This window comes from Blennius ocellaris, assembly GCF_963422515.1.
Source record: "Blennius ocellaris genome assembly, chromosome: 3".
Lineage (NCBI taxonomy): Eukaryota > Metazoa > Chordata > Actinopteri > Blenniiformes > Blenniidae > Blennius > Blennius ocellaris.
Window position 1 is genome coordinate 26,399,260 of NC_137652.1, and position 71,850 is coordinate 26,471,109.

The 71,850-nt window shown below is 43.7% G+C and overlaps 3 protein-coding genes across 5 annotated transcripts in view; 1 reads left to right on the plus strand and 2 right to left on the minus strand.

Moving 5' to 3' along the window:
* Positions 1 to 208: 208 nt before the first annotated feature.
* On the minus strand, positions 209 to 2,241 carry inab (internexin neuronal intermediate filament protein, alpha b; the record flags this gene model as incomplete). The annotated part of the gene is made up of 3 exons (XM_080520446.1): positions 209 to 482; positions 585 to 709; positions 1,192 to 2,241. 3 exons carry the CDS (start codon positions 2,239 to 2,241, stop codon positions 209 to 211), a joined length of 1,449 nt encoding a protein of 482 aa, XP_080376572.1.
* Positions 2,242 to 6,537: 4,296 nt separating this feature from the next.
* On the plus strand, positions 6,538 to 31,900 carry nt5c2b (5'-nucleotidase, cytosolic IIb). 3 transcript variants are annotated; one of them, XM_080520443.1, is made up of 18 exons: positions 6,538 to 6,768; positions 8,117 to 8,233; positions 12,806 to 12,879; positions 21,024 to 21,141; positions 21,656 to 21,751; positions 21,853 to 21,944; positions 22,052 to 22,109; positions 22,730 to 22,823; positions 24,814 to 24,867; positions 25,010 to 25,093; positions 25,391 to 25,432; positions 25,529 to 25,636; positions 26,416 to 26,482; positions 26,699 to 26,869; positions 27,234 to 27,285; positions 27,601 to 27,661; positions 27,842 to 28,018; positions 28,814 to 31,900. In XM_080520443.1, the coding sequence occupies exons 2-18, from the start codon at positions 8,136 to 8,138 to the stop codon at positions 29,069 to 29,071; spliced, it is 1,704 nt and encodes a 567-aa protein (XP_080376569.1). In that variant the 5' UTR covers positions 6,538 to 6,768; positions 8,117 to 8,135; the 3' UTR covers positions 29,072 to 31,900. The 3 variants fall into 3 exon arrangements, with proteins under 3 accessions (XP_080376569.1, XP_080376570.1, XP_080376571.1); XM_080520444.1 differs by lacking the exons at positions 6,538 to 6,768; positions 8,117 to 8,233 and adding an exon at positions 11,453 to 11,563; XM_080520445.1 differs by lacking the exons at positions 6,538 to 6,768; positions 8,117 to 8,233; positions 12,806 to 12,879; ... (1 more) ...; positions 21,656 to 21,751; positions 21,853 to 21,944 and having other exon boundaries at positions 22,053 to 22,109; positions 22,568 to 22,823.
* Positions 31,901 to 37,000: 5,100 nt separating this feature from the next.
* The window catches only part of cnnm2b (cyclin and CBS domain divalent metal cation transport mediator 2b), a gene marked incomplete at both ends in the record, with an annotated part of 42,716 nt that continues 7,866 nt past the window's right edge, over positions 37,001 to 71,850 (minus strand). The window contains 7 exons of the mRNA XM_080520440.1: positions 37,001 to 37,324; positions 39,413 to 39,591; positions 41,542 to 41,604; positions 42,904 to 42,997; positions 46,252 to 46,421; positions 49,016 to 49,153; positions 50,939 to 51,082. Of these exons, the coding sequence (XP_080376566.1) occupies positions 37,001 to 37,324; positions 39,413 to 39,591; positions 41,542 to 41,604; positions 42,904 to 42,997; positions 46,252 to 46,421; positions 49,016 to 49,153; positions 50,939 to 51,082 (1,112 nt within the window). The remainder of the gene's footprint in view (positions 37,325 to 39,412; positions 39,592 to 41,541; positions 41,605 to 42,903; positions 42,998 to 46,251; positions 46,422 to 49,015; positions 49,154 to 50,938; positions 51,083 to 71,850) is intronic.

The following is a 71,850-nucleotide window of genomic DNA, read 5'->3' on the forward strand; positions in this document are numbered from 1 at the left end:
AACTAACATACCAAGCATAAAACAAACCTGTAGATGTGATCCAACACACACTCACAAGAGTCTGCTTTGTACAATAGAGACAAAGCAGGGTTTTCTGATTACGTCCTTTGAAGTTTGAGAGCTACGGGTTTGTTTTATGATGGCACATGATAGACAGGTATGGGGACGCTGGGTAAAGGTACATTTTCAGCTGGCTTCTAGCAGACTTTTAATTTTTCTGAATGGCGGGGACGTCATCTTGCTGCTTCTCCATCTTCTTGGTGGTGACGACCGTCTCCTCATAAACCTCACGCTGCGTCACCTTGCCTGCAGACTTGCTTTGCTGCTGCTCCTCGTCCTTTCCCTCTTTCTTGGAGCCCTTACCGGAGCTGCTGTAGATGCGGGTCTGGTAGCTGTAGCCCTGCCCCATGCTAGAGCTCATGGGAGGGCTGGAATAGGAGATGCCCGTCCCAATGCGGGTCTCCTCACCCTCCAGTAGTTTTCTGCAGAGAGGAGGAGAAAGGGGGATTTTAAAAAGGATCTAGGAAGGGTAGAAGTGTTTTTTGGGGGGGTGTAGATGGGTGTTTATGAGAGAAGAGTCTCACCTGTATGCAGCAATTTCAATATCCAGTGCCATCTTGACGTTCAGTAGATCCTGATATTCCCTCAGGTGACGAGCCATCTCACCCTTAGTTGTCCTCAGCTCGTTTTCAAGCTCTAACATGCTATCCTGGGGAAATTGAGAGAAAATACACCCGAGTTCAGGAATTTGAAACCAAATTTCTCTTTAGCGTCTTCATAAAATGTTATTTTTCTAAATAATTTTTTTTTTTAAAGAGAGAAAAAATAGAAAAAAAGTGCTGTGTTGCAGTAATATTTGGGTGAAATCGTTTAAAAGTGAGACATGGACCGCGGTAATCGTCTGAAGTGATTCGTCTCGGTGGGCGTTGTCAGGCGGAACTGACTGTCCCGGAGGAGCAGTTTCAGCACCATGGATAGAGGCGCAAAGACAACGCCTCTGAAATGATGATCGGAGTTGTGCTATTTTAACTTTAGGGCAAAAACAAACCAAACACAACGAACAAAATAAATAAATACAAATATAAGTTACTCATATTAATGCAAACAATCTTGTAAAAAAAAAAGAAAAAAGAAAAGAAAATCCCATACCCGAACACTTATCCCCAGAACAGCTGGATTAAAGTGAATTACCTGGTAGTTCCCGATCTCCACACTGTGCCTGTCCTCCATCTCCCGCAGCTGCTTCTCCAGAGACTCGTTGGTTCCCCTCAGACTCTCGATCTCGATGGTCTTGGACTGCAGCTGCCTCCTGAACTCGTTCATCTCCTCCCTGCTGGCCCGGATGGCCTCGTTACTCCGGGTGGCCTGGTCCGACAGGTCCGCAAACTTGGTCTTGTACCACTCCTCGGCGGACTGCAGGTTCTTGGACGCCATGGACTCGTACTGGCCGCGGATCTCCTTGAGGGCGGACGTGAGGTCCGGCTTGGACACCTCCATCTCCACGGACACCTGCGCGGCCTGGATCATGTCCGTCAGCTCGGCCACCTCCTCCTCGTGCACCTTCCTCAAGAAGTTGATCTCGTCCAGCAGAGACTCCACCTTCTTCTCCAGGTCCAGGCGCACCATGGTGGCGTCGTCCACGTCCTTCTTGAACGCCTTGAGGGTGGCCTCCGCCTCCTCCCGGGCGCGGAACTCGTCTTCGTATTTCCCCCGGATCTTCTGCAGGTCGTCGTCGATGTTGTCCCGCTCGATTATGAGCTGAGACTTCTCCCCGTTCAGCTCGTCCAGCTGGGAGCGCAGCTCGCGGATCTCCTGCTGGTACAGCTCCGCCAGGCGGGACGGCTCGGCCTGCCGCTGGCGCAGCGCCACCAGCTCCGTCTCCAGCACTTTGTTGTGCTGCTCCAAGTTGCGCACCTTGTCGATGAACATCGCGAAGCGGTCGTTGAGACCCTGCATCTGCTCCTTCTCGTTGGTGCGCACGATCTTGAACTCATTGTTGAGGACGCTGCTCTGGGTCAGGTCGAAGGTCTCCAGCGGCATGGAGGAGTAGGAGCGCCCGGACTTTCTGCTGTACGAGCCCAGGGACGAGGCGCCGCTCCTGGACAGGGCGGAGGACCTGTAGCCGCCCCGGGAGGACGAGCTCGCGGTGGTGCGCGACGGCGAGGAGGCATAGCGGGGAGACTCCCCGAAAACTCTCCGGTAGGAGGAGGAGGAGGAGAAGACGTCCGATCCGTAGCTCATGATGGCTGAAACAGAGATGGAGCGCAGCGGCGGGCGCGCCCCCTTTATATAGGGCCATCGACCCGATCACTAATTAATGCCCGCCGGAAACATCCAGACTCAGCTGTTCCACATGCGCCAAGAAGCGCAGTGTGTGTGCGAATACACCCGAAATACTGCGCTTATATGGTTTTCAGTGATCAAAAACAATAGATTCAGTCCAGATGCAGCAAAGTGGTGACTTTCATTTTGAGCAGGTGGGACTGTGTTTTTTTTTGGCGCATCATACGTGCATAAATCACTAAACACAGAGAAAACTTTTCACAAAATGTTTTTATTTTTAAATCGCTAGACCCTAGATTTGTATTTGCATAATTTTCAGCAGTAGTGGTAATTCATAATCCAAACTTAATTTTCTTTTAAACGATTTATGAACCCAGCGAAGCTGTTTCCTGTCTTCTAAGAACCATAAGCGAATTTTTTTTTTCTTTTTTAAAACGTATAATGTTGTTTGTGGTATTTTGTGTTCAAAACATTACGTGTGAATTTTCCTGCATGGATCTAGTCCTTCTTCTTGCACCCTGTGGTCATACAAACGTGAGATTCACACAATACGTTGCTCAGTTGAACCTTCACAAGTAAAATGTGACATTTTGAAAATCCTTTCTAATAAACCATGGCTCATTTTAGTCGTCCAGTTTAAACAACTTGGTTCAAATTGCGCTTGACCAACTGCAATCCACTGACAGTCTGTTGCTGCCCTCTGTTGGCAGGTCTCTGCACACTTGCAAGCAATGAGAATACTCCAATGTAGTTTATAGAAGGTACAAAACATTTGAACCGAATTGTATTGTCCTTTAATTGGCCGTGTCCTTTAGCTGGACGATGGCAATTTACCACCCAAACCAAGGAATCAAAATTGATGAAAAAATAAAGACTTGACTAACATTCTTCATTGTCATTCATTACACAGTGTAACATTGTTAATTTACGTTTTTACAGTTGAAAACATACAGACATTCCTCAGACGTTTTGCTCTACACGACCAGTTTGACTTTGAGTTTCACACAGGGTGACTTTTTTAAATGATTAACAATATATCTAATCTATTTTTTTTTGTTTGTTGTGTACCTTTGACCAATAAGTCAATACGATTTTAAAGATTAATATTTTTAAAATTCAGATCTATTTTTTGAAGTCAGTCATTTGTGATGCCTGTCATCCACGTTTTGAACAAATTATTCATTTTTGGTAAGATATACACATGGAAAACAAAAATCAATCTCAACTTCTCACCTTTTTGCCATTTACCCATAGAAACACCACGAATTCTTCAATTGACCTTCTTAAACTTAAAAAAAAAAAAAAAACTTTAACTCCAAAGGTAAGCACTAAACGTTTTTCCAGATAAGGTGTGAAAACACATTATTACAATAGAGATTAGAAAACACCACAGTTTCTGTGTATTTCCTGTATATTTTCTTTCTTTAAAAAATAAAATAAAGCCTTCATGTTAGTATTATTAAAAAATTAGCCCCTTTTTTTGCAAAAACTTAGAAAGATAAACTATATGAACAATAATATACATGAGTGCTAGACATGATTAAAAACTGACATCGGTGCTGGTGGTAAAGAAGTAATAGAATTTGTGACAATTATTTAACACAGTGCCAGGCAAAGTTGTGCGTGTGTGTGACAGACATTTAATCAGATTCAGTAAATCCTTCTGTCATATTGTCCCATAATAAATAGTGTTATTTGCAACACATATTCAATAATTGACTTACTAAGAACATGAGTGTCACTCAGTGTCACGTACATAGGTGTTATTAAGAAATGATCAAATACTGTGTGGGGTTTCACATTCATTTATTCATCTATCAACTTTCCTCGTGCTGGGTGCCACAGGCTGGTGTTCAGAGTGTGAGATGCTTCAAGCAGAAACAAAACTATATTTATTTCCATTTGAATGCAAAGAACCCCACAGAACCAACATATTGCAAAAGAGTGACTGAGCTGCCATAACTACATGAGTATTTATTGCATTTATGACATTTATTATGTGGTTTGTGTGCACTCTTTTCTATGCTATGGGTTTTTTCCCCAAGTTTTTTATGTTTGTGCTTCCATGAACTACTTAGTGTTGGCTGTTTTGTCAATTCTTGAATCTTGAATCTTTTGTCAATTCTTGACTCGTGCATCTTGAATAAACGACATGGCACTATTTAATGTGCATTCGTGCTCTGCAGATGTAAATTTCTCATTTCAGTAAAATGTCTATATATTTAAGGTGCATGTTTGTTCAGGTAACAGTCATCAATAGGTAAACTGCTAGTAAACATTTGCCCACAACTATAATGATTTACTTTCTTAGTCATCAGGCAGATTAAAAGTGTTGTAGTGTTTTGTTTAGCCTTGTTTTGGCCACGTGTTTAAAGACATATTTCTCCAGCGCGTGCTGACTCTGGCTGACAGCAGCATGCTCGGAAGAGACGTCAGAGATCCATGAGGTCATCGCGTGGTTCATATCACAGGTACATTTAATCTCCGCAGGTGAGACTTACCTGTGAAATAATATTAATCAATAATCCTCAAGGTTATTAGACTCTTTGTTCACCTTTTTCAGGTGAATCCTGCTGCAGGAGGAAACAATGCTGCTTTGCGCTGAGGTGGCGAAAGGAACACGTGCGAAGGTCTACAAGGCCCGCGAGGTCAGAGACAACCAGCGCCTCCTTGCGGTGAAGAAGATGAACATCCGTAAAGGGACACGTTCGAGACCGGCAATCCCTGCAGCCATCCAACGGGAGGTGGCGCTGCTGCGCTTAATGGTGCACTTTAAGCGCCCCAACATAGTCCAGTGGGCTCTGCTGCACACGTTTATTAAACAAAGACACTCAAATCACCGTTGAACTGATGGTTTTCAAATGAGGGATTAACAATAATGCATTTGTTTATCAACATGCATAATAAACTGCTCTGCAAATGTGAAATCAAAGCGATTCATTCACGAATATTGTTTGATTGATGCGTGTGATGTTGTAGATTCCACTGAACCAGTCATAATACCTGCATTCCGAGTTGATTATTTCAGTTCTAATTTAATTTAGAGGGTGTTTTATTTTTGAAATGTTGTATTGATGTGATATATGTCATGACCAACCTTTAGAAACCCCAAACCTTTTGTTACAAGAGTGTGGAGGAAGCGGAAAAAAATAATACAAATTGGAACAACTACTATCAAATGTCAAGTTGATGAAGGCGAAAATGTGGATCTCATATTGACCTTTTTATTGTGGGTGCCTGAGAAGTTTGGGGAGCTTTTTGCTGGCAGAGACGCTTACATGACGTCAGAGAGAGCGAGAGAGAGAGGGAGAGAGAGAGAGAGAGAGAGAGAGAGAGAGAGAGAGAGAGAGAGAGAGAGAGAGAGCGAGAGAGAGAGAGCACCTGTAAAGCAGAAGTAGAATAGAAGTTGAAATATGAATTTGAACAGAATTCAAATTAAATAATTGAAATTAAATACAAACACTTACAGGGTAGGTATGTGGTAACTGGCATAAAAGTAATTAAAAGAACAACACAACAATTGCTATTTACAAAGAGGAGTTATATAGTCTGATAATGCCTTTGTTTGTTTTCTCTGCTTGTTGTTCCTTCATCCTTTGTTATTTATCAATGGGGAGGATTTCATACAAGCCTTTTTGGGCTTCCTGCATCTCCTTTCTTCATAAAAAACATACAGATTTTTATTGATGATTTTAAAGTGTTATATGTTGTTCTTTTTGATTTTTTATTGCTTTTGATAAGTGTTTTATATTGTCGTTTTTCCCCACTTTGAGATTCATGAATGTAAAGTGCAATACAAATAGAACTACTATGATTATGATTATGATTGTGATTATGATTATGGTTATGGTTCCTGTATGTGTAGTGTTGTTTTCTTGTAATCCTTCAGTACATTCTTATTTCATGCAAAATATAAAAATATTTCCAGTGTATTTTTCTACTGTTTTAGCGACAAAGCAAAGTGCTTTTTAGTTCTCAACTTATTTGCGTACTCTCCGGTGAAGGAAATTAAAGGGTTAATCGCAGGTCGCTGCGAGCTTGACGTTCAAGTTCACGCAGCTTGAGAACGTGGTCACGTGTCCATTGCCACGACGGCAGATAGTCCCGCCCCCCCGTTTGACTGACAGCAATAAAGCCCCGCCTCGTTACGTTTTGACAGACAGCGGTAAGCCACGCCCACTACATGTCTCACAATAACAGCTGAGAGGGAGAGAGAGAGAGAGGGAGAGGGAGAGGGAGAGAGAGAGGGAGGGAGAGAGAGGGACAGGGAGAGAGAGAGAGAGAGAGAGAGAGAGAGAAGAGGGAGGAAGGGGGCAGGAAGGACACAAACACTCGTCTTCAGCTTGCTCTTTGCACAGTCTTCATCAGCGCCTCACCCGCAGCTTCTCTGTCAGAAAACACACTTTAACTGACTTTCACGCGACTCACTGCGCATGCTCACACCAGCTGACGGTGCGTTGGTTTTATTCAGGAACTCGCTTGGAGGTGAGTACAGTACAGCGAGGCGCAGCAGGGGAAATCTTTTTTTTTACCCCGAAAGGTTTCCCGTTATACTGTTTCCACGCACATTTCCTGCATTTCTAAGCCTGCTAAACACGTAAACTTTGCCCGGTCGTGATTTTCCGTGGTTGTCAGATGAAGGAGGAAGGAGCAGGATCAGGGAGCGTTTGAGCGTTAGCTATAGCTTCTTTTTTTTTTTGTTTGTTTGTTTGTTTGTTTGCATTTCTCGGTAAATAATGGACGGGACGTTGCTTGATATGAAGGTATCCCTCCGTGCTAATTCGACACACACGCTTCCATCTTTCCCATCATCTACCGTGTCTCCTCTCCCCGGGGTTTGAAGCGAAACGTCCGCGTACCGCGGCGGCAGACGACCGCTGAAGACGGTGACACTTGCAGTATTGTTTCTGCCCCTTCAGACAAAGAGAAGTTATGTCTGCTGCTGTTTCTGGCTTTGTTTGTTTGTTTACCTGCTCTTCGGCTGTGCAGGTTGCCTCGACGTTTTTAATCTCTTCTGTGGCCCGTTGCCAGAATACATATGTTCTTCCCTCGGAAGTCCCCACTGTGGGCCAAAATACCACACAACAAAAAACAACAACACAGAAGCAAACAGGCAGTAAAATCCCCTGTTTTTCACTGCTTTTCGCTGTGCTGCTTCTTGTGAATCCTCCCGTGTACTGTAAGATCAGATGAGTGCAAAAAAAAAAAAAAAAAAGCACAGAAATAGCAGACACAGTAGAGCTTTTGTTTGAAGCTGACCGTCAACTGCATCTTGTACTGCTGCTTGTGGCCGAGCTGGAGCTGGAGCTCTCACCCTCTGCATTCTGACTCCCATTTGCAATTGTGCTGGCAAGAGAGCTGGTCTGAGCTGTTCAACCTTCTGCAACAGTAGCACAATGATAGAGCCTCAGTAAGAAGAGAAACAGCTGATTACTTCTAGACAAGGCCAAGATAAACACTGGCTGAAATCCTTTTCTTTACCGGTTCATTTTCCTCATGTATTCTTCTGTAAATATACCCAGCTGCTACATACTGTCATCTCGAACCCCCTGGCCTTGAAGAGGTACTCAACTTTCACTCCATTACCATATAATCTAGTAAGGGTTTGATCAGGTCACAGTGAATCCCACAGTGATTCAATTATTTCGATCAATTGTTCAGCTTGTCACATTTTGGGCTTAATGTCGTCCTCAGGTTTCCTCACTATCTTGATCGACTTAAATTTCACAGTCTGTGAGTCATTAGCCCTTCATAACAGTCTGACGCGCTCTTGTTCGCCCGTCAAACTTTGAAAACGCGGTTGACCGACGTGCCGTTTCCCTTGTGTGTTTAGACGCAGACAGCTTTTCAAGATGACTTCATGGAGTGACAGACTGCAGAACTATGCAGACCTGCCCGCCAACATGGACGGCTTGGCAATGAAAAAGTACCGGCGGGAGCCCTACCACAGGTAACAAGCACATCCAGAAAACACACAACTGCAGGTGTTGATTGTCTCTTTGTTTTTTGTATTTGATCGGGTACACACCAAACTCAACTCAGTAGCCAACCGAGGAACCGAGAAGTAGTGAAAACACAGAAAAACAAGTTCATATGTGTCATCATTGTTGCCTTTTTTTTTTTTTTAAAAACAACAACAAATCAGATGTAACATACTTTGTAGGTTTTTTGTTTTATGTGTAAGTTTTTTCAACCACTGTGGTTGAAAAGAAATAGAAGGATTTCTCTCCTGTACAGACGTGATGCATCGTCATCCTGGCCTTTATGAAGCCTTTACTGACAATAGAATGGAGTAGTATAGAATGGAGATACTTTATTAATCCCCGAGGGAAATTCTCTCGCAGGATTGCTCCACACAGAATAAATAGAATAGAAAGTTCAAATAAAACATGATTAAAAATAGTAATATTAATATTAATACTTTTACGGGTATGAAATATTAATACATACAGGCTAAACACACGGAAGCATTATAGAGTGAATTTCTTTTATTTTTTTTACTCAAGTCAACATCAGCTGCGGTGGCATTATTTTTATGTTGCAGTTGGTAACTTTTCATTTATTTTTGACTGTTTTGGGGGGAAAAAACATTCTTTCGAAAGTATTTTCCAGCCTTCAGTTGATCAAACGTGACTTTTTGTGGACTGTACACTGTTTTGTTTATTATTTCTGGATTACTCAGTTTAACTCTCAAACATTCATCACACTGTTGAAAGTCCTAATGACACATGAAGCAGGACTTAATGTACAGATCTGTGCTTGTTGGGTGTGGCTTTCTCTTGGCTACATACTTTTTTTTTTGCCTCATGATTAAATGTCAGACGGTTGAGGCCTGGGGAACAAATTAATTGAAAATAAATTGCACATAAAATCGCATTGAGCTTTGAACACTTTGAACTAAATGTACAGATACTAAGTCGTTCCAGTCACGTGGAGGCGAATGGCCTTCGCTCACGGTGGTGACGTGGAGGAGATCCGTTGTCGGAGTAATGAAATGGGCGTTGCTGTTTAATGGTTAACTCTGAGCTTGGGTGTATCATGCGTGTTGCTGTGGCTTCACGCCATTATGCAACATGGAGCGGTCACGGCGTTTACGAAACCCGTCGTTCATTCATCCGTTTGCCGTCCCCTGGCCCGTGACGACCCGCCTCCCACGCACATGTTGCAATGCATAATAAAAACTACAAAAGGTGCTGGGTAAATAATACGACGCTCCCATGTGGGGTTCTCTGATCCGGCAAAATCGTGCGCAATGTGAACGGGTGACCTTTCGTTTATCTCTCGGTCGGACGAAGCCCATTCCGTCAGAGCCGGAGCTCCTCTGAGATGTGGCGCGCAGCAGAGGGCCCACCACTCTGTCCAGCACAGATAACGTTTTTTTTTTTTTTTTTTTTTATCATCATCATGCCGAGTTCAATCACGGTCCGCATGAGATTAGACCGCAGTGGGTGGGGGGGTAAAAAATCTGGCAGATTGCTGCTCGGCTGCCCTCTCAGCAAGTGTTTTTAAGAGCTTGTCTTGTAGGTGCTCTGTGGCGTGGCCCATGTCAGCTATTTGTGGCAAAACTTCTGTCAGCAGGACCAAAGTCGAGGCCCACTGCAGTAATGAGGAGGGCGCTCCCACCTACTGTCAATACGAGCCGGCTCGGGACGGCCGCAGGTTATCGTTTATGGCCATCCTTCGGTACGCCGCCCTCCGGCCTCCGGCGGGAGGTGGCAGTGGAAATGACAACAGCACAACCGAAATAGAAAAGATTTAGAGTTAAATCTCCCGCTGGAAAAGGCTTACGCCAGCTCAGCACTGAGGAATGTTGACAGTGGAGAGGTACGTTTGTTTTTGGACGCCCCGGTCAGGTGTCGGACTAAACGGTCCGCATGGAAACAAAATAATGGGGAAAATAAGTCAAGTACCCGAACAAGCACGCTCGCGTTTATTTCATGTAACTCAAGTCCTAGAAGGGATCATTACTGAGTTTGATCATGACAAGTTTGCAAAAGTCAACGAGTTTCTCGCTGTCATGAAGTATTTACGACGTTTGAATGGAGAGAAACTGCACCTTGTGTTCACCTTTGACTTTATTAATAAAGTAATAGTTCTGCCTTTGAAGGTAAGGAGCCATAATTATCTACTAAAGCTTGCTATACATTTTAATTATTTCTTTGCCATGAGATCAAATCAGCAGCTGATGAATGATCTAAAGTCTCCTGTCATAGTAAACTAAACATCTTTAAGGAATGTTAATGAGACCTGATACGACAGGTCCTCATTGATCGCTCGCTGGAAATGTGTGTCGGTGCAACGTTTTGCCCTCTGGTGCTGCTTGAGGCTTGTTCTGTACTTTTAACACGCGAGTCAACATAATTATGCACGAATACGTTCCAGTTACACGATCCGATGAGACCGAGATCACACACATTTGGCCGTTTCTCATTCCTGAAATATTGCCTTATACGTGATCAAGTTGTCCTGTTCTGCAATCCAAAGCGTTTCAGAAAATCCACTTTGAAATTTCAATTTTCTGTGCACATTGTGCTCAAGCACACAATTGTTTGAAACGCACTAGGAATAGATGTTTTGCTTAAACAGAGTGCCCCCCCCCCCTTTTTTTTTTTTTAAATCGTGTTCATGTTATAAGAAATAAGACAAAAACAACACTAATCTAATCAATTACCACAACTATGTGTTTTTTGTGTGTTTTTTTTACTGTTTTCATTATTGTTTGGGTTAGAAATAAACAGTAGAGAGGCACATATTCCCACTCGAAGGATATTTAGAATCAAATCAAATAAAATTAGGAGTTAATGGGTGTTTTATACAGATTTGCGACTTGTGCAGCAGAGACATTGTAACTTGCAGCCCTTCCAGCCGCCCCCCTCTTTATATAGCAGCAGATCTGAGTGATGCCGGCAGCTTGCCGCCCCGGGGCTGCGGCTTGCTTGATTCTACCTGACTTGTGATTGTTCTGGATGTCTTTGAGAGCCCGCAAACATCACGCCGCAACAACAACAACAACAACCCAAACCGACGGCGCGCAACAACAGAGAATGACGCGGAAGGGCCACAATCATTTTTGCAACAAGTCAGAAAATGTCTGAATGACAAGAAGGCCCAGAGAGCGAGAGGAGGGGTGCGCATTGTTTGTGGGCCACAGCTGCCCTGTGCTGCCGGAGCAGGTCCGCCCCGAGTCAAAGTGAGGTTTAATATCGCTCAGGATGCATTGCCAGTCGTGTCCTGGACTCGGCTCCAAGTGGGAACTCGTTCACTATGGATCCGCTGCCAGGTAATTGTTGACGCGACGGGAATGTCGTAGAGGGGAAAAAAAAGACGCGGGGGGGGGGCGTCTTGCGCATTTGGTCGGTTTTGAGCTCGTGTATTGTTTTTCTTTTTTGTGTTGATTGTGACTCTTGCTTTACGTTTCTATTCAGTTGCGGGCGTGATTAAATATTGACTCGGAGATATCTGGGAACACAGTTTCACATTGAGCTCGGTCGCAGCTCCTGAGGAGATAAGTTATGTAGGACCATGCTAGCAGTGTGGGACTCTTTTTTTTTTTTTTTTTCTGGTGTCAGCGAGGGTATGTAAACACAGTCTATCATGACGGCCGCGACGCGTTCCGGTCTTTTCAGACATTATCTGCGGTGATGACGTTTGCTGGAACTGTAATCCATATTTTTAGGAAATATGAACGAAGTCCTCGGAATTTTGAAATTCACTAATAATGCAGCTAAAGGAATACACTGGAGTTTTAACGTTCAGCTTTTTGGAGACATTTAGTCCTGATTTTGAGTCCAGTGAGTTGTAGAAACTTAAGTTGACTTAAGTTCCTCTTACTTGTTTGTCGTTTTTTCACTAGAGCTGCTGTTTATTTTACAATGCTTCCAATGAACATGAGCAACAACAAAACGGGAAAGAATTATTTCTGTAATTACTACAATGAGAGGATGGATGAAAACTAGTCTTTTTAGATGATTGTATGTCATTTGACGTGTTTTCTTCATCCATTCCCCCCCCCCCCCCTTTACTTCACTTGTCATTGCGTGTTTCGCTGCGCTCTGACAGTTTCAACGTCACCACTTCTGTGTGAGACAGGAAACTGACACGAAAGCAGATCATTTGAAGGGATGAATTCAACTGGAAAGCGACTCGTGCACTTGGTGTCACGACGTTTTCAGCTCGACAGATGTTTTAATAGAATAGCAGGAGGAAGCTCTTTAAATCTGAGCACTTATTGTGAGTTGTAACTCAATCAGTGAAGTTTGTCTTCATATCCACACGTCAAGCCCCGCGGATGAGACGTCGCCAAGAAGCGTGTGTGATGAGTCGACCCGGAGCACGCTGGTGCGCTGAATGGCTCCACTATGAGGGGGTTATAATTGAGTTAAAGCAGGCCTGTTGAGTGAAGCTGAAGTGAGCTAAAGTAAACATTATTCACCCACGAATAGCCTCCCCTCCTGAGAATGCTAATCTAATTGTTGTTGATCACATTGCGAGTAACACATTTATCTCAACTGCTTTCCTGCAGAGTCTTTGTCAACAGAAGCTTGGCCATGGAGAAGATTAAGTGCTTTGGCTTTGATATGGATTACACTTTGGCAGGTAAGTCATCCTTTTATTGGCCAAAGTGGCCTTGCTTGGTCACTTCCTGATTTCTGACGAGTTTAACGGTAGCGGAAGAGGATGTTGACCAATAGTTGTGGAACATATTGAAATCGATGTTGCTTTTGTAAGAATATGGGACTTTATGTAAATAATGCCCGGGCATGACATTTGTATCGTATATTGCCACACATTTTCAGTGTTTTTCCCCTTTGCTTTGTACAACATGACTCATGTTTGGTGTGTAAGGTCACCTGCTATGTCCTTAAAAAAAAAAACAAAAAAAAAAAATGTTGTTCCTATCAAATTTTAACGCTCATTTTAAAACCTCTTTGATAAATCCAGTGAGAACACATATTGATATTCAGATAAACTTAACCAAGAGATATAAACTATTTTCATCTGTTTCTTATTTTCCCCACAGATTTAATTATAAGTAATGCTTAACATTTTATCCTTATACTTAAAGTATCTGTACCAAAGTGCCTAGAGTTCAAAGTCTACATCCACAAAGGGTTAAATACACACTTCAGGTCACCAGTGGTAGTGAGAGAAAACAAATGACAAAAGTCAAACTTCATTCATCTCCCAGCTTTTGGTCATAATTTAGGAAAAAATGTTTTATTTATTGAATTATTCTTTTTTTTTATATTTGATATCCTGAACAGTTATTCATATAATTCAAATACAACTCTTACTGTTATTCACAATGAGATGTTTAACTACTGTAAACCTTATTGGTTCTTTTACAGTTTGGTGACTGCGTTAGAAGGTTATAAATAATCCCAGTTTGTCAAAGTCAGTGTGTGTCACCCAGTAAATCCAGACTAACGACACAAACAGCAAGTGACTTGAGATGTGAATGACAAATGGCCAGGGGTTTCCAAAAAAAAAAATTGTTTGGTGACTGTCCAAATGTATTTTGAGCACTTTAAATCTCAAAAACAAATCCGTGGTGATAGAATCCTCTGTGACCTCATGTGTTTGGTGTCAATGTTGAAGTATACACCATCCCGTCTTTTCAACTCTATATTTGGCCTCGCTACCATCCCCCTCCGTCGGCTGCTTGTTGTCGACAAGATGCTGTCGAGGTCATTGGGAAACCGTTCGGCTCGGCGCCCGAACACACAAAGTCGACTTGCGTGAACGTCTTTTTTTCTCCCCCCCATCTGACCAGTAACCAGAACAAAAATACCCACGGACTCCATTCCAGTTTGTTCTGTGACTCAGCTCCAGTGTTTGGTCCCTCCTCGTTTATAAATAAAACCTCCCTGACTTTGGAAAGCAGGTCATGTTTGTTTTGTTGATTTCGCCCGCCGATGGCTCCCCAGGGTACGTGGGACACTGGTCGTCCCCGCGAGGCTCCGGGCTCCGTCCCCTCCCCTCCCCTCCCGGAGTGAGAGCCGCTCAGCTGTTGACACGAGTCTCTTTATGGGAGCTCATAACCAAGTGTTAATGTTTGCTGGAAGCGAGGCTATCGCGTATCCTTGGAGAGCGTTCCGGCTCGATCGTCCAGGCGCTTCACCGGTTTCACAGAATAGCACCCCGGGGTTGAGGTGGCGGCGGCGGCGGCAGTTCACACTTGCTATATGCTTCAAGCATGTGCTCTTCAAAGACACTCTTTTCACCACCATGCTCCCGCTGTGCCGGGAACGTCATTTTCCTTACGATCAAAAGATCGGAAAACCGAATTAGTGTCTTTGTTTGCTTCCAAAGGTCTCGCGAGATGTAAATAACGGTTTCTGTGAATGGACACGTCGCCAACAGGGTCCCCGCCAACGGCTGTCAGTCAATACGCGTAGTAACTTGAGCGAGGCCGTTTGTCGACACTTAACGCAGTTCGATGCAGCGATCGGACTGGATATGTGGCAGGAGTCGCTTGAACAAGCTGCGAGTGTGACCCTGAACTCTGGGTTCACAAGCCCACGCATGGAAAACTCCGAGAGTTTTCATTCTCAGAACAGCTGATAAATATAGATTTGACTATTTCTGAGTTCGTTCACTCCCGAGTTCAGCGTAAAGACGGATATGGATATATCAGCCACGGAGGCGCTATCACTATATTTACCAAAGGCAATGAGATAACCATTGATTGTAACAACGGGCGCGATAAGCTGTTACTGTGCGCGATAATGCGGTTCCATGAAACTTTCGTTAAATTAAATACTCAGCACATAAAAATGCAGCTGGAAGTACTTGAAAGTGAAACGGGCAGTTCAAAGAGTTCAGTCATACTTTCTCCAGGCCCATAAACTTATGAGAACCTCTTTCTGGTTTTAATTATGAAATGTAAAAGAAGTAGTCTAACTGGTATTCAACTCCTGCCTTTTAACCCTTTACCACCCGGCGTTCTCAAGTATTACTCTGTACATGGATTAACGTTTGAGCTCAAAGTACCATGAAACACTGCAGGAATCTCACGAAAGCCCGCAGAATGTCGGCGAACCACATTGCTGCGGTTATCAAACATTTCAAGAATGGTCAAGTCATGAATATTTTCCCCTTCGTACCAGGGGTGTTGAACACAAGGCCCGTGGGACAAAACCGGCCCACAACAGGCTCCAATCCGCCCACACCAAAAAGAAAATACGGATTGTTTTATTTATTTATTTATGAAACAAATGTCTTAAGAGTAACCACACAACATCCAGAGCCGAGCTGAGATAATTGCAGGCAGACTAGCCTCAAAGCCGCGCTGTGGGGGGGGGGGGGGGCGTGTTAAAACATGCACAATGCAACAGCTATAGGAGAATTGTTTTTTGGACAAACTGACTGATTTTATGTTGAAATTGCAGTCATTTTCTGGAAAAGTTGTTTGGTTTTGTGAAAATCTAGATATTGTCATCACGTGCACTATATACCACAACAGAGAAACACTTTAAAAGTTTGAAGTTAAAGGTGATTATGGCACCGTTTTTTTTTTTCTCCCAGTCCAGTCCATCATCGGGCACAAAGACCAGAGGCCAACAAACAAACTCCCAATTCGTACAAAGTTTTGTCCTCCTGTGTTTTTCCCCCTTCCCGTCCCGTCAGCAGTTCCTTTCTGGGACGGAGCGGGGGCCGCTATTGATTTCTTTGAGGAGCTGGTAGATCACCGTCTCAACTCTTGTGAGGCTGCTCTTGATTGAAACTGACAGACGGCCATCTCAATCCTCGGCGTAATCGCCCGGAGCCCAGCATGGATCAGGAAAAGAGTAAGTTATTGATCCCAAATGCCCCCCACCCCCCCCCTCCAACTGTTAATGATTTTTTGGAAACGGTTATTGAGAAGAAAAAGTACGACTGCCCTCTCCAGGAGATGTGAAAGTGGTAAATAAGGAAAAGTGCAGCCCTTTTCTGACAGCTGGTTCCTTCAGCAATAAGAGTAGGAAACTTGAAGTTTGTTCTTGAAAAGCCTCCAGCGAGCAGGTCAGTCACACACAATCGCTGACTCTGGGTTTGAGCCTTGAAGTCCGTCACCGTACAGGAGAGCAACATGAGAGTTTCACTCCTATATCTATTCATCATTTCAACCATCAGGTCCAAATCTGGACAAGAAGGTGGAAAAGCTCACTGTTGAAGCATGTCAATGGTATGTTTCAAAAACCTTGTGATGCCTGAAACGATGTAGGCAAAACATTTGTGAACAAACTGAAGGCATGATGTGCTTAATAATCTTTCTGGTTGAAGTAACCGCTGCTGTCTCGTGTGTGGAAGAAGTTCTCCGTCCCTGAAGGAGACTGTTGAAATCCCCATGGAAATAAAAAAAAAATACATTTCTAACTCAAACTGTCATTACCTTCCACAGCCATTCAAATCAAACTGGATCGACACGTTATGAATATAAATGTAATCAGAACGACGAATCGACCTCTCTGGAACATTAAACCTTGTCAGAGTAAAAGATCCGTTTTTCACTCCTACTAAGTAATACCGAAAATGAATCGGTTGACATTTCAGTGAATTAAACTAAAAGAGTGACGAAGAATGATGTTGGCGGGATCATTTACCCCAGCGTGTCCTGATGCGGAGAGACGTTTCATGTGTCAGTGCTTCTGTTGTCACAGTATCACTTGACATCTTGTTTGTTTTGTTGCAGCAACGTGATGCCGAACCGTCGGGTTTCTGTTTGTACGTCTCACACTAAAACATTTTACAGCTTCAATTACACATATATTAACTATACTAGTTAGAAATGAATAGTAAACTCCTCAATTATTCGAGGCTGCTACATGATAGGGGATCAGATCATAGCTTTTATGATAAAAATATTACGTTTTTTATTTATTTTAATTTAATTTTGTTTATTTTATTTTATTTTATTTCAATATGCCTCTCAGCCTTTACACTCGTGTTTTCTTTTAAACTGCTTTATACCTCTCAACTTGTGCTCGTGACATTTATATGAAATTTAGTATATGTGGGAAATAAAAAGCAATGGAATTGATGGATATTATTATATTTTTAATACATTTTAAGACTAATGATAAAAGGTAGGTTTCTAATGAATTGGTACTGACATCCATGCTGACAGTTCTAATATGGATATGTGAGTTATTTATCTTTTAATGAAATAAAAAGGTCAATATAGACCAGCCGACTGGGATCAAATACTCGGTTCAGGATATTGCATTGTGTTTACATGTTTAGCTCCAACACAGTTTCTTGGAATCACATAATTGTTTGCATCAGCGGTGTTATTTTCTCAGAGTAGAATTACAGTGTCTGTGGGTCGATGCTATCAAATTGTCTCAAGCGTTCCTCGCAATGCGAGCAGCCGCAGCCTTAGCAGATAATGTGGATTTGATTGACACATCGAGTCCTCAGCATCGTCATTTACCCACTTCTACTTTGTATTCAAGCGAGATGCCACACTTAATGGCATTGTCACCGCGCGTCAGTGTGACGGCTGATGTGTGAGGCACGTATTTTCCACGTCAGCCCGACATGCCTGCCAAGTAATTTACCGCATAGCAACTTACTGTAGATAGATTTCACGTCGGTGAAGTTTTTCCTCCCCATTTCACTCGGCGCGTGGGACCGAACAGGTCAGTGGCTCCACTTGTAAATCCTCCTGGCCTCCCGACTTTTCTAATATTTTGTCAGGCTTTGTTAGCTCTGTCAATATTAGACGAGACAACATTGCTTCATCTGCTGTCCGGCTCCAAAAACGGAACAAACGATAGCAAAAAAAAAAAAAAAAAAACTTGCTGGAACACATTTCGGCCCAGATTGAGAGAAACCCACAGCTTTGTCCCAGTTCTCCAGCAGCAGACGTTTGGCTGTAATGCAGGGCCCCCAGGCTGTGTTTAAGTTCTCTGCTCCATCCGCAATACGCTCGCTTCTGTCACAGATCTGTAACAAAGGCCCTACATTTGCACACAAGCGGCTGCGGATAAATTAGGCACATTGTTAGCCTGGAATAAAAGTTTCCATGTGACACGGTTTGGATAAAGGATTTGGGTTTGGCGTTGTGTCAGTGGAGCGGCGAGGGCTTGTTCACCTCGTGTGGGACGGCCGTGTATCGCTGGATTCGAAGTACCGAACTGCTCGGCGGTTTGGAGTAAAACACATCCTGCCATAATCCCATCAGAGAGGCCAGATGACAGATCTGAGGAGCTGAGTGAAGGTGGTCTGTGTGCGCCTGCATGCATGTTCTTAATGACGGCATGGGAAATCCAAGAGAGGGGCTTCCAGCCAGGGATCGGCGACCCCCGATGGGACTGATACATGAGAGAGTCAGGAGACGCAGCGGGAAGCAATGACACGACTTCCTCCAAGATGATTCTAACGAGTCCGTTTGTGGACTGAGCTCCGATTGTGGCCGCTGAGAAAAGCGGTTTGCAGAAATCCCCCAAAAGTGTCCCTGCGAACCTTGGAAGTAGTGCGTCGTCTCTAGGATTACCAGCGAAAAGGATCCGCTGCAGGCCGTGGTGTCATGTGTCTGTGCGAGGGGTCCGTTGAGCAGGGCAGCACGGTGGAGTTCAAGGCCCTCAAAAGCAAAGCCGACTTGGTATCGATGGAAAACAAATAGCAACGAGAAGGACAACCAGGAATCGGAAGCCAGACCAGATAGAAACTTCAAATCACAGCAGTGTTTCTCTTTTGACGCTGATGCTGTTTTTCTGGGAATGTGGGGGCAAACGCTGACTGCAGCCCAGATCTCTGGGCTATGAGCAATGCTTCCATCTGCTGTTCACTTCTGGGTGCCAGTGTTTTTGGTCGACCTCCACTCTCACCAAAACTTTGCCACAAATTAAGAACGGCAGTTAGTTTTGATTTATAAAGTAACAGTTAATGTTCTATCATTTGCCGTGTGGTATCGGGGGCCACATTGAGCCCTCTGGTGGGCCGGCTTCAGCCCGAGGGCCACATGTTTGACACCCCTGGTCGAGAGGAACACTTATTTTTCAGGCCGTTTTGCGAAACTCGAATGGGTTTTTTTTCCGCCTCCATTGAGTCAAAAAGGCCTGAATTGCGTTGATAATGTTATTATGCAACGAAACGTCCCGGTTGAAGATGACCGGCCTGACTCCTTTTTATGTAACCTAGATTGAGATGTCAGTTTATATGCCCGGCGTTATGTGAGAGGGAGTGCCACACTAATGTCCCAAGGACGGCATGCCAGAAGAGCTTCCCGGTGGACTAAAGAAAGAAAGAGAGAGTGGCGACGGCAAAGGCGACGGAGGGGAAACAACTCCCAAAATAGGATTCTTTGCAGCACCTCGGAGCTTCCAGAGGAATATGACAAGTGGACGAGGTGGACTGAGGAGGACAGGGGAGTGGGGGGGGGCACTTTAGCCTGTGAATGCTACTGCTCTGGGCAAAAGGCCCAAACCCTCAGTTTGCTGGGGGCTCACAGTGGGGGGGCAGGCTGCAAGAGGTTACGTGATTCTAATGCAGAAACAGGCTCATGCTTACCGAGGCGGGATGTCAACAAAAGGACAAAGATTTCCCTGTACCTCGGTGTGTGTGTGTGTGTGTGTGTGTGTGCGTGTGTGTGTGTGTGTGTGTGTGCTCTCTGGTACCCCTCTGTGCATGATTCACACACCCTTTGCAGAGTCGGACGCAGATGTTTTTCCTGTTTGTCCTGCAGTTCTGCCTCCCCCTCAACTGACTGTCCCCCCCCCCCCCAAGTATCATCAGCCAATATTTCCCAGAGGCCTCCCGCCACCCCGCCGGCGGCGTAGGAAGCAGGCAATAACACAAGTGCATTCTCCGCTTTGTATTTATAACACCTGACATATTCCTTTTCCCCGTGTCAGATAACGTTTTTATCCTCCGCCAGCCCTCGCCCAGCATCACTCTGCGTTTTCCTTTTCCAGAGAATTGTGCTTAGCGTTTAGCTTGCCCCCGGGGTTGAAATGTGGCGGAGGCCCGTCGGCCTCTGCAGGACTCGTTTCAGGCACCGATGAAAGTCCTGCGCGCTCTAATTTCCATGCCTGATCTTCTTTCTGTGTGGAGAACATTCAGACCTGTGCTGGTAGCAAGGAGAGAGAAGGGCAGTGTGTGTGTGTGCGTGTGTGTGTGTGTGTGTGTGTGTGTGTGTGTGTGTGTGTGGGCAGCGTCCTCTACGGAGTCAGAACATGTTGTGATCAAAACATAGAGACAAGACGGAGTCCTGACTGGATGAAGTAGCCTGAGAAAAGTCACATGCATGTGTTGCATAACTTTAGGGAACTCGACGAGCCGCATGTCACCTCTGACCATCGGCGTTGCGTAATGACCACACGGCTCGCTCCTCTGCGTTTCTTCTGAGAGCCCCGCAAGATACAGCGTCAGTAGCAGATCGTTGTTTCCGGGGAGAGTGTACTCTACACGTATTTACACGTCTGCCAAACAGTTTTGATGCACATCATCCCAGTGTGTTGATTTCAAACCAGCTTTTCTGGGTCTAAATAAGAGGAAACTATCTGCTATGGATTTCATTTAGAATTTCAAGAAGCACTCTTGTAACTCTCGTCGATGATATCAAAAGAAACGCCGTCAATCATTCTTTAACAAATTATATTTTCAATTAATTGGGAATGTGCTTTTCATTTTTAAGCTGTATTATGATCCGTTTAAGTCTCGGAGATTAAATAAAAAAAACCTCATATGCTTCATCGCTGGTGTTTCATCATCATATATCCGGTAAATGTAATGTGTTTGTGTTTGTGTGGCAGTGTACAAGTCACCTGAGTACGAGTCGTTGGGCTTCGAGTTGACTGTGGAGCGGCTCGTCTCCATCGGCTACCCCCAGGAGCTGCTCAGCTTCGTCTACGACCCGTCGTTTCCCACCAGGTCGGTGCAATCAGCCGCCTTCTATGTTCTCTGTCCTCACAGAACACCGCTAGAACCCACTTCATGATGATCACAGAATGATTCCTCTAAGGCCCTGTGTAAACATTTTCATGCTCACTGGGTCTGCTGACGTGACACTGGTGCTCGGAACCACTGAAAACACAATTTTGAAAACGCCCCGACTCGGTCTCCATGGAAATGGGGGGGGAAACGTTCCAGAAGATATAGTTTAGAATCACCCGTGTTAACATTCTAACTTCATGGTCTGTCCATACGAATGTCTGTGTACGTCCAGTGTTAATGTTTATAGCTTGTTGTTCTCTGCGTGTAGTTTCATTACAATAAACAGTCAACAGCACCCACTAGTGCCCCAACATGAAAACTACATTATTTTCACCGTTTCTGCCATTTCCGTGTAAACTTTGCTCAAAGAAAAATCCCAAAATGATGCGTTTTGACTTGAATCGTTGTTGTGAAATGGAGTCATGAAGTTTTCTTCTGCTTCTTCCTTCAGGGGCCTTGTGTTTGATACCATGTATGGAAACCTGTTGAAGGTCGACGCCTACGGCAACATCCTGGTCTGTGTCCACGGATTCAACTTCCTTCGAGGGTGAGTCATTTTCACCATACTCTGCTTGAACCTCGGCGTTAAAAAACAACAACAAAAAAACAAAAAAGAAACGAGATTTGCTGTTTTCTCTGTTCTCCTAGCCCCGAGATCCGTGAACGGTACCCAAACAAGTTCATTCAGAGAGATGACACGGAGCGTTTCTATATCCTGAACACACTGTTCAACCTCCCAGGTAAGGTCTCTGTGAGCACAGAGGAGCCAGAGTCCGCTTGAGGACGGGTTTCTGAACGCCGCGCGTCGGGACTGACTTCTGATTCTCGCTGGCGTTGCTTCCCGCAGAGACCTACCTCTTCGCCTGCCTCGTGGATTTCTTCTCCAACTGTGACAGATATGCAAGGTGAGAGATTCTTACTTTCGTCTATCTGTCTGTGCAACAAGTTTCGGGGTGCCGCACGGTGACACGAAGCCACACCGGGTCGAGAGCAGGCCCTGAAGCATGGGAGGGTCCGGGTGTTCTCAACCGCTAATCTCAGCTAATTCGTTTTAAAACCGCAATCAAACCGGAAATCGGTCGCAGAACCCTTCTTTTACTCTATTACTCTTAATCTCCTTTTTCCAATAGTTTAAAATAAAAGCATGGATTCTTATCAGACTAAGATTAAAATGTAATTTACTAACTTTTTTTTTTTTTTTTTTTTTTTTTTTAGAGGAAATGAATTCCTGATTTAACAAAAATAATCTCCGAGGTGTTACACTAGGGGAATTTAATGCCCTGTAATTTTTTTTTTTTTGAGGATGTAATCTGGAATGGCTGCATGTCCTTTGTCCTCTGAAACCTGGTTGTTGGTCTTTTAGGGGGAGATTGCTTTCCTGTTTGGCTGGGGACCCCTCCAACAAGGGAAGGCTATCCCATTTAAAAGCAAACAAAAAACAAATGTCATGCTTCTAAAAACCTTCTGTAAAGATGCGGCCTGTCCGATGGCTGTGCACGTGTGTGTCTCTGCTCCCCTCCCCCAGCTGTGAGACGGGCTTCAAAGACGGAGACCTCTTCATGTCCTATAAGAGCATGTTCCAGGACGTCCGGGACGCCGTGGACTGGGTCCACTTCAAGGTGAGGCGCTGGGAATTGATCCTGGAATACTTCCACAGAATGTGAGCTTTGGGTTGCACTTTTAGAGACATTTTGCTGTTTTAACGGAACCATGTAGCGTCCTGTGTCTTTTCGCAAATCAAAACCCCGATTTACTTGACAAAGAGGTCAAGTGGGAACAAAAACCTTTGTTTAAAATAACAAAACAAAAAAAAACACAGACATACACCACACACACACACACTGCTGCTGCTGCCTCTTCCAGGCACGCAGCTCTCTCTGACGCCACGTTTACATTTACCCAATATTTGAAAAAAAACGGATTCCGCGTTTGGACCACGCATTTACACACAAACACAGCCACAAATAATGATTCCTGAAATCTCTGGCCACAGTGGAGATCTGGATAAACTCCGTGTCTCCTGTCTAAAGGGGGGGGGGCGGATATTTACCTCACAATTTGTGAGATCGTATTTTTTTTTCCAGGATTCCGATTGGCTATTGTGGCTTCATGCTTCTCGTTACACTGCCCCCTACAGGCTGTAATCACATTCAAAAAGAATAAATAAATAAATGTTTGTACCTGGTTACCTATACTAAACCCACATTTTATGAGTTGTGGACTAATAAGGACTTTAAGACTAAATGAATTCAAAAAATATGCTCTCTTGCAGAACCACGAGAATTACAGTGTATGTAGCAACTGATTAGATATTTAGAATATTAAATAAAAGCATTTAATGTCCATCCAAAGAGGGTTTTATTATCACCTACAGATCTTCTCACTATCATTTGTGTGCTTGAAAAAAATGTTTTAATGTAGCCGACATCTGTTGATTAAATCTAATAAAAGAAAGCATTTTTGAGAAACTGTCCTATTATTATGGATTTATTAGTATTTAGTAGTAGTACTCGTAGTAGCAGCAGTGACATTTATGAATGTTAAAATTGATGGTAATGGTGACTGTTATTTCTATTTTAATCAAAAACTATTGTAACAAATTGCTCCACTATACACTTGAAAATCATACAGAAACGGCAGGAAGAAAATGATGCATTTCTGAACTGATGTAACTTTATAAAGAAAGTATTTAAAAGGATCTCTGATAAAACTGTGATTTGAAATGTGTCGTCTCTCACGGCACCGAACCACCTGATAAGTTCTGTACTGGACTCTTCAATCTAAACATGAGAACAGCATGGTCCTACAGTTCGTCTCCAAAAAGCTGTTTTTATTAGTATTTCTGAGTTCAGAGCACATGAGCAGGATCCGTCTGATCTGCATTGGTTCAGACTGTCCTGGTTCAGTCGTGACCATACACAAGTGTGTTGTGGAAACACTTGCAGAACAAACTTTACGGTTCCATCACCTTGACAATTGATTGAAAAGATGTGAACATACTGAAACTTTGCCCACATACATGAGTCATGTCTACCTAAACAGTGCTGGATGTCGTGACGGAGGTGTCATTTTTTACACAGAAGTAATGGAGTATTTCCTTTGTCGTGCACACCAACAAAGATCAACTGAGAAATAGAGGCTTTGACACCTGCCTCCGCCTTTGATTTGTGAGGATGTTTTTCATCCCTGTTGTGGAAATACTGCAGCGATGGTTCATTTTGAAGCACACTCGTCACCGGAGTCTGTTTTATATACACCAAGTTTCATTAACTGCATGTCACTGGAAGGGCAATTAGAACCTGTTAAACCAACACGCCACGCCCGAACACTGGAAAGTCTGCAGAAAACACACATTTGCATAAAGAAGGATATGGTATGGATGTGGTAGGCATTTGGAGTTATAGCGTCGAACGTACTTTAAGGCATTTATCTTGCTTCTTGTTTAATTTGCTTGCAGAACTGAGACTCTTTTTTTTTTTTTTTTTTTAATTAATAGTGCGTTAGAAATCAAATATATCATTTATTGTTTTTCAGATGTTTCAGTAGTTGACATTTGAATTAGTTTTGAGTTTTTGTCCATCGGTGTAACTTCTGGTTCTAACATTGCAGGGAACTCTGAAGGAGAAGACTGTGGAGAACTTGGAGAAGTATGTTGTCAAAGATGTAAGTCGTTAGTATTCATCAGGAGAAAACACACACACACACAAACGCACACACACACACACAGTTTTTGTCAGTTGGCTGCTTTTCTAAAGATGCTTAGCCTCTTTTCTTTTTTTTCTTTCTTTCTGTCCATTCCCATCAGGGAAAGCTGCCTCTTCTTCTCAGCCGAATGAATGAAGTCGCCAAGGTTTTCTTGGCCACCAACAGCGACTACAAATACACTGACGTGAGTACATGTGTTGCAGCTCACTTTTTGAGGCAAAAATTTTAAAAGAAAAAAAAGACATGACAGACACTGACGAATAAACCTCAAGATTTGTTTCCTGGACTTTCTAGTGAAATCATACATTTATTAAAGTACTGTCAACTGGCGTGTCTTGCTGGTGTATTGGTTAGTGTTCTTCCCTCTTCTTTCTGTGTGGATTTGAAGTTAATTGGGGCTGGAAGTGTGTGACAGTGACGGCGTGGTGACGTCTCCAGCGTGTACCTGCCTTGGCTCAGCTCTTTGTGTTGTCTTTCACAGAAAATCATGACGTACCTGTTTGACTTCCCCCACGGCCCGAAGGTAAAAAGCACTTTTCTCTTTTCGACGGTACAAAGTGTCTTTTTTGCTCCGTGGTGTAACCTTTCGTGTGTGTGTGTGTGTGTGTACCCTCCGCAGCCCGGCACCTCCCACCGGCCCTGGAAGTCCTACTTTGACCTGATCCTGGTGGACGCCAGGAAGCCACTGTTCTTCGGGGAGGGTACGGTGCTCAGACAAGTGGACACGGTGAGCAGGGCCAACACAGCTGGGACACGTCTCCCACAGCGGACGTCCTGACATGTTATGATCCATTCCCATCTTTCAAAGACGCCATAGTTCCTGCTGTCCATTTCACTCAAGAAACAGTGTTGTTAGTGAAGAAACATACATTTCTTTAAGCCAACGTGTGGCACACAGAACATGCTCTTTTATAATCAATCAAACTTTATTTCTATCGCCCTTTACAATCACCCAGTGGTATCCAAAGTGCTTTACAACAGAGCTATACAAAAAAAACAATACATTAAGAAAAAAATACGAGAATAATACATAAAAACAATAAATAAAACACAGGTGCTGACTGGTGGAGGAGTGACGGTGCTGCAGGTTGGTGAAGCCTTCCAGAGATTCATAAAAACAGAGCATACAGAATAAACACACTGCCCTGGACAGTTAAAAGCCAACTTAAAAAAGTGAGGTTTCAGCTTTGATTTAAAAAGGCAGAGATCAGTGGTGGTGTGAATGTCGGGGGGCAGTTTGTTCCTCAGTCTGGGATCAGCAACAGCAAAAGAGCGACACCCCACTGTTTATATCTCCACCTTGGAACGTCTAGCTGAGCTGAAGAACCAGAGCCCTGCCAGGGTCACTAGAGTTAACATATCAGACAAGAGGGACCCAGGCCAGTGATGGCATTAAAAACAAACAACAGAAGTTTAAAATCGATTCTGAAACGAACTGGAAGCCCGTGGAGAGAATAATAAATCAGAAATAAATTCACGCAGTGCTTTTTTTTTTTAACATTTCAGACAACGGGACGTCTAAAGATAGGAACCTACACGGGGCCTCTGCAGCACGGGATCGTTTACTCCGGAGGTAAGACTCGACTTTCTGTGAGGCCGCCTTCAATATTTAAACAGAAGAGACACAAATCCTTCTGACACCCTGAACAGCACAAACCTGACATTTTCAAATCAGACCCAGGCCTCTTTCATAGATGACGCCGACCTTCAGCGACCTCCGGACAGTCACACCACACGCTGTCCGTCGTCACGGTTGAAATTGAATCGTTGTGACTTTTCGTTTCTTCAGGTTCCTCGGATATTGTGTGCGACTTGCTGGGGGCCAAAGGGAAGGACATCGTGTACATCGGGGACCATATCTTTGGAGACATCCTCAAGTCCAAGAAGCGGCAGGGCTGGAGAACGTTCCTGGTCATCCCGGAGCTGGCCCAGGAGCTGCACGTGTGGACCGACAAGAGCTGTGAGCAAACGCACAGAACCGCCTCCACTGACGCTCATTAAGAGGATTGTGAAGCAGCCGAATCATAGCAGTTAGTCAGAATAAATTACAGTCGAGGTCTTGGAGAGGAAAGCTGTCAGCTGAGGTTTATTCCTCAAACAGGCACCATCGGGCGTTTTACCGTTGTACAAAGCAGGGCCTGTGGGTGTCGGCGTTCACGTGTGGTTACATGAGATAGTGACCTCAGAGGGAGTTACATTCTCTCCAAATGGCACCAGATTAAAAAAAAAAAGAAATCAAAGTGTTGGACATTCAGGTCGTTCCTGGTTCGATTAGCTGCAAGTGTACCGGGTAGAAATTGACCCCCCCCCTGTTCTTCTTTCAGCGCTGTTCGAGGAACTGCAGGGCCTGGATATTTTCCTCGCGGAACTTTACAAGTAAGAGACGTGACCTTGCCCCCTCTTTCCTTTCACCCTGAACCAGCTCCCCCCCCCCCCCCTTTGTCACTTCTGCTGCTCTTTGCTCTCCCGCCGTGTGTTTTGCATGCATGTGAGTGTATATTTGAGAGGGTGCAACAAGGTCAATAGGCTATAGTCTGATGGCCCTCGCAGGCCGCCTGATAAACTGCGTTAAGCTATTTATAGGCACGGCTGGCTGGTACGCCAGCTCTTTGACACATCACCTTTCAGCAGACTGATATCAATACCCCCCCCCCCCAATGTGTTCTCATCGTCTCCCACGTCCTTCCTCAGACATCTGGACAGCAGCAGCAACGAGAGGCCGGATATCAGCACCATTCAGAGAAGGGTTAAGGTACGGCCTCGGCCGCCTCCGTTTCCACGACAACAAGAGCCCATTCACAAAGTGGCACACACGTCATTGCGATACCGTGTGTTTGATGAGACCGACGGTCAAAGGTCCATCTCAACACGCTTCATAAACTCATTTCTACAGTTTGTTTGTTTGTTTGTTTGTTTGTTTTTCCTCCTGCAGAAAGTGACCCACGACATGGACATGTGCTACGGCATGATGGGAAGCCTTTTCCGCAGCGGCTCCAGACAGACTCTGTTCGCCTCGCAGGTGATGCGTTACGCCGACCTGTACGCCGCCTCCTTCATCAACCTGCTGTATTACCCCTTCAGCTACCTCTTCAGGGCGGCACACGTGCTGGTGAGTGCCGCCGCCTCGCCGTCTCCTCCGCACGGCTTCACTCTGCCAAACAGGAACTGTGTTTCTGGTTCTAACCTGCGAGTGGCAACATGTTGCATGGTGAGGAGTCCTGATCCTGAAACACTGTGTTTGAATAGAATGACGAATAGTTTTAAACTAAGCCCATTTCATTTCTATGATGAATTTAGAAGGAAAGCTGAAGCCGATGAGAAATTCTCATTTTTTTAATTATTGGCACATGATCTATACAAAAATTAAATATCTTTTCACAATCTGTGTTTCTCTCGAGGCACTGAAGCTCCAGGATGTTATTTAATGCGGCTTTTATCATGTCATCTGTGATGGGACTCGTCACTTTGGTAACCGAGAAGCTTTATGATCTAGCGATAATCACGACAGAGACCAAATGCGCTAGGAAAAAAAAGCCGATGAGCTTGAACTGAAAGGGTCTCGGAGCAGCAATCTGCAGCCTTCAAATGTTGAGAGCCACAACAGATGTTTAAACTGAGGAGTGCACAGCTCCTAAAGTTCTATTTATTGTTTTGCAATATAAACAGAAACGGTCTTATTTACTTGTCGGATCATGATATATTTTCAATATATTGTGCAGCCTTTCTTTTGTTTTTAGCTTTCGTTATTTAATCGTATGGGGAAAACACTCGATTTGAGAAGACGTCCCACACAGAGCCTCGTGTATCTCCAGACTTTGACCTTAAACTTTGCTGGTGTCGGCTGAATGTCGAACAAGTGGCCGAAAATAGAGCCGCTGAGACCCCGTCCCTCCTCGTCCTGCAGATGCCGCACGAGTCGACTGTGGAACACGCCCACGTGGACATCGACGCCGAGTCGCCGCTCGCCACGCGCAACCGCACCCACTGCAGCGACTGCAAGGACCTGGAGTGCAAGCGCAGCCAGCTGACCCGCTCCTTCAGCGAGATCAAGCCCCCCAACCTGTTCCCCCAGACCCCCCAGGAGATCACCCACTGCCACGACGAGGATGATGACGAAGAGGAGGAGGAGGAGGAGGAGGAGGAAGAGGAAGAAGAGGAATAAACTGTATGTGGAGAGGAGAGGCGTGTTTCTGCCTTCGTGTGTTTCCCAGTGGAGTTGTGTAGTGTGTGTGTGTGTCTGTGTGTGTGTGTGTGTGTGTGTGTGTGTGTGTGTGTCAATGCTACACACTCACACACACTCTGCACAAATCTACGGAAAGTACAAAGGACCGGCATCAGAGGCGATCATCTGACGATCAGGATGACGGTTTGCATGCTCGGTCGTCTACAACAACAAATGATTTATGTTTGTAATTCAATTGATTTCTGTAATATTGTCACACAGAACACACACACACAGAACACACACACACACACACACACACACTCGAGCAAAACTTGACCGGCTGTTTCTCAGTGTTTTAACGGCACAGCTTCATGATGCAGTCGTCGTACTGTAACTCTGCCTGTATGCACACGATCCGCAACGGAAAAACACTTTCAGTGCCCAGAAAAGATGCACACATTCATTTTTTTTTGTATGCAAAAGGAAGAAAAAAAATTATGGGAACAAGATTGATTTTTTATTTTATTTTTATTTTTTTGAAAATCCGTTTCAATGCCTTTATCTTGTCATTGTCGTAACGTGTGTGTGTCTCAGACTGTAGCATCCTCAGTGAAGCGCATGTTGCCAGGCAACACTGAGGACCCAGTGTGTGTGTGTGTGTGTGTGTGTGTGTTATCCCCGGTCTCCATGGCAACCCTGACCGACGGTCTTGTTTCGGTCAAATAGCGAGAGGGTGACGGGTTTCCAGACGACCTCGTGGGTCTTTGTGGGCGGACGTGCAGTATTGTTTCAAACAACTCCAGTATGCATTCGTCTATTTCGGAGTTTCACAACTTTCCGAGACGCGCAAAGTAGTTTTAGTGTGAAAACTGAGACGTGGCCTCAGGATGCAAACACACAAATGATTTCAGTATGAAAACTGAGCTCGGGGAGACGCGGTGGCTTCGGTTTCTTTGGTTTGTCACAGATTTGTTGACGTCGTTCATGACGGAGTGCAGTATTCTCCTGCTGGGCCTCTTAACACTGTGAAGTCACGCATTCATTATTCCCTTTCTTCACTCTGTTAGAAATGTTCATTTCAAAAGCTTTTCTCCAACCAGAAGTTCAGACAAACAAATCCAAAAGCTGAGAAAATGTGGCTTGTATATGAGCGACGACACTTTCTGTGTCCCCCAAAGTAATTTAAGGAGATGCGTCTCATGTTTCCCACCTTTTGTAATTGTCTTTGTTTTTTTCACAGATTGGAAGTAGGAATGTAAAGTTGATCAAATCAATGTTTTCCAAGTGTGAAAAGTTTTCTCTTTTTTTTTTTTTCTCCAACAAATATGTATTTTTTGCAAAGGAAAAAAAAATGTTCAGTGCAAAAACTAAATGGTAAAGAAAAACACGTTTTACTGTCACCTGAGATGTTCATGAAAGTGGAATCAAAACATTCAGAAACAAATGTATGACACAAAGAAGTATCACGGTTTATTTTAGGTTTTATTTGCTTCATCTTTTAATTTTTTTTTTTTTTTTCATGTGAATTTCCTCTAAAATTGGGAGAATTTCCTCTACTTTTCACTGCAGTTGGTTGATGACCTGCTTCACGGTTTCTAAGCAAAACGACGTTCACGTTTGATGCAGTTATTTTTTGTTTTTAAATGAAATGTATTTCCAGACATTGCTTGAAAAGAATGTAATCGTTCGTCTGCCCTGACACTGTTTCTCTTCAGAGGATTTCAGAAAAGGTCCAAAAGGCTTCAGCATGCACCTTTTCACTTTTCCCCATAAGCTGATTACTGAAACAGTGCAACCCCTAGTGGACGAATTGGAAACTACAAGTACTGTTTTGTTTTTTTGTTTTTTCTTAATGCAGTTGAAATGTTTTTTACACTTTGCACAGACATCCTTTGTTCCGGGTCAGACCGATCACTGACCCCCGGGCTGCACGCTGCTTTCAGGGTCTGACTTTTCTTCTTCTTGTCCATCCAGGCCACAAAGTGAAGCAGCGTCTTGATTTCCTGCGCGTTTCTAGTTTGGTTTGATTTGATGTGGACTGGAGGGAGTTAAACGTGTTTAACTGAGTCTTTATGTGGAGGTTCGTTGGACGAAAGACATGTGAGACTGTAGAAAAGCTATTATGTCTTTTTTTTTTTTTTTTTTTTTTTTTACAAATGAAGCGTTTGTATTCTCGGCTCTTTTGAACATGAAAACAAAAACTGGATGTGCTACGTGAGGCAGCTGCATTGTTCATGGAGAACAGCTTTTGACCTGATTTGCATGTAAAGACTAAAAAGATCCGTTCTTCTGCCACGGTAGCATCGTCATACTTCGGGATTTCAGAAAAGTTTTTGTTAGTGTAGTTTACGCAGAGTTTAAAAAAAAAAAAAAAAAAAAAAAGTGAAGGGAAATGTGAATAAATAGCATGTCAACTAATCTGTAACTTGTGATCTCCACCTTGGGGTTATTTTTTTATAAACTAGTCTTTTTAAATGGTCTCGGTTTACAGAAGTGTAAATAGACCTTTCCATTTCTTTTTCTTTCCAAAAACTTGTTTTGTTGTTGATTTCTTTTTCGTTTTTCTTTTCCCTTTTGGTTTTTATACGTCTCCACATGCAGCCTGCCACTGAGACGCCCAGATGAACGGAACCTGGTCAGACTGTGACGGGACTTTTGATTTAGTTGTGACTCCTACAAATGGCCTCCCCTTCTCTTTTTCTAAACTTTGGTTTTTATGCATATCGATTCATGTTCTTCTCTCTGAAACAGTGTTTGTTTCCACAGCTTATCCCTCCCACTGTAAGTAAATGACATGAAAATGTAGAATAAAGATAGTTTGTAATAGTTTGTCGTCCCTTTTCTTTATTTTATTGTGTTCAGCTACTAAAATCCTCATGGGTTTAGTTATTTACCACATGTCTGCATGTTGTCACTGAGAATGTTTGCATTACAAAATACTCAATTGCAGTTGTTTTTTTTACGTTTCGTTTGACCTTTAATCTCATTGAGACTCATAAGTTTCAAGTAAATAAGGATAAGGACATATAAACTGAAGTGGTATTATATGATGATTTAAAAAGTAATTAGTGGTTAAGTAACAATATAATGTAATTAGTGTTATTTTATTTTTTTTATTAATTAAACTTTCAAGTTATTAAGGTTTGGTATTATTTCCCACTGCTAAGGGGACACAGATTTCTGCAGTATGTAAAACTTTGCATAACACCGGCTACATTTTCAAATGATTTTTTTTCTTCTGTTTTTGTGCTTCAATAATGTATTTATTACATTATTGACAAAGAATTCTCACTTTATGGGCTTAAAGTTACACAGAGGAAAAAAGCCAACGTTATCATTGTTATTTGTTGTTTAAATCAGGGTTGCCAGATCCCGCGCAAGAAACAAGTAACCTGCCTTGTGAAAACAAGAACAAGCCAGTTTCTCCTCACAATTGAAACATTTTTTAAAAAAATAAAAAAAAATAAAATTGAAGAAAGAGCTCACTGATATTAAAGTATTTGTTGAACAACATACAAATAGTTGTAGCTTGAACGCGTCTTATTGGAACCACATTAAACCCCAAATAAACCTTTGCCTTTTCTACTGTTGTCTTTATTGCATCCATCCTCTTGTTTCTTTTACTTGCAGGACCTAAAACCAATATTCTTCCAGTTTCAGTCTATGGGTGAAAAACAAGGTATGAGGAGATTTAATGGACATCCACACATTCGTGTTTTGAAAAAATTCAGAACAATAGTGAAGAGAACCAGCCCAGATAAGCAAACGAGCCTCTGGAGCACAAAGGCCCTGCAGTGGGACAAAGAAAGCTCCAGCAGGATTTGAACTTGGACGTGAGACGACCCCGTGATGCTGCGTCATCGTTATTGAAGTGAGGGAGTTTGATGGTTTCTCACCCATTCGGATTCATCCCGTCATCGTCCTTCGACACGCTGTGGTTTTGTGCTTTAAAAAAAAAAAAACAAGACATGAATTCACACATGAAGGTGCAGACCACAGCACTGCTCCGGGTCTTTACTCCTGAGGCTCAGGGGCCTGGAATGGCCCGTGAGGCCCCCCGGGGTCCTGTGTCTGCCGTGCCTGCTCTGTAATGTTCACATTTGAACGGCGAACAGAAAAGTGATGCCGATGTTTTTCACTGTCGCCACATTTATGGAACCACAGCCGACATGGAGGCTCAGGCATTGGCTTCATGTCCAGATTGTAGTTATTTTGGATAGTAATTGTTTGGATTTGGGAAAATATCGACACTTTCATCCCAAATACTGAACAATTAAAGTTTAAATTGAAAGATTATAGCATTGTGTTACAGGTCCGGCCCTCTCGAAGTGAAATTGTTTGGTATGTGTTTGACCCCCCCCCCCCAAAAAAAACATTTAGATTCAGTAAACTTAACTCTCATTGAAACAAGGTGATAGAACTTGGTAACATGAAGCCTTGACAGTGAGTGTTTGTCCCGTGACGTCAGGGATACAGACGCGATTCTCGTTTCCTCTCGCCGTGATCAAAGTTTACCATCTGTGATCATACAAACATCGCTATCAGAAAAAAACCAACAACAAAGCATCTCACATTGAGCACACGGAGCCGCCACCCGTCTTGTCTGTTAATCATTCACTTTTTTATTAAACCACCAGCCGGAGGAGGCAGCGGGAGTGTTCAGGTAGAAGCATTACGGACAGTAGCAGCACTGCAGCTGAACACAGGCCTGCCAAGCATTCACATCATTGTACTGTGTGTGTGCGTGTGTGTGTGTGTGTGTGTGTGTGTGTGCATCACATTGGAGTAACTATTTCCTGTTGTGCATCTTGAATTCTGAATGCTTCTCGTTTCCCATCAGGCACTGAGATTCTTCCTCTCCGGAGTGATTGTCCCTGCAGAGCAGAGCAGAGCCTGCTGTGCTGCATAGGAGCGCTTTCAAGTAAACAATACACAACTGCAGCGAGCACAAGCTGCAAACAATGCAGATGTGCTCCACGTCTGGTTACACAACAGGGACGACCCCCCCCACCCCCACCCCCTTCCTCCCCCACCCCACCCCACCCCACCCCACCCCTCCCCCCCTCCCCGCGGCGGAGCAGATCGAGGGGCTGTGTGTCCATGTGTGCAGCTCACAGAGGGCCCGAGGACGAGACGAGGAAACCGCGACCACCAGTGGAAACAGCCTGAAACTTTTTAGCGCTACAACGCAAACGGCGACACGACGTGTTAATGAGAAGGCATGAAACAACAGGCGTCACAACGAAACTCTACATCAGTCCAGTAAACAGAAATATTAGGACTCGCGCAGCACTCATACAGTATCTGTTCATGAGGTACAAAAAAAACAAACAAAACTGGGAAATAAAGAAAAAAAAAGAAACATATTGGAATCGTTTTTCTTGGGAAATGTGAGTATTCACCTTCCTGTTTGGTGTTGGATGATAAAAAAAACAAAAAAACAATCTCAACATGAAGGTGACGCTTTTAAGATTAGTTGAGAATTAAGGCTGGAAACTAGCTGAAAGCTTGAAACAATAAACTTTTAGTGGGTTTTTTTTGTTTTTTTTTGTGGGTAAACCAATGGAGTTACATGCAAATGACTGTAAATGTTTAGTATAGAAGGCCGAGTACGATCAGCGAACATCTGATGGAACCATTGAGCTCTGGCACAAAGCAAACTGGAGGAAATATCATCCCTTAGATGAACAAACGTAACCAAACATTGATGCATTAAAACAACAACAACAACAACATTACACCTTTTCGAGGAACTCAATGAGATATTTGGAAATGAAGAATTTCAACACCCGGATGATAATAAAGAACATAACAATACAGTTAAAAAAAAAATAAACAAACCCCACACGCACAACTAAGTGCTGTTTATGTGTAATAACAATCAGAAGGCGTAAAACTGAACTAAATAGAAATATATTTCATGACTTATTCATAAAAAAATTTCTCAAATTCTTAAGTTTTTCATTTTTCCTTTTTTTTTTAAAGAAAAAAAGAATAAAGGAAAATAAGTTTTCAATCTAGCTGCCTGCAAAAAAGTATGTTTACAAGTGATGTTCTCTGTATTTGTTATTTACGTGTTATTTAGTAACACATGGTCTCGCTCGCTACATAGGCGGTTACATCACACGACCTTTTAAGATATAACTTTGTGGATTAGTTCAGGAAGGTGTTGTTATGATGTCCAAGCATGTTTGCTGTTGGAAATGTGAAATAAAGCGATCCAAATATCTCAGAGCCTCCCTCCCTTCACGGACCCAAACATCACAGTGAAGCCAAACTCTGGTTTACACCGACGTGTTCACGGCTGTCGTCTCTACAAACTGTCACTGCCTGCTTTTATTCAACAATCCTGGACCCCCTGGGGGGAGGAAACCTTGAGCTTCAAGGGGAAACAAATATACATTCAACTCTATTGCAGCAGCCGTCACGTATGAAGAATATTTCAGATTCTAATCTGGATCAACTGAAAAAAAAAGAAAGTGACTGAACAAAATGTCTCTGCTGTGGTCGTGAAAACACTCCCAGCAACATGAACACACACAAAAAAAAAAGCTGTGTATCATTCATGGACACGTTTAATGTCGAGGTTGCTTTTTGTGATGTTGATGAAGCTCAACATGTTAGATGAGGTCATTAATACTGTGCAATTATCAAGTCTGATTATGTGAGGAAAAGAAAAGGAACAAAAAAAATAGAGACAGAAAGACGCATGCATAGATGCAATAATGGCACTTTGATGAGCTCAGCTCGCTCCCGTATGAAGTGAAGAGTGAAGTAAAGACATCGCAGCTCCCACACCAAGACAAGACGACACGTCTGAGGTCAAAGATGCAAAAAAGAAAGAAAAAAAAAGCACAACAGAGAGACAAAGAGGGACGAGAAGGACAGATTGGCATGTAGATGGCTGCAGTTTAGCATTTCTCAAAAAAACCCAAAACAAATATACACATACATACAGTACATACATACAAATATATGTCAATTTATAATACAGTAATTCTTTTTAATTTATAATCATCTCTTAAATAAATTGTGTTTCATTGCACTTTGTTAAAATAATTAATTCTATGATTTCTCTTAAAGGCAATAGTGTGATTTGTATTTTTTTTTTTTTTTTTTTTTAAAGGTGAAAAAGATAGAGTACCATAGGGCTGATTTAGGATAATAGTAAAAATAAGATCTGTAATATACACACTGTATCTGTAAAAGACCCTCACCTCCTCATATACATGAACGGATGTTCATCCCGTGTATATGTAGCACGTTCCGGCTGATACGACGACGCATCACGTCTCCACGCGCTCATATATACATACAATATTATAAAATAAATAAATACAGGAAAACATTCTTGGTTCGTGGTTTTAAACGGGTTTTCTTTCTTTTTTTTTTTTTCTTTTCTCCAAGCGGTTTTTGGTGCAGTCTCTGACGTCACCGTCGCTCTCCGTGAGTTTGGGTTTGAGTCCTTCGCTTGTGTGTGTGTGTGTGTGTGGGGGGGGGGGGGGGGGTCGACTGAGCCTCCCTGAAAGTTTGCACCGGTGTGTGTGTGTGTGTGTGTCTGTGTGTCCACTCTGTCAAAGTGTCCCAGAGCAGGAGCCCAGTCTCAGGTACGGACGGTCCGAGAGCGCCCCCCCCTGTGCGAGGGCTGATACAGCAGGGATTGTGACAGTGTTCAAGGTCGGGGGGTCGTCAGGGCGACGCAGCACCCGCCTCCCCATTGCCCCTCCTCACTGACTGACTGACTGACTGGCTGACTGACTGACTGGCTGACTGACTGGCTGACTGGGGGGCTACTGGTTGGAGCAGAACCGTCACTCCACCCGCCTCCGCGCCCCCACGTTCCCTCATCTCCATCTATGCCCGCCGCTCCGTGTGCGTCCACGAGACAGGGTGGAGGGTCCGGGTCTCCACCGGGCTCGGCGGGGGCTAGATGGGTCCCTCGTTGTGGGCGCTGTGGTTGCTCCGGCTCAGGCCCACACAGTTCTGCTGCTGGTTGAGCAGGTGGGCAGTCTCGTTGGCCAGGGCCACGGCGGGGGCGGGGGCGGGGGCAAGGGCGGGGGCAAGGGTGGGGGCAAGGGCGGGGGCGGTGCTGGCGGTGCCGGCCACGCCGGTGACGACGGCGGGGGGCTCCACGCCGTCGTGGAGCTCCGTCAGCGTCAGCTCGATCTTGGTGAACTCGCTGTCTGTGGACTGGGGGGTCTTGTCCATCCGCGACGCCATCACCGCGTTCTGGTACTGCTGGCGCGTCACCTGGGAAACGGCCAAGACGGATCAGTGTTGTTATTATTATTCTTATTCTTATTGCTGTTATTATTATTATTTAGATGTTGTGAACGTCGCGCTCGCACGTCCGGCAGCTTCACCGGCTACCAAGTGTGAGCGAGAATTAAAAAAATTCCCGATTCAACGTGGAAACGTCTTGACATTAGTTTCCATCATGTTGGAAAGACCCGAGAAAGAAACTGAAAACGGTGCGTGTAAACCAGCTCCAGTCACTTTCCAAGAGAAGCTGCTTTAAGTTTCGGCCGCTGGGAGGAAATCATTTGAGCTTTTGCTCAACGTTCCAAAAAAAAAAAAAAAATCAATCATTTCTATTTTTATTCCTATAAATTGGATTTAATGGTTGAGGCTGAAGTTTGCAGTGTCACGCTCAGGCCCGCCCCTCCCTACACGCAGAACACGCACTGTGCGTAGGGCCCCGCCATCCATGGGGGGCCCCATTTTGTGCAAGTGAATTGGATCAATAAAGTATCATCATTCTCTGCAAATGCGCAAAGGATGCGCCTGCATTTTGCCGAGAGGCGCGTAGAGCACCGCCACCAAGTCAGGAGAGGCCGGAGAGAGAGAGAGAGAGAGAGAGAGAGAGAGAGAGAGAGAGAGAGAGAGAGAGAGAGAAAAAAAAGAGACGCAATGATTGAAAGCGCGAAGCATCACCATCTGACCAATCAGCGGTCAGATGGGCCGGCAGGCAGTTGTTTACAGGTGGAGAGTAGAGAGAGAGAGAGAGAGAGAGAGAGAGAGAGAGAGAGAGAGAGTAGAGAGAGAGAGAGAGAGAGAGAGAGAGAGTAGAGAGAGAGTGAGAGTAGAGAGAGAGTGAGAGAGTAGAGAGAGAGAGTAGAGAGAGAGAAAAAAAGAGACGCAATGATTGAAAGCGCGAAGCATCACCATCTGACCAATCAGCGGTCAGATGGGCCGGCAGGCAGTTGTTTACAGGTGGAGAGTAGAGAGAGAGAGAGAGAGTGAGAGAGAGAGAGAGAGAGAGAGAGAGAGAGAGAGAGAGAGAGAGAGAGAGAGAGAGAGTAGAGAGAGAGAGAGAGTGAGAGTAGAGAGAGAGTGAGAGAGTAGAGAGAGAGTAGAGAGAGAGAGAGAGAGAGAGTAGAGGGGAGAGAGAGTAGAGAGAGAGAGAGAGAGTAGAGAGAGAGAGAGTAGAGAGAGAGAGAGTAGAGAGAGAGTAGAGAGAAGAGAGAGAGTAGAGAGAGAGAGTAGAGAGTAGAGAGAGAGAAAGAGTAGAGAGAGAGAGAGAGAGTGAGAGAGAGAGAAGAGAGAGAGTAGAGAGAGATAGTAGAGAGAGAGAGAGTGAGAGAGTAGAGAGAGAGTGAGAGAGTAGAGAGAGAGAGGAGAGAGAGAGTAGAGAGAGAGAGAGAGAGTAGAGAGAGAGAGAGAATGAGAGAGTAGAGAGAGTGAGAGAGTAGAGAGAGAGTAGAGAGAGAGAGAGAGAGAGAGTAGAGAGAGTAGAGAGAGAGTAGAGAGAGAGAGAGTAGAGAGAGAGTAGAGGGAGAGAGAGAGAGAGTGGAGAGAGAGAGAGAGAGTAGAGAGAGAGTAGAGAGAGAGAGAGAGAAGAGAGCGAGACAGAGAGAGAGAGAGAGTAGAGAGAGAGAGAGTAGAGAGAGAGAGAGAGAGAGAGAGAGAGAGTAGAGAGAGTAGAGAGAGAGAGAGAGAGTAGCGAGAGTAGAGAGAGAGAGAGAGAGAGAGTAGCGAGAGTAGAGAGAGAGAGAGGTGGCTTCCAGACGTCAATACGATTCAGGAGCTAGCAAAAGAAAGAAAAAGTCCAAACAGTCAGAGACTCGTGCTTCACTTGAAGGTGGGATGTTGTTGGAATAAAAAAGAAAAAACTTTGCGGCATAAACTGTTTATGTCACAAAGTTTTTTCAGACGTGTGCATCTGTAAAGTTCTTGTTCCACTGTTGATAGAGGCTGTTCATTTGATGCGTTAGTAATTGTAATTTATTATTATTATTATTATTATTATTATGATGTTATTGGAAGGGGGGGGCCCCAAAATGAAATCGTGCTTCGGGCCCCCACTTGGCCAGGGGCGGCCCTGGTCACGTTGGTCACCTTGACGAACTGCAGGTCGGCGCACGCCCTCACGGAGTAGTCGGGCACGTAGATGTGCAGGAAGGAGTTGAGCTGGTTGTTGCTGCTGCCCAGAGTCGGGGTGACGGCGTCGATACGGTCGCCCCGGTTCAGGGAGTCCGAGTGGTTGAGTCCAAACGGCCGCGGGGGAGATTTATTCTCTGCGAGGAGGCGAAGGACCACGAGTGAAACACACACAAGATCACTGCTGCGTAGAACATAACGTGTTATCATTGGGTGTGTGTGTTGAAGAAGAGACGCGGCCATTTTCTCTGTGCAGTGTCTCACATAGAAATACTTCCATTCACCCTTGTCAGTTAGAAGAATATAAGAATCATTATTTGTATTTCTGAGCCACCAAGCAAAACCCCACCGAGCCAGGTGGGCTATACAGGAAGTACAGGAGAAGTTTTTCAACATAAAATAAGACAAGGATCTTCATTTATCATTATATGTGTATTGGAAGTGCAGGTGCTTGTGCATCAATACACAGAATATAAACAGTACACATAATATAAAAGTCCTCGTGATACAAACTGGAGAGAATAAAAGCGTGAAAAGGTAAATAATTGAACACGCAGACACAAGAGTGCTTTGAAAGGTCAGGCGACAATCCAGAATTTAGACAGAAAATCATGACAAAATGTGACTAAATATTATTGTGTAAGTATGTTGAGAGAGAACTGATGTTTTCATGGCTGCAGTACTGAGTCGTTCAGGTTGGGATTGTAGGAAGAAATCACTGCGGCGTCAACCGTGATCCTCTGCAACGGCGACATTTCTGCACGTCAGATGTTTAATATTAGTGGAACCCTGCTGTGATGTGTGGAAATCTCATTTGTACGTAAAGCTTCCAGCGAGGGCAGTTTCATATGGCGAGTCGGTGGTCTCCACTGACGCCGCGTCCTTCCACCGGCTACGACGTTGGACGACCTGTTCAGTGGTTGGGGTTTTTTGTTTTTTTTGTGTGTTTTTTTTTTTTTAAAGCTAATTTTTAATTAAAGCGAGATTATGTTTTCCACTTCTTAAAGACGCCTTGTGAAAATCACACACAACAAAGTGGAAACGGCTCGGCCGACGCTAATGCTACTACACTGACTGGAATGTATGTAATCCCATGTTGGAATAAGTGTGTGTGTGTGCGTGTGTGTGTGTGTGTGTGTGTGTGTGTGTGTGTGTGTGTGTGTGTGTGTGTGTGTGTGTGTGTGTGTGTGTGTGTGTGCAGACGGAGCACAGTGGGCCAAAGACCTGGCATGTGAACCCTTGTGGATTAGTACTCTACTTTCTAGGGGCCACAGGGGCCAGGTCAACACACGCACACGCAAACGCAAACGCACACGCACACGCACACGCACACACACACACACACGCGCGCTCACGCCAACGTCGATCAGGAAACGTTGTTGAACAAACAGTCCGACTCTTCAGCTGCTTCCTTGCCCACTTTGGTGCCATATGTGTGTGTGTGTGTGTGTGCGAGTGTGTACGTGCGTGTGTGTGTGTGTGTGTGTGTACACGCGCACGTGTGTGTGTGAGAACACATCAAAACGTGCGTGCCTTGGTGTGTGCGTTCAGTGGTGTCCGGCAGGGGGCTGTAGCTGTAGGTCTTGTTTATGTAGTCGGGGGGGTTAAAGGTTAGGGGCGAGGGGGGCGGAGCCTGTTCTCGCTCTGGGGCCTCCAGTCTCCCGAAACCATTCAGCCACTTGACGAATGGCCAGAAGTGAAGGCGTTAAGTCTCACTTTGAATCTCTCCCTCTCTCCTTTGTTTCCCACACACACACACACACACACACACACACACACACACACACACACACACACACACACACACACACACACACACACACACACACACACACACACACACACACACACACACACACACACACACACACACACACACACACGTTTACAGTATATGTTGCGTTAAGGGACACACACACTGTAAAACATGCACCGACTCACAGTTTGTGACTCACAACACTACAGTACTAATGCAGACTGTGGAGGTCATGATAAAAAAAATTAAACAAATAAAGAATATATGTTCTGAAATCTGAAAAAGCTTCATTTTATAATCGTATACATATTAAAGGGAAAAGCCACTGTACCTGGAGATCCTGCTAATGATTCAGCCCGACTGACCGCAAACGTACGAGACAGCGACAGGGGCACTGAAGACACAAAGAAAAGGACAAAAGGAGACAGAAAAAGTCACTTAAAGTTAAGAAACAAACACATTCAGACTGGATGGAATCTGTTTTAAAGGTTTCAGTCCCAATTAAAGTGTTTTCAAGTAAAACTGAACATTAAAAACAATCACAAAGCCTCTGCTTTGCAACCGAACGTCACAAACCGCGGGGATGTAATTCCACCGTTTCACCAGTAGGTGTCTCTCAGGTCCCACGTGCGTCTCACACCTTGTGAGTAGTTTGGTAGTTTATGAATGAAGTGATCGCAATGTGACACTTCCACATGATCGGGATGTCAGTTTGTGAGGAGGACTGCGGAGCTCTGAGAGTCTTTCACGTTTTAAAACAGTATCTTAAAGGTTGAACACAATCTAAACCAATCAACAATGTTCTGAAGGATGTGGGAGGAGTATGAACAGATTATGGCAGGAAGAATATGAGTTGAAATTCGGACAGACTTTTGACTAAATGTTGATAAAAATGTGAACATAATACAGCAGAATTGATCCCTTTCCAGGAAATCACTCTGTTCCAGAAGCACACAAACAGCCTCAAGTCAAAAACGCACAACAAGCAACAATGATAGGGAAAAAGTGCTTTTTTTCAACTATATATGTTAAAATTATTATTTATGAGACTTGAAAAGCTGCAAAAACAAAGTGACCGCCTGAAAACTAACAAGAAACTGAAGATAATGCCATTTAATTTACTTTAAAAAAGTTTTTAAAGATGCACAAGATGGAAACTTTAAATAAAAATTTTAAATGACTGACTGTGAGAAATATGGTTTTAAAGCAAAATCAAAACACTCTGATTCATCCAGATCAGCCACCACAAGTTCAGTGCTTGATACTAAATGAAACGCCAGATAAATGTTTGAACACACAAATGTCTAAATACAACAAGAAACGTACGATATTGACAATGTTTTAATCCAAAACTACAAAAAAGTTGGAGAAAACAAGTGAAATCCTACAAACAAACAGGTTTGATTAAAGCTTTTATATTGAATCTGTTTGTTTTTTTTAATCTGCACAGATCTACTAAAGCAGCTTTTGATATTCAGCTTGCTGAAACTGTCAGAAATGACCACAATCTCAACAGAAGGTCAATTTTAAATGAAACCTTCTGGTGCAAAATACAGTGAAATGTCCAGAAAAAAATGGTTTCCAGGTAAGAACTTTTCTTTTCTTTTCTTTTCTGACCCCGGAGTGATAATGTGAATAACTGTGGATAATCAGAGGACGACTGAAAGAAGGGAAGTGAAGCAGCAGATCTCACCTGGCGACGCCGTCAGAGCCATCATGCCGTAGAACGAGAACGGACCCGCTTCAAACTTCATCCCCTCTTTTCCTGCTTCCACCTCCACTTTCCCCTGTTTCATCACAGACAGAAAGAAAAAGAAAAAAACCTTAAAAACTACTAACTTTCAAATATACACATTTACTTCTTAGTTCTTCGGTTATTTCCATTAAGGAATTATTTCAGATTTATTCGCAGGTGAAAATACAGTAAATAAACATATTTAAATATTTTTAATTGCTGTTATTCCTGGATTTTTTTTTAACGAGAGGTCGAAAATGAAAAAAAAGAACTAACAAATAAAAATTTTTCAGGAGTGACACTACCTCCCTATTTATATAGTTTTTTTGTCTTTAACATCTGCAGCCACATGTTCTGTGTTATATGCACAGCAGGCTAGTGGATCTTTGCTCCGTCATTGTGTCGCTTACAGCCTTTCCATCCAGGATTTCCGCTGCAGCTTTGTACTTTGCTGCTCCGCGATCACTCCATCCAAAATCTTCGGATTGTTTTCCTGCTCAGATATATTTCTTGGTCCTGCCCGTGAGTTTGCCGACAAATCCGGCCCGCCCTCCCTCCTTCCCTCTCCTTTTTTACTACTTGCAGAAAATCTGTGATTAATAGCTCCCAATCTGTTCCTAAGCCTGGACTCCAGGGCAGTGACCCTACGATTGTCCAGGCAGGACCTCATTTGATCCGGGCCGTGAAAACACACACAGGAGAGGACTGACGGAAGCAGGGCTCGTCTGTATAGCATCACCTCCGCGGAAGAAGGTCGAATCAGGACAACGCACCGTCGGCACTGGCTGAAATATCCCAAACAGACCGGCTCAGTTTTCTACCTGCAGCTAGTCGAAGTCGGCTTGATTTTTATCTTAGGTGTTGATATAGGACCCAAAAATGTATTGAAATCACATGGAAACTTATGTTTTTACTTGAATTCTCCACAGTGTTGTGTTTATTGCGCACTAACGTTGCTTTATGTTGCATTAATTCTAGTAAAAAAGGTGTTTTCCAGAAATGTGACATGAGTTCATACAGCATTAGATCTGTTTTAAGTTTATATTACATTTTAAAAGACTGAGTTAGAAAGAAATATTGATTCCCACTGGACCGTTTTCTGAGTCACGCTGCTTTAGGTTTAGATCAGAAGCCTCTGGAGGTGTGTATACCTTTACTTTCACTTACTTTCCATGAAATGTCCCCAAACAATGAAAAGTAACTGTCGCTCATTGTGGACAGAGCCGGTTTAACTGTGAGTTTAAAAAAAAAGACTAAACTTAAAAAAAAAAAAATCCTATTAAATACACAGAATAGCTGAAATGGCTGAAACAAGCTAAACTGATTTTCAAAAAGCAAATAGACACAGTATCGGTCAAGTTCTTGTGTTCCCATTTAAGTTCTATATAACTTTCCGAAGACCCTGCTTATAAGTCGTTGAAAATGCATCGTTTTTTTTTATTTCAGAAAAGTTCCTCATTTACAGTTTGAAAGTTTACAGTTTTTGAAAACACTGTAGTTTTTATGTTGGGCCACTAGTGGGTGGTGTTGGTTGTTTTTGTAATGAAACAATAGACATACGCATGCAGCAGAGAACAATAAGCTGTAAACATTCACACATTTCAGTGGACAGCCGACCAAGTTGGATTGTGTCCGCTGAGTGTGGATTAACAATGAAGTTTATTAAAACAGTGAGTAAATACCAAGCCTCACAGGAATATTCCCGGGTTCTCGGAGCAGGTCACCACGGATGGATCTTGCGTCTCTGAACCGTACGTATACGAGCAGAGAATGGCCCAAGAGCCCCGAACTGCTGCAGGGCTGTCTGTTTTACCTCTCCTCCTGGGATCTGCCCTTCGCTTCGTCACGAGTGGCATGACCTAATCCTGTTGCTGGGCAAGTTTTCACTTCTCTCTATTGTGCTTGTATCTTTTCATGCCATATAAAAGTTACTTATTTGTATCTAATGTCCGTGTCCTTGCGTGCATGTGGTTTCTCACTCCCGACTCCGAGGCGAATACAATTTTCCTGTCATGGGGCCTCGGCACATTGTCGGTTAATTTTAACAATTGTTACGACGGCGACTGTCAAAATAAATGTACCAAGTCCCAGGAGAACATGGACTGGAAGTCATCAAACTCTGGAGGAAAACGCTGCGTCGGCAGTCGCAGTTTCCACCGTCTACATCTGGACGTTTACAAAAAAATTCCACCGTGGGAGCCATTTTCAAAAAGTGTCATTGCCAGTGGCTCCGAGTGTAAAAAGACACAAAGTCGCATAGGAAGTTTTGCATTTTAGCTTGAAAATACGTGAATACGTGCATTGATTTCCACGTATTGTCTCTACATTCAGCCTCATTTATTTCTTTATGCCTCGTTCTTGTTGTTGTTTGACGATTGACACACTTGCATTTCATGCATCATGTACACTAATTTTCATTTTAATTGTTCTTTGTCTCACAGGCTGATCAGGTGCTAAAAGCTAAAAGGCCACCGAAACCAAACATTCGATTTTCGCTTTTTATTACCACTTGTCCAGGTGGATTTCATAACACTTTTTGGACTTATTACAATATTAACCTACAACTGGCTCGATAAACTAAGTAAGAATTAAATTTAAGCTCCTATTAAAGCAGATGCAACTTATTACTGGCATTGACTTTGGTGTCAGACCTCATTAGTCTGCAGACACGGCTAATTGCTTTTTGATGAACCGATACCTTTTAATGAGATTTCTCTGGATTAAATAACTTGCGAAATATTCAGGTTTACAAAGTAAACTTAGAAATAATCTCTTAAGGTGAAAAACGTGAAAGCCGACCTGTTTCTGCTCCTGAATCTCAGAATCTAGTCCCGTGTTTAACCTACTTCCATTGATCCGGTCATATTCGCTATCGGTGATGTTCTTGTCTTGACGACGTCCTCTCCGTCAAACTATCTCTTAAACGGGGTCGATTCGTAGTAATCCTGCAGTTGTGTGTCAAAAAGAACCGCTTCGGCTTGAATTTACTGTAAAATGAAGCTCACATGTTTGCATGGAAGGAGCAGATTGGCGAAGCGGCCGCAGCGGTATGCTGCTGTGCTACTTGGAAACTTCACATCTTTCAAGTCATTTTTATTAGCCAGGAGCTGTTTATCTATATCATTAGAGCTCGTTTTAATCCAAGCTGCCCCGCGGTGCAGTCATGCCGCGCATACTTTATAAGGATGCGTGCCGTCCGTGGGAACGGACGCCGGCGCTTTTTTGCCTCCGCGGGATTGGCGAAGTGCGTCTCCCAGCGCGGGACTCAGTGTGGGACGCTGACGGTTTGTTTTTTTTCCCCCGTACCTGCAGGATGAGGACGAAATAATCCACGGGCTTGTTCCGGTGGAAGAGGTAGTGCTCCGCCGCCCGCTTGTTCTTCTCGTCGTACTTCAGGTCCTGGATGACGTTGGGGTGCCTCAGCAGGCGCAGGAGGATCTTCTCTGACATCTGCACCAGGCCGAAGGGCTCCACCTCTGAGGAGCCGGGGAGAGACAAGGTGGACAAACGTCACTGTTTTCCGCCTCCCCCAACGACCTGTGTTGTTTGCTAAATCTCGCGCAGTGAAGACCACGGCGCCGTTGTTGAATAGACTCTATGTGAACGTCCAAACTGTAACAAGATCGTCTTAGAAGGTGCAGCATTCCATCAAAAAATGGTGTCAAATAGCGTGCAGCGATCAGAGTTGGGGAGGCTCAGTGACACGGCTTTATTTGTTTGTCTGCGAAAAACCTACTAAAAACACACGAGGAGGTGAACTGGTTGACGGAGCGAATCCCGCAGACGCAACACTGCTTGGCGAAGCGAGACGCCGCGGGAAAAAGAAAACTCGTCTGTTCATCCTTCTTCTAAACTGGAGCAGATCCCAACAGACTGAGCAGAACTCGTACTTCCTCCCACCGCTGCTCCGACTCCATCCGTCGTATGAAAGTCAGCCTCAGGCATGACTTGCTGCATTTCTTAGGGGCTTTTTAAAAATACAATTTCCTTTGTGTTCCCAATACAAGAACTGGACTAAAACTGTATTTATTTTCACTGTTTTAGCTTCTTTAACTGTTGGAGAATGTGTAGCAGTCATAGCTAAGCTATCACTATTTTTTTTTTATCAGTTACAACCTTAACCTAGCAGGTTAAAATTTTAAGTCATGTTTTGTACCATTTTGTACTTTTAACACGATTTTTTTATTTTGTTCTGTTTACAAACTCACAGTTAAACTAGTTTTATTGGTGGTGAAAGTATATGTGAGTTATATAACACTAATACTAAGACTATGACTTATAACAGTGTTTTTCAACCTTTTTTGAGCCAAGGCAGTTTTTTCTTTGGAAAAATCTGGAGGCACACCACCACCCGAAAATGTTAAAATGTGAAACTCTGTAGCCTCTATAAACAATATCAAGTCATTTTTATCAAAGTTTTATCAACAGGAATAAAATAAATACAGAAAAAAAGTATTTCCCAATTTCTTTTTTTTTATTTTGACTCCCTCAGTGTGAAACCTGGACCTGATGGATGAAGAGCTGAGATCCTGGTTCACATTCTTCCTTTTCAAAAACTTCTCCGTCACTGTCCATTACTCCATTACTTTGATACAAGATGGGAGCAGCCGCAGGTGGTGGAGATTAACGAGACTGACGTCTGTCAGTTTCGCTTTCACTGGCACACCCTAACGTCTTATCTCAAAGTTCTGTGCTGCCATCTATTGGCGAAGAGTATTTATACATGATTACTCTGCAAACACACTGTGTCGGCTGTGAGATCAAATGTTTTTTAGAAAAAAAAATGTGAAATTGGATAATTTCCCACGGCACACCTGACTAGATCTCGCGGAAACACCAGTGTGCCGCGGCACAGTGGTTGAAATATAGTATTGTTCTCTGTGCTCAAGTGTGTGTGTGGTTTCATTACAAAAACAAACATCGCCCACTAGCGGCCCAGCAGGAAACGGGGCATCTGTCTGGGTTTTCTGAGGAGTTTGCATGTTCTTCCACTGGTGAATAATAAAAATTTATGTTCCGTCATATAATACACACTCATCTTCTCCTGCAGATGCTCGTGGCTTCATAAAGCGTCACGGCACGCCAGCATAAGCTGGGCCCGGGCGGAGTTTGAACACGGGGTCCCCGGCTGCGAGTGGTCCGCCTCAGGACCAATCAGCTCCCTGGACTGAGCGGCGCTGATGTGTGTCAGCTGGCCGCTGGCTCCGCCACCAGGAACTAAACTCCCTAATAGCCTTCAGAGGAACTTAATGAACGCTGAGCTGCTGGGTCAAAGTTCTAACGCAAATCCAACTGCAACGAGGCGCAGTCGAGCGCCGCTGCTCGCGCCGCTGTAGTAGTGCCTGGATCTCCCGCCGCCTGCGCCGAAATCCACTTCCCGAGGGAACGCGGGTGAAATATTTCACATTTTACACTGGTAAGTACACAAGTATGTCGACTTGTGTGAGAACTGCGATCATAGGCCAAAAATGCTGGACGTGATGTCATTGAGGAGCGAGTGTAAGCAAACAGGGTGGTGTTTTTAAAGCTGTGAGCGAAGATCTCGACATGTAACCTCCAGTGCATGACATGCAAGCAAATAAACGCTGGCGGGGTTTTTTTTTTTTTTTTTTTTTTTGGGGGGTGGGAGGGTGTGTGTGTGTGGGGTGGGGGGTTCACTGTATGGGGGGGTCTGCCCGCTGTCTGCAGACATCCCGCACTGCACTCCCAAGAGGCCTTCCACCTCTACACACACACACACACACACACACACACACACACACACACACACACACACACACACACACACACACACACACACACACACACACACAACAGATACTCATTCTACACACATACTCACTCACTCCTCCTCCTCCCTCTTTACCCACTTGCCCAAAACTCAAAGCCCGTGTGGGCACATGTGCGCACAAACAGCTCACACACACACACACACACACACACACACACACACACACACACACACACACACACACACACACACACACACACACACACACTCACACACACACACACAGTGAGGGGCTGAGGGCACACTGGGGGAAGTCAAGCAGCAACGCAGCCCACTTGCCTGTTGCTAGGAAACGCAGGGTAGCCAGCAGAAGCTGAGGTGATATTTTAACCTTCATTTCATTGTCAGTAGGCTTGAAGGCCGAGAAATCTTGCTTCCTCTCCCGATGGGTGATTTTCTTCTTCGTCTTGTTGTCAGCTGAGGAGGGGGGGAAAATGAGAAGCGGAGTGTTAGGACACGGACCTCACCGACGCTCGGCCCACGACGCTCCGCAGACGCCGGGCCCGTCATCCCGGGTCACAGGGTGACTAAACTGGAGTTACCCAAAGCTTATTGCTTTTTCCTGAAACGTAGCTGTGGCGTCTTTCTCAGAACTAAAGGAGAACTATAGGGGGCTACAGTGTTACCACATTCTCACCACATTCTTAGCGTTACTGGAAGCCATATGTATTAGTGCAGCAGGCTGCACGTAGCCCGGCGCAGGCGCCTCGACTCAGTGTGATGCACCAAACACTGAAATATGCCGGCTTTCTCATTAGAATTAATAGACGGTTAAACTTTGAGAATGTGGAATAAGTTGAGCCGCCCTCTATTAGATACAGCATGGAGTGGATAATGCTATTGAAGAGTTTTGTATTTACACACACACAGATGTTTATCTGAATGGCACAAATCAACAACTTGAAACTGTTGACGTCGTCCTGAGGAAATGACGAAAACAGACTACAAGTCTGGTGCATCTCCCTGACGCCTCCTCTCCTCCGGTGGTGTTTCTGTCTGTCGCTTGTCTCCTTCATATCAAATGTGTGTGTGTGAATGTAAAGCGCTTTGGGAGTGCTCACACCGTTGCATGCGTGTATTTGCACACACACACAATTCTAACTGTTATTGTAACACTGTGCTTGCCAGTGTGGATACACTAAACACCTCCTCACTAACAACGACGAGTAATGTCATTTTTTTTTTTCTTTCAATAAACCCGAGAAGGTTTTAAATAAAACCCTGACTTTGGAAGGACATTACAAAATCGCTATTGTTTCTTCCCATTTCTTTGCTTCGTTGTCGATAAATGTTCCCATCAGCTGCTTTGATTCTTTTAATGAAACTGAATCGTCCTCATAGATGTAAAAACGAGCCCCATTTAACGCTATAAGGACTAAAAAGTACAGACATATCAGTGAAAGTAAAGAAAGAAATACTCGAGTACATAAATCTTTCATCAGGAGAAAACTATTTTATAGATGAATGTCCTTCTTGATTGTTAATAATGCTGCTCACTGATACAATACAGTGTCTTGTTTGTCGATTCTTCTTGAATATGTAAGTATTTACACAAATTTGACAATTTTGCCTGTGAAAAAAATCTTGTTTTGCTCTGAAATGTGATTTTAAAGAGAAATGTAACAGAAACATTGTAAAATACAAACAGAAATCTTAGTTATTTTCTTATTTTAATTCAGAACAAAAGAATGAAATACACTTTTATCCAAACAAGAGTACTTTTTCCAGATAAAAAGTGTTCATCGATTGTTTTTATCTGAATCTGTGAACTGAAAAGTTTGGTTCTAAATTATTTGCGAGGGGCAGATTATCAGAAATATTTTTTGCTCAAACTGTCAACTCCAAAGAGTGTGATGGGATGAGCGCTGAGCGTTAGAGTGAGAAAGATTCTCTATCACCTGGATGTCAGCACGAACTGCTCAAGTCATGAAACAACGTAATCCCCGGACAATTAGTAGGAAAAGCATTTACTTTCATGAAATATTTCCGTTGTTCTTTTGCTGCAAGGCTCCAGGAACCTGCTACGATTGATGCTGATTGATTTAGTTTTTTTCGTTGGTCCTTAGAAGCCCTCTGCAGTCGACACATTAAATAACATCAGCTTGATAAAGACTTGGATACCAGGTGTTGTGGCATCGGGGCCATAATTCTCAGTCAATCTGACTCTTTTTTTCATCAAACTGGTTAAAAAGCTGAACTTACTGTACAAGTCGGTCTCATCCAGGATCTCCGACTTGATGATTTCTTCGATGACGTCCTCCAGGGTCACGATGCCCAGGACCTCGTAGAAAGGGTCGCCCTCACCCTCGTTGTTCACCCTCTGAACTATGGCCAGGTGGGACTTTCCTAGAAGAACACGCACAAACACACAGGTTATAGACTGATAGATGCAGAAGGGTGGAGCAGACGGAGGAATCTGGAGGTCCGGGGGACGCTTTTGTTAATTTCTGAGAAAAAAAACAACACAGTTTGGATTTGAATTAAAAGGAGAAAACAGGCTTTAGTGAACAAAGGTTGAGCCTAACATGCTATAAAACAACAAAAGAACAGCGACTCACATGAACAATTCAGTTGGTATTGTTGAGATTTAGCACGTATGATACATACCAAATCTGAACAATACTGCAGCGTCTGGTTTTTGTTATGATACCTAATGTATCATAAGAAAAGCTGCAGGAAGCATCACAGCACTGGAAGGTAAGAGCAGGTAGTTTCATTGTTTAAAGTGTGACCTTGAGCCAGAACAAAAGCTCATCCAGCCACAGAGACCGACGGAGACGAGAGTCAAACACTCTTAAATGTCCTCCTATGAGCCCCTTTGGCCCTCTCTGCTTCCACATCTGTGTTCCCAGGACCCTCCTGTGTGCTGTACCATCTGAAAAAAAAAAGAAGAAGAAGAAAAAAAAAGAAAAAAAGAAACAAATTGCCGTGTATGCAGAGAAGACTGTCAGGCAAAACACTAAACAAATTCTTTGCCTTTTCTCAGCTTGTGATCATTTAAAAGGAATTTTCCAGAGGCCCAGGCTAATATTAGCCCCTGCAAAATGAAGTTTCCATTCCGCCCCGGCGATATTCTCACCGAGCGAAGGAACAGACCGGGCGAACCTCCGCTGCGTGATCAGATTGTCTCGGAATGGGCCGTTTGCATGCAGATACACCTGGGCGTAAATAATGGAGGACGTGGGCGTGCGCGTTGTGCACGCGCGCGTGTCGTGGGAAGTATGGGAACGCGCAGGTACATCAGCCGGGTGCCCGCATGCTGTTTCAGCTAAAGTTGGCCCGCGCTGCCGCAGGCCGGCAACCGGCTGAAAGGGCTTCTGGGCTGATCACCAAGAGTGTTTTATTGCACTGCAGCTCACTGCTTCCTCACAGCACTATGACAGCACACACACACACACACACACACACACACACACACACACACACACACACACACACACACACACACACACACACACACACACACACACACACACACACACACAGATGCAAGGCCTGGGCCAGATTCGATGCTTTCGTGAAACACGCTCGGGTTACACTTTAACGGCCAGCAGAGAGACGTATTAATAATGTAAACACACAAATCCACTTATCCAAAGAGTGCAGGCAGTTTACAAGGCTCGTATGAAAAGAGGAGTCTTTGTGTTTCTATTAAGCCGTCAGCAGCATCTTGGAGGGGCCGGGTTTAAGCAGGACAAACACAAACGGAGCCCCGGTGGGATGAGGCAATCGGGCCTCCGAAGTCCTTGAGCACGCAATTACTGCGAGCTGCACGGGGAGGGAGAGGCAAATGGACTGGTCAGCAGCACAGTGCGGCACAGCCCAACAGATCGATGCCTGCTTCCCTCGCTCTAATGGCCTCCGCCGCAGTCGGAGACAGAGGCTGGGAAATGTGAGTTTCTGCAGGCAAGATGTCATCTGCTGTGTGTCAGATTAAAAACAACACAACAACACGTTTTTCCAAAAAGCTTGTGTCTATCATTTGTTTCTATTCAAGCAGTGAAAGAAAGCCCCACAGTGTCATTATAGTGACTTACAGTAAATAGTGTATGTCTACACGTCAGCTGTGTTTCAGGTAATCCCTGATTAAAGAAAAGTAAATCTTTTTTAACTTAAAAAAAATGATTCACAACACTTCCTTGCTATATTTGCCTTGTAAAAAAAGATTACGGTGTTTCATATAACTTCTTTATTTCTAATCCCATTTTATTTCATATTTTAACTTTGGATTGTGTTTATTCTGTGTTTGTGCCTTGCATTATACATACTGTTCAAATGTCTTTTTTTTTTTTTTTTTCTCGTCCGTTTCCGACAGCTGGATTTGCTGATATCCAATCAATCAAAAATCACTAATATCAGCTCCGAGTCGATATCCACCAATCCGATGGGGACATCCCCACTTGAAAAGTCACACAAAGGTTCATGCCGTCAGGTTGGTCAGCATGAGGTGGAACTTTTCACTCAAACACGCACACCGAAGCTCTAAACTGGCAGAAATCCCACCGCGGTAATCCCAAGAGAGCCTCGGTGAAGCACACATCTCTGCTATTGGAAGTATGGAAGCTCACGTCTCAGTGATACGTTGCAAAAGAAAAACACACGATATGTCATCTGTTTACATCGTGTGACGAAGTAGTAGAAATACCAGTGGGACCAGAATAAAAAAAAAAAAAAAGAAAAAACGATAACCAGCTTCCTTTAGAGAGCTCAATAAACTACTTCCTCCACCTCCTTCTACAGAGGCGAGTCATGGATTAACCATGAGACAGAACGACACGGCCAATGATGATGAAACAAGAATGACAACCACACAGGACACCAACCAGTCGGAAGGTATTCAGTAGAAATGACAAGAGAAAAAGCATGTTTATGCAAAGTTTAATAGTGTTTATCTAGAGTCTGTCCCACGGGCTGCGATGTAAGGAGACAGAAATGTCACAAATTCCATGGAACTGAGCGCAAAGGAAAAATCATACAGCCAATGTTTCCTTTATATTACGCAGCAGGTTTTACGTGGGAATCGCCGGGCTTCATATTTGACCGGGAATGGCTTTTGAGAGGATATTTTGACTCATTAAACAATGGCTCCAAAGAAGGACATGTGGGCTGGTTTGCTTGAAATGTGCAGTGAAACGTTTGAACAATTAATAATAAATATTATTAAATAAATAATAAATAACAATTAATAAATCATCACGAGGCCACCAGACTGCCCAATTAAAGAGTTTGTTGGAACTGAATATGTCAAGATGTTCCAATTTATTTCATTTTATTGGCTGAACACTCAGATTTATTAAAATCCCGCTTAAATGAGTCATTTTATACAAAATTCGCTTTCTAATAGTTTTCCAACAGTACTAATCGTCTCCACACCTGGACCGACGTCCCAGAAGAGAAGACAGTGTGTCCTCTCTCTTCCTGGCTTGTTCCAGGTTTTAAAAAGTGTGTTGCTCCAAGCAGCCAATCAGAAATCAAACCCTATATAGTGTCATCGGGGGTTTAGCCAATCACAATCAAGGTAGATCCCTCCCCTTTGACTCCTCCCACAATCAGGCAGCTCTGCTCTGGCACATGGCGCCGCGAGAGGAAGTACTTCCTCCTCTTCCAATAGATGGGCATATGTGGGCGGAGCCAGTCCAGCTCACACAGACACAGCAGATACTGAATGCAGCTCCTATGATCCAATATTAAAATGGAGGGAAAATCAAGGAAAAGCTGGATTTGGGGCAATAAACTTTGAACATAATGTTTTTGGAGCAATGCAATACAATGTTTGTTTTAGTAATAAAACTACATAAAGCAGAGAACCATATAAAGATTAATAACGAGAGAACACAGACATTCTAGTGGACACACGACCAAGTTGGATTGTTATTATGTTGACTGTCAACAATAAAACTACCAAGTCCAGGAGAAGATGGACTGGGAGTCGTGACACTCTTTAGGAAACACTGTTCTTACTGTCAGTCTACTGAGCATGTGCAGAACAAATATCCACTATTGTCATGGTGCTGATGTAGAGGAGCAGTGAGTCTGCCATCTGTACAGCAATGGAGGCCGAGCGTTTACACAAAGATGAGTTTTCACCGGTTTACAAGGAGAAAGACCCTAAAATTCTACACGATTTAGTGAAAAATGCACGTGCCGAAAAAAATACCGTCTCCTGATTGGCTGTGAAATCGGTCAATCTCAGATAACACCCGCCTTTTTCTCCATTGACCGAATGCTCAGGTACTCTTTTTTTTTAATGTGTGACTTGCAAAACAAGATTTGTGCACCTGTCATGAAGAATTTGTGTGGTGTTGTATTTGTGGAGAGAAAAAGAAATTCTGCAGGTACACAACTGCAAATTCCACTTGTACAAGTGCTCAAACCATTTTCACCAATCATACCTCCATCCTTTATCGGCTTCAAGGGAGAAATAGATGGTTACTGGTGTGAAACGCTTTTCACTGCTCAAAAGGAAATCGGGCGAGTGGAGTTTGCATGCTCTCTCCATTTCTGTGTGGATTTCATCACATTGATATTAGTTGAGGGTGTAAACGCCTCTGGCCCAATGAAAGGGGGTAGTTAACACACACACACACACACACACACACACACACACACACACACACACACACACACACACACACACACACACACACACACACACGCACACACACTCAAACGGTAGCCCCGCTCCGAACCTTTCCGCCTCGCTGTCCCACAACTTGAGTGCATACCTTCCAGTTTCCCACAAAGACAAAATACCACACAACGACAGAGAGAGAGAGAGAGAGAGAGAGAGAGAGAGAGAGAGAGAGAGAGAGAGAGAGAGAGAGCGAGAGAGAGAGAGAAAATAGTAGGCGCTTCTGTCGGCCATAAATACAAGACGAGACAAGGACAGCTTGTTTATCCGCCGCTCCTTCGCCGCCGTTGGGCAGTGAGCTGAGCGGCTGGAGCGAGAGGCTGGAGGTAGGGAGGGGAGACTGACCCTCCGCACCCTCCGAAGCCTGGAACTTGGCAGCGAGCCTCGGGGAGAGCGTGTCCTTGCAAGGACCAGTCGTCTGGGGTCCTATAACCCACCACTGCTGCCTGACATCTGGGACCGTCTGCCTGGGCTGAGGCTGGATGCATGCTGGGTAGTCCTGCACACAGGCACGCTGCACGCAACGGGGTCAGAGGTCAATTCACTTTCACTTTTGTCCATTAAAGGCAGATCTTGGGGCTAAAATACCAACAAGCGTGTTTGGAATTTAATTTAAAAATGGCAGCATGTGCGCGCACACACACACACACACACACACACACACACACACACACACACACACACACACACACACACACACACACACACACACACACACACACACACACACACATACACACACACACACACACCTAAGATACAACTAAACCCACAGAGAAAACAGTTGAGTTTCCGAGCTGCTGTGTAAATCGGCGGGCGCATGAGCTGCACAACAAAACCGCCATAGTCAGATTATTAGAAAATGCTGAGGTCAACATTTCACTGCGTTCAGCGACAATGCCCGCTTCACGGACGGAACGATCACAGGGGAATTTTATTCGGGTACTTTCGTTCTTCCATTTTTCAATGCGCCACTGTTAATTTACTGTATTTCTCATTTCTCTTAGTCAGTGGATAAATACAAAGCCTAGAAATAAAAAATAAATAAATAAAGACTGGGGGAAAAAAAGGCTGTGAAGCTGTACTAATCCCATACATACATACACACATACATACACACATACATACATACATACATACATACATACATACATGGTATTTCTACTTTTTGTTGATAAATTCATGATGGTGTTCACCGTTTGGCAATTTTTCTCCACATATAAGACGCATCGGTAAACCAGCTCTATTTCACTTTTCCAGATTGCACCATAGTTAAGGTTCTAATATGTGAACATTACTGACACATCGGGTTGTGGCGCATTTCTAAATGAATCAAATATCGGAAATCTCCTTGATTTAAGTGCCACATTTGTGCCCTCCTGTCCCCGTGAAAGACAGTCCGCTGTGCAACGCAGAGCAAATTGAAAATCAAGTGTTTTAGATGACTAGTTTCCCCTCTATTTTGTGTTTTTCACCAAAATCCAATCGGCATATTTTCTGTAGTCTTTTGTGATTTATGCGGAAACGGTTTGTGGATTCATAAAAAAAGGTCATACAACAATTATTCCTGAATTTTGTCCCTATTTTTTTTTTATTCTTTTTGTGTACGTGCTCTCATGTTCCCTCAAATTCCAGTCACTTTGACAAATTCTTCACAGTTTGTTGGATTTTCCCACATTTTGAGGTGTTTTTTGTGTACATGCTCCCAACGGTGCCATTTGTTTAATATGTGAACCCTGTATATATATATATATGTATATTGTTTTCAATGGTTTCCCTGTCTTACATTGGGCCTATTTCAGATAAATGTTCTATTTTATTTCATTTGACACACTGATGCATCCTTTACCGAAGCAGACAGGCTCATACTGTCCCGCAATTCTGCACCGACAACATTTAAAGGGTCCGCTCACCTGAGCATTGGGGTAAACTCACGGAATGGAGGGTTTCATGCTTTCTGACTGAGGTTAAGGTGGTTGGAGCATCCGACTGTGACAGCGTTTAGCATTTGGACAGTTTAGTGTGTTGAAGTGTCTGATTTAGGAGATTTGACGCTGACGGAAGAGCATTTCTGAGTCGAGGGTTATTAGAGTTTTAAAAAAGCTAAGAGGCATGTACACCGAATGTGAGCGAACATGCGAAGCTCCAAACCTCCAGACTGTTGTAACCGCTAACGCCAAACTACCTGACGACAACCAGTCCACAGCTGATCTTTCAGTCCTGTAACTTGGGACCCTGCGCACCGTGATGCTTTGGCCTTTCTACCGACTTCCTGCCAGAGACTGACCGCTGCAGACTGACAACACCATAACGATGTGGTGCAAACAGAAATAACCCAAATTCTTATTCTGTGTGCCTCTGCTCTAATAGAGGCAACGCGCAAAGATTACTGTCCCAGGTTGTTTTGTTTTTTACGCATAACTAGTCGTGCACCGATGACCACATCAACACGTGTGGACATTTTGATTGGGCAAACCGTTTCTGCAAAAATCGCACAAACAACGGGCTAAATAAAAGCAGGTGGGATTTCAGTGAAAATGGGAGCATGAACAGCAACAGGAATAGTGTGATATGACTTTTGTCAACGATTTCCACAAAGATCTGTGACAAATTGTCAAACAAACTGCAGGAGAAACTAGTCAGCAGCAAGTAGCAGGAACACACAACATTTCCTCTGACATTTTCTAGTTATTGTCTGGTTTTCTTTTTTTCTTACTTCGGACACATTAACTTTCAGGACAAAATGTTTCATCCCTGACAAACGTGTCCCACGACAAACCCCTGTTTGGATCAACAGTGTTATTGAGTTTACCTGGACACAGAATGAGTTTGTCTAAATGATAAAACGTTAGTCCTGAAAGCAGAAATGATCATGGACATAGTATCCTATCGTGAAGCAGACACTGACTTGGCGAATTCCTAATATGTTACTGTTGCCAACAGATATTGCAGAGGGAGGTTATCAAACTGCCTCAAAGTATAAATCCTAACAAATGGGCGCCGGCACAGTGACACTTGTCAATGGCATTAAGTCCCGGAGGCATTTCACTGCCGTAATGTAGTTTGACAAAGATCCAAATTGAAGGTTCTCCATCTTGATGGCTGCATTTGTCCAAACCAATAATCCATCCATCCATCCATCCATCCATCCATCCATCCATCCGTCTGAACGAAGCCAGGCCTGAGAACCTCCTCTCAGGCCTTCAGAGACTAAGCCGCGTGCTCTTTTCCACCATTCCCAGCTTATTTATGGAATGCAGCTTTGTCATATTTTTCCATAGCGCAATTTCCCCCCTATAAATAGGCACGTAAGGCTCCGAGAGTTGGGGTGGGAGTATGAGGGGTCAGTATCTTTTGTGGACACTCATCCCCCCCCCCCCCCCCCCCCCCCCCCCCATCCCCTTTTTTTACCCCCACCCCCTTATTTTTCCAAATATTTGAGCACTGACAAATATAGTGCAACGTTTGGGTGATGGGAACTCATTGGATGATCTTTCTTCTAAATCTACCTCCAAGTTGAGGAAAAAAAAAAAAAAAGAGAAAGAAAGAGACTTTCCAACTCCTCTGACCCATTTTTCCATTGACATGGAGAAAAACGTCGCCCTGGTGCCGGTGACATGTCGACTATTTGTGGCTTCCTCATTTCAATAAACAGTCCTGGCTGAATTCACATGTAATTAAACGATGCCATTCTCTGTCTGTGCTTGTATTATCTGGAGACATAAAAGGAATGCGTCTGCATATTTGTTTATGTGAATGCTTGAGTGTGTGCTTGGTCATTGTCATCTGGTCATACGGACGGATGTTAAAGCCGCAAACACGCCGTACACGTTTGTTATGACTTGCTGTAAGAGACTATCATCTCACCAATTTTCCCTCTCAGGTGTCCATTTCATAAATGAATGGTACAATGGTAACTTTAAGTATTTGTCTTTGTTGTGGTGCAGAGGATACACAATGAAAATTTGTATATTATTGCGAAGCCACAAAAAAAAAAAAAAAAAACTGCAGAAAATGACTAAAATCTCACCATAAAATCCATTTTAATGAAACCTTCTGGTGCAAAATACAGTGAAATGTCAAAACACCTTGTATTATTGTTGCATTATGCAACTCTGTAGAAATTTGTTTAAAAAAAAAAAATTTCTTTGAGGTGTTTTTTTTTTTTTTTTTTTAACGATTTGGTTGCAGGTTTGGCTGTTTTGGATGTCGTTCATGTTTGACGCCCCGGTTTTAGAACATATATCCCAGCTCATCATCGTTTCTCATTCTCAAATACAATAAAAACAAATACGTCTTCACAACATGTTTTGCTCCATCTCCAGACATGCTGATGGAAGTGATGACATGATACCCGTTGTATTATTGATGTTATACAGTGAGTTACGTGGATTTGCTCATTCGAGACAACATCCCAAAATCCCTGCACTCAGATGAACAGATGTAAAGAAACAAGTCGCGTTTCCAGAGATACACACTGGCAATTATAGCCGAGTTAATAAGCTGTGAATAAATGAATGTGAAATCGGCTGAATAACAAGAGAAACACGATAAAACCTGGTGCTTGCCTTACCCAGAGAAAATCCACAGATCCAGTACGTCACAGAGAGACAGATAGTTTAAAGTGGGGGTGTCAAACATATTCTAGTATCAGGGGCCACAAGGCTGTAGGGCCTTGTGGCCCCTGATACTAGAATATGTTTGACAAAATCTCATCTTGAGTGGTTCCGGACCAGTAAAACAATAAAGTCAGATATTGAAACTTTTAAGGTTTTCTTTGCTGAGAATCCGTGATGTAAATGTCTACATTTTCACAAAAACCAAACAATTTGGATTGAACATTTTGACAAATGTCAACATAAAGCCAGTTTTAATGAAACCTTCTGGTACAGAACACAGTGAAATGTCTCCTAGAGCTGCTGCATCATGCATGTTTTTACAAACGCACCCTGACAGCATGGCTTTGAGGCTAGTTTGATAGCGTAGCTTTCACAGCAGCATCAGCGACATCGCAGCGCGGTCTCCGTGTTGTATTGTATCTACTACTTTTTAAGAAATTTTGTTAAAAGAAAATTTTAAAAATCAGTGTTTTCTTTTAAATAGCTACAATTTGCTTGGTGGCTTGATGGGATTGGAGCCTCTAGAGGGGCTGGTTTTGTTTTACGGGCCTCATGTCTGACAGTCCTGGTTTAAGGTCAACTGACTCTGGATTGTCTGTCCTGTGAATGTGTTTGAGTTTGACCGACCGGTGACCCGCCCGGGCTTCAATCCCTCGGACGAGGCAAGAAAATCGGATGGATGGATGGATTTACTCATTCACGTGCGTGTTCATCCGTTTTTCACTCCGAATCCCAACTGTGACGACGCCGAAGCATTTATAGGAAGTTATGGAAAATGTGGTGTCCCACATGCTGTGAGACGGGGTGGTCCAGTGGTCCAGTGGTCGCACATGTTGTCCCGATACAGAGCCATAAACTTTACACTGTTACACTGGGTGACATGGTGAACCAACTCCACTGGGCCTGGAAGGGGAAAACAGCTGTTCCTAACCGCAAATGCACCTTCAGTCAGATTTATTTCGAACCAGTCGTGTGCTCGCGCTCGGCCCCAGATGCCGTGGTCACTTTGCCCCGGCTGGCCTTTGGGGGGTGGGGGGTCAAACAGTACAGCGAGCGGGATACGGACTAATCAGGTTCACTCAGAGGAGTTAAGTCTGCTTCCAGCTCCTAACCGTCATTAAGGGGCCTTTGGTCACAAGATCACTCTGCTGCTACTAGCCAGTGGTGTTTGACTCTCCACACACACACACACACACACACATACAGTACAGCCGCACACTCACTCTGCTGGAATGACATTGTTGTTCATTCAGAGAAGCAGCTTGCTGTCGTAGCTGGCTGCGTTTGTTGTTGAAAGGTCCCCTGGGTGGAGATTCCTTTGGGCCTCAGTCATAAGGAGAGGCATCAATGGGAAACCAGTGGGGATAAATGAATGGGCCTGCGGTCAGGTGCTGCTCTGTTATGCGAGTGTTGCAACTGCTGAATGGCGAGCACGTCACACGACGATGACAAGAACGTCTTGGTCACTTACAGAAAACCTCAAAGCGGGGCCGTGTTTTCAAAACCCGCGCGCTGACACTCGTGCGGCAACGTGAAAAAATCACATCTTTTTAACCAGAGGATTGACGATTCACACAAACGGGTGACCATTATTCCAGTAAGATGTGATCCAGGTGAACTGATCCGTCATATCAGAAGAGGAAATCTCTGTTTGGTTTATGTGCTGCATCAATTTTCTTGGCGATGATCTAAACCGGGGGTGTCAAGACATAAAGGCCGTGTGCTAAAACCAACAAGAGGCTCCAATCCGGCCGAACCATCAAGCAAATGGGAAAACTTAAAAAAAAAAAAAAAAAAAAATTATTTCTTAAGAGCAGTGACATAAGACAACGCTGATATATCATGATGCTGCCATGGAAGCTAGCATAGTAGCATTAGTGTCAAAGCCATTCTGTCAGGGTGAGTCTGAATAAACCTGCATAATGCAACAGCTACAGGAGTTTTGGGGACATTTTACACCACAAGGTTTCCTTAAAATTGGCTTTATGTTGAGATTGTAGTCATTTTTGGCATTAATTGTCTGTATTACCACAACAAAGTAAAAAATAAAAACTTTAAAGTTTAAATTTAAACGTTTAGAAGCAGCTCACTGAAGATGAAATCAGGCTGCATGTGGCCTCTGAAGTGAAATTCAGTGTTTTGACACCCCTGATCTAAAAGGTGCCGCATTTGTGGGATAAGCAGCGAAAGCCAATGGCAGCGGAATTAAAGTAGCGAAAGAAGCAATCTTTTACAACTGCTAATTGACGCGTGGATACAAATTTACTAGTTTATTAACTTACGTACTCTGTGGGAGAACTGAAATCCAACTTTAAAATGATCTGAGCTTCAGTTTGCACATGATCACATTTGGCCTGGACACACTCTTCTATTCATCCCACAAATGCACATCCCCTGCAAATGAAGATATGCAGCCTCTCCGGAACAAATCTGCCACTTGCTTGTTTATCTCCCACGGTTTAAGTAATAAAAAGCCTCTTGCAGGAGTGTTTGGATGTCCATTTCTTGGGGGATGGGGGGGGGGATTTAAATCTGAATGAGCTCAGAATGATGCATTTCACGCTCATCCTCCACCTCCTGATGTGTAGGTGGAGGCAATCTGGCCTCTACTGCTTTGGAGCTCCAGCTCAGCCTCCTTTGTTCCTGCAACATGTTTTAGATAAATGCATCCATGACAGCATGTAGAAATGAGAAAAAGAAAAAAAAAAATCACTTTAAAGTTTGATTTGGCACAAGAATGAAGCCACTTGTCAGGAGGAACGTAGCAGGAATCGTCTCGATTTGCAGTAAATGGACTGAATTACGTCTCGTTCAAGAAAACAGCATGTTTCTAAAGTTGATCTGCGTGTCGCACAATCTGGAAGCGTCACATTTGTTTGTATGTTTTAAATCTGAAAAGCCCAAAAAGAGACAGACGTCAGATTTTAAGGCCATTTTCCAAGAGCGGGGTATAAAAAAACATTAAAGACCCTCTTTGACTGATTAAGAGCTCAAAGTGTCTTGAAAGCAAATCCAGAGATTTGAGTAAAATCAATGCGCCAGCAAATGGCTACATAAATGATGCATGAGATAAGATTGAATTATGAAGTAATTACTTCTGAAATCAGTTTTTCGTTCCCATTTAAATTTTTCTATCGTGCAAACGATCTGCTTTTTTCTTGAAATAATTGTACAGTGATACTAAATCAGCACCAACACCTTCACTGCCTTTTTCCTGCAAACACACAACGAGCAAAACGTCACACTGTATGCACGAGTAAACACAACTATCACCATGGTAACTATTGTCATTGCATCACTATGTTTGGCAGCTTGATCGTCGCCAAAGGCACAGATTCAACTCGCATCAATGCTGTGAGTCCGAAAATCTACTTTCTGAGATTTTTAGTCAGTTTATGTAAAAATCCCACATCAACCAGATCGAACGCAACTGCTGCTCAGTGCTGCTCGAATAAATCAAGGGCGTCAAGCACATTTTAATAGAGCAACCAAAAAAAGACCAATTTCTGTATCTTGAGTGTGCTGGACTGGTAAAATTGTGCCATAATAACTTATAATTAAACTTTAGAGTTTGACTTTGTCGTGGAGCCGAGTATACCTCATGAAAATTACTCCCAAAAGTTACTACAATCTCAACGTGAAGCCAATTTTCATGAAACCTTCTGGTTGAAAATACAATGAAATAATAAAAACGAAAAAAAACCTCCTGTTACTGTTGCATTATGGGTGTTTTTTACAAACTCGCCCTGACAGTTTGCGATCTTTCCTGGCAGCGTCACTGACGTCTCAGCTCGGGTCTCTCCGTTGTGTCGCTAATAAATATGTTTGTAAAAAAAAAAGAAAAAGACAAAAGATCTACGTTTTCCTTTAAATCTTCACAATTTCTTTGCCGGTTTTGACCCACGGGCCTTGTGTTGGACTCGCCTGCTCTAAATCAACATTACGTAAACCTGTTTGACGAAGTCGTTGATTAAATGAACCCCTCATCCAGGTGGAAGACATTCCAGGAAGTGGGATTTGTTTTCAAACATCAAACCAAATTGCGGTTCCAAATGAGATGGTTCACCTTCCATATGTTGTTTAACATTTAACAGTAACGTCAAATGAGTTGAACTGCTGCTCGAGCTTCAGAAGTGACTAATGATCAACAGTGATTCAATACGATCTGCTGCGGCCGAGTCATTGGACGTACTCTCCTCCGGCGCTGACGCCAATTAAACGCCCGAAAACACGCATTTTGGCATGGGGCACTCTGGAGATTTAAAACTTATAATTAATACCTCAATGAAAACAATTAGCCGGAGAGAAATCCTTAAAGCTAGAATGAGCTAAGTACTCGATAAAAAAAGCTCATGTGCTTTGTGCAATAGGCTTTGGGAACGTAGAGGAAACGGTGAAACCCCCAACGACCTCCAGCATCCTCCACTTTCTCCTCGTTGCTGCCTCACAAGCAGCCGGCAACTCGTTCTTCAAATCACTTTCGTTTCCATTATCATGAAACATAAAGCATCTCGGAAAAAGCAAACCGTTCACATGAGTCGGTCTGAACTTTCATTGACTATTTATGTGTTTTTAAACTTTTGTGCTCTGCATCAAGAAACACATCAAATTATTGCACATAAAAACGAGACTTCATATTGCACTACTTCATTGTTATTGCTTTAATTACTTACCTTAATTGTTTTACTTCATTTCAAATGTATACTCACTTTAAGTGACAATAACGTGTCCTTACATCACCTCGGACTTTTTGTCCGCAAAGTGAATATTTTTGGAAACACTGGAAAAAAAACCCAAATCATTCTCAGTCATTTCCACACTCACAAAAATAAATTGTTGAGTTAACGTAATTTAATCGTGTCACATATTTCCATCTATTCATATCAAGTAGACTGAATCTCATTTATTCATATTTATTATTTGAACATGTATTAGACTGAACCATTTAACAACAAGAAACTCAATGTGCTCATTTTAATCGAACATATTTCTGATGTGTAAACTGAAAAACTGCTTTCTTGTCGTCTCCTGATTACCTGTTGATATCACAGTTACCGTGTTGTAAGATGTGTTGAGAGATGTTTCGCAACCAGACTTTTTGAAGCTCTAACTTATACAATATTTGTGTTTAATAACAGATCGTTTTTCACCTCAGAAAACAACTACTGGTCACGATAAGTCTTAAAAAGTGAATATTTTAACTTCCCGAGAAAGAGTCTCCGTTCACGCTTCACTAATTTCTTTTGAATGGATATTAGACGCTTATGACATTTTTTATTTTGCGCGGTCACGTCGACTCACCTACAACGCAGGCTGCGATTCAGCTTCAGGTTTGATTATACAATCTGGATCAACACACAGCAAACCTCAAGTTGTGCGGTTTATTATAGAAATTCCATATCCATTAGAGCTTATTCTCAGCCGACACTGTATATTGCACGTTTCAGTTTTTAACTTCTATTTTAAACTCTTTTTGCTCTCTTTCATTTCCTACATTCTCTATCTTCTTCTTTAAATTCTATTTTTGGTGATACACTTTGTTCATATTGTCTATTTATGGCCACGCCGTGAGATTCAGTTCCACAGTGGGTCTTTTATTCACAGCAGACTTGAGAGTCGAGCTCAATTTGACTTTGACTTCATACTTTAGTCCAAACCAAAGATTTTCAGTTTAGTCACTTGAGCCTTTTTTTTTAACAGACTGAGTTGTGTTTTTATGCACAAACATGAATAAAAAAAGGCTCTCGACTGAGATGTAGATTGAAAATGCTTTCACATGTTAACAAGTCGCTGCAGGAAACACAATTACATTTTTCTGTCCTCAATATATTAAACCCCAGGTCTCACATCCTGCATCATCTTCACCTCGATTAAATATCAACATCTTCTGCTTCGGTGTGTCGCTCAGTTGTGAACTTACATTACAAACCGTTATCACCTCCTTTTGTCAGGGAGTGTAAATGTTTTGTCTCTTTGGAATTTTTCCCGGTTTAAGTCTTGCATGAACAAGAAACCGACGCAGTCTTAAAGCGCTGGGAATGAATGGGACTCAAAATATCACCCATTGTCTCAAATCTGCTGAAATCCTGATCATCATTATCATTAAACAGTAAAAAAAAAAAAAAACAACAGCAAAGTGTAAAGAGAGAAAAAGACACACAAAGAAAACAAAAACCTGGGAGAATATCCAGTGGAGCATGCGTGGAGCTGCGGGGACAGGGTAAGCTGTGGATAGGGTTAAATGTTCCAGGCTGAATGTGGGCCTGCAGGGTCAGCTGGAGCAGTGGCTGGGGCCTGCAACCCATAGTGGGGCTCTACTAGCAGTTCCCTCCCTTGCTGTTAGCTGGGAGACGCCAGAGAGGGAAAAAAGCTCCACTGCCGGCATACCAAGAGAACTGAATGACCTAAAAATGCATCTGTGCCTTTACAAGAATCCCACGTAGGCACATATATGCCTTCTATGCACTTTCAGTTTATTTATTTTTTCATGTGGAACATCGAGGAGGGAAGCTATAATAAATCAAACTTGCATCAAATCGGACAGTGTGAAACTTTGGGAGTTCATTTTGCTTTAACCTTGTGATTGTGGAAAAAGACAATATCGGAATGTGACAACAGGATGTGGATCAGCTCTGTCATGTGTCCAGAAAAGTGGAATTCATATCTCCTGGTGTTGCTGTCGGCTCACTGAAAGCAGAGGTCACGCCTCGTCAGTTGGGGCAATATCAAATATTCTCTCAAGAGAATATCTCTCGTTCTAATTCATGAATTATTAGATCTTTTTTAATGTTGATATCGGCGATGCGTGTCTCGGAGTTTTTGATTTTGGAGAATATATGAAAATGCAGGTTCAGCAAAGCATCTTTTATGCCGAAGCACAATTCATGTTCAAGTATAGTGAAACTATATATTTACATATGGGGCGACCGTGGCTCAGGTGGTAGAGTGGTCGTCTTTCGGAGTGAGAGGTCGGAGGTTCGATCCCAGTCTACACCGGTCTATGTGTCGAAGTGTCCTTGGGCAAGACACTGAACCCTAAATTGCTCCCAGTGGTTCATTAGCGCCTTGCATGGCAGCTCTGTCCCATTGGTGTGTGAATGTGAGCGTGAATGGGTGAGTGAGCTGATATGTAAAGCGCTTTGGGACTACCTCAGTGTGGTTAGAAGGCACTATATAAATCTAGACCATTTACCATTTACATCTGTAAACGTTATACACAGGGCCTCTATAATACAGGAATACTGGATCTGCGATTCTGCTGCTCGGTTAGCGATAACCATTCCTAATAAATACACACAAGTAGTTGACGTTCATGATTTGTTTTTCGCGTTCTCGCTTGAGAGTCAATTTTGAGCCCTAAATTTTAAAATATGTGTTTGAAAAGTTCTCTCTGTAGCCCAGTTTCATCCCCCGATGAGTTTAACTGGTGCTTCAGTGTAAATAAGTGTGTGTGACTGTTGATCTGTAAAGTGTGTGTCCTCCCTTCATCCATCATCACGTCCGGCACCGTGTGGCCTTGTGTCGGAATGTGGCTGGAAAATCAGTCATTAAAAAAAAAAAAAAAAATGTAATTACGTAAAAGTATGGCAATTGGTTAAAAATGTCAATGAGAGGCCACTGAAGGGTTAATGTGGTTAATATGAGGAAAAGCCCCCATGCGTGTTGGACGGAGGCCCGCTGGGTTGTAAAGGCTAACAGGTAGCCCGGCGCCGAAGCCCACAAACTGAAGCGGCAGCTTCCAAAATGACCGCCGTGAATAATTAAACCGTCAGACATCCTGCAAAAAAAGTGAGCGCGAACCCCCGACGCTGGCCTGTTGTCTGCAGTCATTATTGATGCGCTTCACGTGGCCAGTCGAAATGAAAACGGCTCTGGAGAAGTGGGCTCGGTCAGCTGATGGTCTTTGGTCCCGGGCTCCTCCTGCTGCTGCCAGCAAGTGGAGAGACGGACACTGTGCCCGGTGTTATCAATGAAGCCAGCCTCTTGGCTCTCTCAAAAGTGCAGCTTGGACGGCGGCCATCGCGGGGCATTAGGCCTGGAGGTTTGTGTCGTTTGTAATTTATAACACTGAGGGAACCGGGCAAGAGGACAATATGGAGAGAAGAGGGAGAGAGAGGGAATGTGGGAGGAGGAGGGGGAGGAGGATGAGGAGGGAGGGAGGGAGGAGGGAGGAGGGAGGAGGGGGACTGCACCAGCAAGGGGCTCTGCTCCCCTCGGTGTGCTGCACGGAACCATAGAACCAGAACCACACAGCCGCAGATTAATAGATCGACAGAACCAGAACTGCAAGAGCTACATCGGTATAGAGCCGCGCAACCAGAACCACAACAATACAGAACCAAAGAGCAACACCGATAAATCACCACGCAGAACCACGGAGCGAGAACCACAGACAGAAAGAGGTCTCTGTTCACCCGTTCATCTTTTCTCACAGCTTCGTCCACCTGAACCTCGCAGGGTTCAACTCATTTTCTTCTCAAATTTAGTCAACATTTGAGACGAAAACGTTTCTTTGCATTTCCGTTTCAGGAAAGTTTCACGTTCACACGGCAACGTTTCGAAAAACAAGTGCAGCAACGGTGAAAACGATGTAATTTTCATGTTAGGCCACTAGTGGGTGCTTTTGCTTGTTTTTTTTTTGTTTTTTTGTAATGAAACCACCCTCGCGTGGAAAATACAAAAGTGTTCAGAAAGTTGCGTTGTCAGTGGCTCCGAGCACCGCCGTCATGTAAACGCACACCCAAAACTGAAACTGAATTTCAAAGAATTCTAATAAAAAAAAATAAAAAAACCTCAACTTGATTTTGCTGTCAAATGCACGCGACATTGAAAATGTACAGTCGGCACATTTTCAGAGCAGCACGCATACTAGCAGTTCTAATCAACATGATTTTGTTTAACTTACTTGAAAAAATAAGTATAAAGGAGCTTAATGAACTGTTGATTGTTGCTGGTATCTTGTGGGGGAAAATCTCTTCCACTTCTTTTTAACTGTAATTTATCACAAAGAGGGCAACAAACATTTTCCTGCAACGTTAACGCGAAACACAGAAGATATTTCCTGCGTTTTGACGATATTTTATAAACTGTGGAACCAGCTCGTTTAATGTAAAAGAGAAATAACAATGAATGCGTGACAACTTATGATCTACGGTGCAAAAATGTATTTGTTTTTAAATGCAGGAACTTTGTGCTTTCATTGAATTTTGTAATATTTATTGTGATCATTTGACAAAACAGATTTCAAAATGCAGATTAAACCTGAGCGGCGGGTTAGAAGATAAATGACAATGCGGACGATTTACTGCACCTTGGAGACTGAAAACATGTCGCCTGTTAATCCACTCTGATTGCCTTCATGGAGAAAACTATCACTGCATTCTTGTTTTATTGAGGCGCTGAAGCTCTGGAGTCCAATAAAGCAAGCAGTGGGACACACCTGACATCTCCCGCGGTGAACTTCACCATCTCAGCCCCTGCTAATCAGACATAATGGAGGCCGGCGATCGATCTTCTCCTCCCGCTAATCATCGCACTGCAACCCTAATGGCAGCGATTTCCCTTCGTTTCATGAGAATGACATAATGCACAACGGCCCAAATTACCCCGATAATATCTTAAAGACATAACTGGAGTCCAAACAAACATTTCCTCTCAGGCACACGGACTAAATGAGTGACTTCATGCGGCATGCGGTATCGAGGAACTTCCGAAAATAGGAAATGCAGTGATGCCTCACTCCTTTTCAGGAAATATTCTAGAAACCAGCCATGAAATAAAAAAAAAAACACGAGTATCACAGACTTAATGACATTATTACTCACAAAATTTGGTGGTTTCCAGCTCTGGAAAGTGGATTCTGATCTCAATCTTGACTGAACAATTTTAAATATCCAATCGGTTGTTAATCGGATTTCCCCGCGGAGTCATGAGAGCCGCCGCGGAATCACGATCGCTCTGGACAATTCACGTCGGCCGACGGTAAACGCAACCGCCGCACTGGAAGGGCTCGGATATTAGTAGCACTGGGAGTGAACTAGCTAAACGACTTTAAAATTAAAATCATACATTAGAACACAGACGTTCTTTATTTCCCGTTTTAAATTGAAGCTGTTGTTCCATTACAAGCTTTCACCTCCTGTTATGGTAATAGAGTGAATAATCAGCCACACACACACACACACACACACACACACACACACACACACACACACACACACACACACACACACACACACACACACACACACACACACACACACACACACACACACACACACACACACACACACACAGGTCCAGTGTGCTCTCTGTTTTGGGGACCAGCTTATTAAAAGCAACGTGGGGGTGTTTGCATTCTGGATTGCGTAATAACAAATTTCCCTCAGCGGTGCATGGCTACAGATCCTAGGCAACATGTGCTGGAAGCAGCTCCTTAACGACACGCACAAACACAACGGTACCAAAACGCCATTGTCGAGGAGCAGACACCGTCACGGCGACCAGAGGCGATACGAGCCACTAATGAGTCTGCGGAATGGCGATCGGGAGAAAAGATGTGAAGCTTCACGCGGCGCGGCGCTGAAAGAGAGCGAGAGCCCCTGGAAACGTGTGCGACGCAGATATAATGACCCCTCCAGGCAAACTGCGACACTGTTGTGACTTCCATCAAAGCAAAGGAAACCTTGGTAATACAATAATACAGTAAGTGTTTGGAGCTCATCCCACTCACCTCGGCGGCACAATATGAGGCTTATTTAACCGACCCCAGTGATAGAAGCCATATGATGACGTTCATAACAGCCCATTGTCATGGTCTTATAAGCCGTCCATTGATGCATCTTGGAGTGCATGGACATCAATCCGCCGGGTCACATCACAGCGGCTCACATCAAACGTCTCGCCGTGTCAGGAATCCCCACGGTTCAAGGCGAGGCGTCGTAAGAAGTGGTCCTCGAGGCGGCGGCGACCTCGCCGTGGCTGCCGGTTTCCTCTTCTATCCATTTTTCCATGGCACCTTTGGTTGGTTTGCCAAGCGGGGGCCAATTTGACGGCGAAAGGATTTCCCAGCCCAACGTCGCAGGCCGACACCGACGCGGTCGTTGTGTTTGGTGAGCGACAAACGCAGGAGTTGTGGGGCGGCGCTGCGGCGACATCAAGATGGGGAAACGACAAGCAACGAAAATGCACGTTTTGGGACGTGGGAGCCAACGGCGGGAAGTTGAACGGACCGAGCGAGGTGGATAGTACAGCAAAGGTAAAGGTAAAGGAAAGTGGTAATGCCAGATCAGACAGGCTTGGGGGAATGCACTGTGTCTAGATTCACACTCCTAAACTGTTGTACTAATCAGGTCTTAACAGCTCCTACTCCATGTTGCACCAGAATCTGAAGAATGTAGGCCAATTCAAAAGCCAGCCTTGTAACACAACAAACCCCAGAGTTCAACCCAGTCAATGTCTAAATCGCCAAAAGTCAACCAAGTATTCGTTCGGGTACTTCGAACCTTGAATACTCTTTTGAATGTCGCGTCTGTCTACACGACACGAATGTGAACGGATTCCAATGAAACCTCAATAAACATCAGCTTTTGTGCATTTAAATGATCTCCCCTTCATTTCTCGCAAGGAAAATGTGTGAATTGAAGAGTTGGTGGCATTTTGATGCAAAATCTGCAATGAACTCACTAAAATGTGTGTCAACTGGACATTTTAACCCTCACGTAGTTGTTTTTCACCAATACCTACCAGATCCTGCCAACTATACAGTCAAATGGAATTCAAAGTGAAGGATTTCATATTCAAGGAGCCAAGAGTCAAGAGTCAACCCCACCTCTGGTTAGAAAGTTCAAACTTTTACCAATATC

Coding starts and splice junctions, on each gene's coding strand:
- nt5c2b (XM_080520443.1), top strand. CDS start 8,136: ATGACTTCATGGAGTGACAGACTGCAGAACTATGCAGACCTGCCCGCC. Junction 25,094..25,390: donor GCGACTACAAATACACTGAC/GTGAGTACATGT, acceptor TGTCTTTCACAG/AAAATCATGACGTACCTGTT. Junction 26,870..27,233: donor CGTGTGGACCGACAAGAGCT/GTGAGCAAACGC, acceptor TTCTTCTTTCAG/CGCTGTTCGAGGAACTGCAG.